The sequence below is a fragment of the Eucalyptus grandis genome, chromosome 7 (assembly GCF_016545825.1).
Source record: "Eucalyptus grandis isolate ANBG69807.140 chromosome 7, ASM1654582v1, whole genome shotgun sequence".
Classification (NCBI taxonomy): Eukaryota; Viridiplantae; Streptophyta; class Magnoliopsida; order Myrtales; family Myrtaceae; genus Eucalyptus; species Eucalyptus grandis.
Genome location: NC_052618.1, coordinates 33,925,676 through 33,997,764, shown reverse-complemented (window position 1 = coordinate 33,997,764; position 72,089 = coordinate 33,925,676). Strand labels below are relative to the sequence as shown.

General features: G+C 38.3%; 4 protein-coding genes across 4 annotated transcripts in view; all 4 read left to right on the top strand.

Moving 5' to 3' along the window:
* Positions 1 to 523: 523 nt before the first annotated feature.
* LOC104455477 (pimeloyl-[acyl-carrier protein] methyl ester esterase-like) lies at positions 524 to 1,087 on the top strand. Its single transcript, XM_010070262.1, has one exon. The coding sequence runs from the start codon at positions 524 to 526 to the stop codon at positions 1,085 to 1,087; it is 564 nt and encodes a 187-aa protein (XP_010068564.1).
* Positions 1,088 to 32,003: 30,916 nt separating this feature from the next.
* LOC120296101 lies at positions 32,004 to 33,220 on the top strand. The gene is made up of 2 exons (XM_039317759.1): positions 32,004 to 32,393; positions 33,110 to 33,220. Exons 1-2 carry the CDS (start codon positions 32,004 to 32,006, stop codon positions 33,218 to 33,220), a joined length of 501 nt encoding a protein of 166 aa, XP_039173693.1.
* A 32,311-nt stretch (positions 33,221 to 65,531) lies between these two features.
* LOC120296100 lies at positions 65,532 to 68,019 on the top strand. The gene is made up of 2 exons (XM_039317758.1): positions 65,532 to 66,000; positions 67,889 to 68,019. The coding sequence occupies exons 1-2, from the start codon at positions 65,532 to 65,534 to the stop codon at positions 68,017 to 68,019; spliced, it is 600 nt and encodes a 199-aa protein (XP_039173692.1).
* A 1,067-nt stretch (positions 68,020 to 69,086) lies between these two features.
* LOC104455471 (putative aminoacrylate hydrolase RutD) overlaps positions 69,087 to 72,089 on the top strand; it is a 12,308-nt gene continuing 9,305 nt past the window's right edge. The window contains exon 1 of the mRNA XM_039316354.1: positions 69,087 to 69,771. Coding sequence (XP_039172288.1) covers positions 69,094 to 69,771 — 678 coding nt within the window. The 5' untranslated portion in view covers positions 69,087 to 69,093. The remainder of the gene's footprint in view (positions 69,772 to 72,089) is intronic.

The window sequence follows — 72,089 nt, the reverse complement described above, 5'->3', positions numbered from 1 at the left end:
CAAACCTAAAAGCATAAATATTTATTAAAACTCAACTAATGAAGTTGACCTATAGGGAAATAATTAAAGAAATGAATTTCCATACGGATTTGTGACGTACCAACAACAGACAAAGATGTCATTATACAGCAAGAAATGCGCAAGAAGGATTAATTTAAGAGTAACAGTAACATTATTCTAAATAGCAAGAGATCCATGCGTTCTTTACTTGCTGGGGGAATTTGACTTTGACCTAAAATAAAGCAAAGAAATAATCTTAACATTGACGTGGATTTCCATAAAGATGTAAAGAAATAAATAGATGGATGACGAAGAGTCACGAAGTAACGTGGGGCTTAGATGATAAAAAAGTGGAAAAAGAATGAAGAAATAGAATCCCGTGTCCTTGGTTTTTAGCATGCCCGCAACTTTGACCCCCACCGCTAGAAGCCGAGCGCACAAAAACAAATATTGAGAGAGAGAGAGAGAGAGAGAGAGAATGGTGAACACAATCAAGCTCCACCAGCCCTTGTTGCGAAAGGCAATGAAGCTCACCAGCATGAGACCTCGAAAAATTGAGGTCGAACCCGGTACCATCATGAACTTCTGGGCTCCAACCCGAATTCCAAACAAAAACAAGAACGCGGTCGTCTTCCTTCACGACTTTGTCGGTGACGGCATGATCACATGGCAGTTCCAGGTGCTTGCGCTTTTGAGGAAGTACGCCATCTACGTGCCGGACCTCCTCTTCTTTGGTGGCTCTGCCACTGGCGACAGCCGCCAGACGGTGGACTTCCATGCAGAATGTGTGGCGAAGGGGCTGGTGGCGCTTGGGTTGCAGCGGTGCACTATGGTAGGGTTCAGCTACGGCGGGATGGTGGCGTTCAAGTTGGCCAAGTTGCGGCCCGAGTTGGTGGAGTCGGTGGTGGCCACGTGCTCCATACCAGCACTGACTGAGTCGATAAGCAAGGAGTGCTTGCAGAGACTGGGGTTTCCGAGATGGTCAGAGCTTTTGTTGCCTAATTCTGTAGATGGGGTGAAGAAATTGTTTGAAATGAAGAAATTGTTTTCTCTCGAAATGAAGAGTTCCCTTCTACCGTTATGGTAGTTTTTATCAAACCCTTCCTCCTTCAATTCTCATCCAGTTTTCCACCATCTTCTCGTTAATTCCAGTAATTCCATCAATGAATCCTCCCCATTTCCCCTGCCATTTACCCACCACTGTTGGCGATGAAGGGATCCATCGCATGCAAACCCCATCTGGTATGTAATTGCACGCAACCCTCAGAACTGCAACCTTTTGGGTTTGTGGTTGGCTTGACCGCGACTGGGCTGTGAGCGCATCCACCATAATTTGGAATTTGGAAGATACCATCGATGCATGTCAAGCGGTGATTGTCATCTTTTCAGATAGTTCCCTCTTTCCGCCATCTCCCGGTAACCCTTCATACGAATAGATTTCGATTCCCCCTCATCAAGTTAGGTGGAAGTAGCAAGTCAGAGATAGTGTCTTCGATTGAGGAGTAGAAGTGATGGGCCTTCTTATAGATGCTGAACGTAGTGTAATTATGGACAATGGTGTGGTGAGTAGTCTCGATTACCTCTGAATTACGGCCGGTGGTTTGTCTTGGTCTTTGAATTTATGCGACCTGGTTGGAATTATGGCGACGGAGGCCTTGGATGAAACATCGCGGTTATCGGCCCTTTGCAACAGGCTTGGACGATTAACCACTGAGCAGCTCATCGACGAGTGGGAAGATACTCTTCCACCTGCCAAGTTAGACGAATGCCAACGGACATTAATAGGATCCCTTTTATCAAATCCTTCTGTTAATTTACCTGCTATGCAAAGTACCTTAACGCGTGTATGGCGTATTGACAAAGTAGAGATTTCCCAACAAGAGGCAGGACTCTATGCATTCAAGTTCCAATCTCAAGCTGACAAACAAAATGTGCTGGATGGAGGCCCTTGGTTATTCTCCGGACACTTGGTCATTCTAAAGCCACGGATTCCTAGTACCCCTTTCATTGCTATGACTTTTCTACATGTGCATTTTGGGTTCAAGTACTTGGCCTACCTCTAGAATGGTGCACCAAAGCGATAATCAATAGGACTGTACAACATCTTGGTCGGGTTTTGGAAGTCTAAGTTGAAACAAAGGAAGGAACATCAAATAGACCTGGACGCGCTAGGGTGGAACTGCCCTTACATGAACCACTTAAGACGGGCAAGCTTATCCGAATAGAGGGCAAGCTTCTTTGGCTAGACTTCCGATATGAGAAACTCTCACATTTCTGCTATTCATGTGGGCGGTTGGGTCATCATGCGTCATAGTGTAAGGAAATACCTTTTGAAGAAGCAAAGGTGGATGGTCAAGGAAAATGGCCTATGGGCAGTGGCTACGGGCAAAGGTAAGAGAGAATAGTCCGTATTGGAATGCATTTTACAACCCACAAGATATTGTAGCTACCTCGGAAGAAACTGTACCTGAAACGCCACCAGCTCAACTTCAGGTCCGGCAGGCATCTACACCACTTCAGCAAGCCCCTGCCGTGGAAGATCCTATGTCGGTTTTAGCTACTCTCAATCACCAACATCAGCTACCTAGACCCTTTATTCAACCTGTTCCAATACCTACAGTAGAGAAGTTAAAAGACATTCAAACTCAACCGATAGAAACCATAAAGCCAGAGAAGAACAAGAATGTAAGACTAACTTCAAAGCAAGGGAAGGCCAAAAAGATAAAGAGATATAATCCCTATGAGCCTAAGCATTTGCTGCTGATGCGGATGACAGTAATCTTATGGATACCCCGATATATGTGGCTGAGGAAGTCGAAGCAAGGGCCTTGGTGGCTGGCCCTCAACAGCCACCACCCGACAAATGAAGCTTATAAGCTGGAACTGTCAGGGTTTGGGCAATCCCCTGACAGTCCAGATCCTAAAGTCCTTGATGGCCAAAGAAAAGCCCGATGTCGCCTTTTTAATGGAGACAAAGAACCCAGAATCAAAGCTTTTACGGATTAAAAGTCAGTTACAATTCCAGCACTCATATAACATTAACCCAATTGGAATTGCAGGAGGATTATCTTTGATGTGGAATGACCAGGTATCTATTTAGGTGCTTCGCTCTTCTCAATATTTGATAGACATGACTTGCAAGTTGGTACAGGAAGATAGAACTGTTCGTCTAACCTGTGTTCACGCCCCTTATAATTATCGCCAACGACAGGGAGTATGGGATGAACTCAGAATAATTGGTAGAATGAATTGCTTTCCCTGGTTATGTGTTGGGGACTATAATGAAGTACTTTATCCTTGGGAAAAACTAGGCAAGAGACCTGCTGAATCTCATCGTATGCTGTCTTTTCGTTCTGTTCTGAATGATTGTGATCTGATGGAGCTAGATAGCAAGGGATGTCAACACACTTGGATGAATAATAGAGAAGGGGAGGAGATTGTTAAGGAACGGTTGGACCGGGCTCTATGTTCGATGGACTGGCGTATCCTATTCCCTGAGGCCGAGGTGCTAGCAATACCAGCGGTTGGTTCCAACCATAGTCCGTTGATAATCCAAACTTCAGCACCGATCAAAAGGAGGCAGAAAGTGTTCATCTATGAAGCCTATTGGAATGATGATGAAGAATGTAGCGAGATCATATCTACGGCATGGAATTCTATTTCTCCTAACCAACCAGTCTTTCTTCCTAAGTTGAAGCATATTAGCAAAGCACTATCTATTTGGAGTCGAACTAAGTTTTCAAATGGAAGGTCCAGTGCCATTATTCTACAAAATCAGCTACAAAATATGACTAACCAACAACATTTAAATTATAACAAAGAGGAAGCTGCTAAACTCAAAGAGGATATCACAAAACTTTGGCAACAGGAAGAGAAGTACCGGGCTATGAGATCTCGCATACAATGGTTGAAGTGGGGGGATAAGAACACTCGATTTTTTCATGCATCTACTCTACAAAGAAGATCTCAAAATCGCATTACAATACTTCAAGATGACCAACAGCAGTGGATTCCTGACACACAGGCACTACAAGATATAACGACGGCTTTCTTTTCAAATTTATACACAACTCAGGGATCGAGGGATTATGGTCCTATCCTCGCCCAATGTCTGCCGATTGTCACTGATGAGATGAATGACCTATTAATTGCGAAGGTTACAATGGATGAGGTGAGACAGGCCACATTCCAATTAGGGACTACAAAGGCCCCTGGTCCCAATGGACTAGGCGGTTTGTTCTATCAGACACATTGGGATATTATTAAAGACGATCTATTGTTCCAAGCACAGCACTTCATGATGACAGGTCAGATGCCTCCCAGTATCAATCAGACTTTTCTTACTTTGATTCCCAAGGTACCCCATCCAGAAAAACTAGAGCAATATCGTCCCATTAGCTTGTGCAACTTCGCCTACAAAATCATGGCCAAGGTCCTTGCTAATCGCCTTAAACCTTGCTTGAGCTCTCTCATATCTAAGGAACAGTCCACCTTTGTTAGTGGGAGACAGATCCAGGACAATATCTTGGTTGTGCAAGAGGTTCTTTACCAGTTTAGGATAAGGAAGAGAAGAAGAAAATTCAATGCCATCATAAAGCTAGACATGCAAAAGGCGTATGATCGGGTCGAGTGGGATTTCCTAAACGACTATCTTCTGAAATTGGGCTTCCATCCCACATGGGTCCGATGGATTATGCAGTGTGTATCTAATACTTCCTTGAGTGTGAAATTTAATGGAGAGCCACTTCCCTGCTTTTCCCCTTCGCGAGGTCTAAGACAAGGTGACCCCTTATCTCCATATTTGTTTATTCTGGTAGCAAATGTGTTATCAACCTTAATCAATGAAGCTGTCAGTATGGGACATATTAAAGGTATCAGTTTCAACCAATGGTGTCCAACCCTATCCCATCTATTTTTCGCTGATGATGCTATCTTCTTTCTAGATGGGACTATTCGAGAATGTCATAACGTAGCTAGTATTCTGAACCAATATTGTTTGGCTACGGGTCAGGTTGTGAATCGCAATAAGTCCGGCATTATTTTTAGTAATTATTGTCCAGCTGACTTGCAAAATAATATGTCAAGTGAGCTAAGAGTACCAATATTGACTAGGTGTGGAAAATACCTGGGATTACCATCTGACTAGGGTCAATCTAAGAGGGAAATGTTCTCTTGGATCCTAGCTCGTGTTCATGCCAAGTTGGAGAGCTGGAAGGGAAAGTTACTCTCTAAAGGTGGTAAGGAAGTACTTCTCAAATCTGTTGTACAAGCCCTACCACATTATGCCATGTCTATTTTTAAAATCCTCTTGTCGATATGTAAGTCTATAGAGCACAGCATTGCCAGATTCTGGTGGCAGAATGATCAAAATAGGAAGGGTATTCACTGGCGAAATTGGGATCTGCTGAAAATGAGTAAAGATGATGGCGGCTTAGGCTTTCGGGATTTAATAGCCTTTAATGAAGCTATGCTTGGCAAGCAGGCTTGGTGATTATTGCAACAACCCTTGGCATTATGGAGTCAACTATTCAAAGGTTTGTACTTTCCTACGCAAACCTTCCTATCTATTAATCTAGTAGCTCGGGCTTCATGGGGATGGAAGAGTCTCTTATTAGGGAGGAATGCTATTGCTCCATATCTATGTTGGTCAGTAGGCGATGGCCGTGATATAAAAATAAGGGGTGACCGTTGGTTACCTTGTGGCACTCTATACGGACCAAACAACAAAGATGATCCACTGTTGGTGGCGGATCTTATTGATCCGACACACCAAACCTGGAATCAACCTCTACTCCTCTCACTATTAGGAGAAGATATCACGGCACGGGTATTGAATCTACCACTCAGACATATTCCTATTGTAGATCACATCATCTGGACAGGCACAAAAACCGGCGAATATTCGGTTAAGAGCTGCCACCATAAGCTATGTCAGCAAGCAACAACTACCGACAATCACACAGCATCAACATTATATCAGAATCCTAAAAGCTTATGGCGCCAAATTTGGTCGATGAAAACAGCACCGAAGATCAGAGTTTTTACCTGGGCCCTTTGTCATAATGCCATAGCGACGAAAGCTAACTTGTTTCGCCGACATATCACCATAGATCCTCGGTGCCCTCTCTATCAACAACAGTGTCCGAAAACCATCAAGCACCTTTTCTTTCATTGCGCCTAGACTAGTGCTGTATGGGAAAATCAGAAACTTAATATCCCAATTTCCCCTATGCAAATTCAGAGGATTGATCAATGGCTTAGTGCACGAGCGGCTACTCCTAAACACTTACTAGAGCCGAAGATCACTGTTAATACTCTCTGGCAAATTTGGAGAATGCGAAATGACGTCGTATTCCGTGATCAATAGCCAGATCCGGGAAGAGTCGTCAATCTGGCTGTCAAGCAGACCAGGGCCTTCACCTCCCCTGATGTTACCCGAACGACATCAGGCCCTCCCCTTTACCATCCCATGCACCAGTGGCGACCTCCAGATCTCGGCACTCTTAAATATAATATCGACGGCGCCTTTCAACCGGGCGGCACCGAGGGATCGATGGCTTGTGTCGGTCGAGACAATCAAGGCAGGTTACTGGATGGCTTCTCGTGCAGGTTTAGAGCGACTTCACCACTGGAAACTGAATTCAACGCACTTACCTGCACACTTCACCATTTGCTGAGACAAGGGCTTCAATCTAACAAGATTGAGGTGGAATCGGACTGTTTTTCCCTTATTGTTGCAATGCGTCAACGTCGTTCGCCTGTGTGGGAGCTTCGGCCGATCGTGGAGGAGGCGCTCACGCTACTTTCCATATTTTCTTACCTAACCCTGATGCACTGCTTGAGAGATACGAACCGGGCCGCTGATTGGGCAGCGAAGGCCCAATGCACCAAGGATCCAAGCCTTAACTGGTTATCTCAACCTCCTCCCGCACTCCTTCACATACTATCAATGGATGCTATAAATTCCGACTGTAATTATCATTAATATGAATGTGAATGGTATTTTCGATCAAAAAAAAAAAAGTTGCCCAGAATCCCTGCTCGTGTTTTCAAGGACGGTTTAGAGGTACGAGCGCCATAGAATTTTCTAAGTAACTCAGGCACACGAACACCTAGAAACTCATTGGTTCGTACCACGCACTCAATTGAATATTCTCGCTTTCATACTAATCTGACCAAGTTACTATTGGAAGCCAATCCTCCTATACATGTAGTCTCCTTCAGCTTGTGTAGACATCTAATCTGACCAAGTTTCATTATGAGATTTATATCTAGCATTGCTCAAGATAAAGAGGAGGTGGATACTTAATAAAAGTTTTGGGGGAAAATTACACAAAACTTACCAGAACGTTACAACATAATATATTTACTCTTGAACCTTCAATTCTTACTCATTACCTCATTAACTTTTATTTTATTCTAGTTGTTAACCTTTCGTTATATTTTCCATTAGTCATGACTTTAAAGGGAAAGTGTGACATCCCGGATTTTTCAATCCTGTTTTCTATTGAATAAATCAAGCATTTCATCGACGCGCCTATAGGGCTGTTCTTAGAACTGATCACTCTCGAGATAACTAGACTATTCAATGAAACTATTAAGGAATTTTAATACAATATATCTGAGAATTCGACCAGGAATCATTTTCTCGATCATGCTCATCTTTAAAGGCCATTATGATACAATTAAAAATCGATTTGAGATCAGAAATAAGTCGATAAGATTGAGATGTGTAGCTAATCGTGGGTGACACCATTAAATTGGAAAATTCTTGTCGACTAACCCTAGATTAATTCTTCTGTCGTTTTGATGCCCTGTGTCCGTATTTGAATTCTCGAGATTTCCATGACAACCAAGAGTTGCCAATGTGTCAAGTGGGTTCATTGTGGCTCGAAGAAAATCAACGACGGGTCATTTGCACTAATTTTTTTTGAAAACTACCCGGTAACCTAAGTCACGCTAAAAACACGCCTGGGTGAAATTAACTACGAAATTGAGTCCGATTTAAAAAAATTGAAAATTATGTCATGTCATAATAAATTCTAGGAACATTGACTCAGTTTCAGAAGATTTTTCTGCAACCCAAGACTTTTTGGGAAAAAGTCACCCTATAGCCGTTTTTGTTCAGAAAAAGGGCGGAACCGTTTTTTATCATGAAATCGGGATGCAAGATGGATCTATTGACGAGGAAAAATATTGATTGGATCAAGGACTCGACAACAGGATTTGTTGAGGCTAAACTGGATTAAATTGAACAAGAAACTAAGTCCAATTGAAGCCATTTGCTTGCAAATCCATGCCCCCATGGCCTAACCAAAATGGATCATTTCAAGAGTCATTAGGAGTGCATGGGTGGCTTAAGGACAGCCAAGGAGCAATGCTTGGCCTAGGTGAGTCAAAGGGAGATAAAGACTTGGAAAAATTGGCTTAGGGGACCCATCTCCCTCTCCCTTCCTCTCCAAGCCAGCCAGCCAACCACCTTTCTTGCTCCCCCTCCTCTCCATTTGCAACCACCACCAGCCAAGGAAGACAGCCAGTAAGCCGCTAGACCGCCTGGAGCCATCGTCGCCACATGCCGTCACCATCTCCGCCCACGCGAGCGCTGTCCACACCCGTCGCCCCTTACCGCACCTCACGCCATCTAGCCGCCTTTGCCCTTGCATCCCAGCCCTTGGCCGAGCTCAGCCAGAGCTGTGCTTCACCGTTCCTCTGCCGGTAAACCCCCGCCAAGGCCCGGTTTAGCCTTTTTACCCTTTCCCAATCAATTCCGTGCTAACCGAGCTTGTTTCCCTTCTATTTTAGCAAGAACATAATAGAAACTTGGTGGGTTTTTGAGGTGTTGTGAGGCCCGTTTCTAGGTGGTCCCGAGCGTTGGTTGCTTGGCCCACCTTGAGGAAAGTCGAGCCCCTTGACGTTCCCATCAGTTTGATTCGACCCGCTTGTTAATCAAGTGAGTTTTGCTCAATAAACCTTGCTTAGTATGCTAATGATGCTTAGGGGTTGATTAGATTTAATTAAGTGCAATTAGGTGGATAGATTAGATTAGAGTAATTAAATTAGAGATTTATCAATGCATGTTAGGCAAATGGTTGGTGTAGTTAGCAAAGAAATAGGTCCTAGTATTTATTGAATGAATCTCGGAAATTTTCTGAGTCCGTTTTGGCATCCAATTAGGCATTACGGGCCTAAATTGGATTTATTGCATTTATTTAATAATTTTTGTAATTAATTAATTATTTATTTATTGGAAATTAGGCTAGGATAGTCGACAACTGAAATTTTATGCTGATTATTGTGGTGCAATCCATTTATTTATTTGAGCACTAAATCGTGCTAAATTGATTTAAATATGATTTTATAATTTTATTCATAAATTATTTAATTTCAGCAATTGATTGAGAAATAATTGAGCTTCAGTCTATAGCGCCATCAATGTTTTAGTGGGCTATATAAAGTGGTGAAAAAGAAAATTGTATTACGTGGCTTGGAGACCAAGGGTGTCATCCTGGAGAATGCATGCGACTCGTTGATTATATACATCACCTATGAAAAGGCATGTGGCTTGGTGATTAGTACGTCACCTCAGAGAATGCACGTGACTCGGTGATTTGGTATATCATCTTAGAGAATGCACGTGACTCGATGATTAAGTACATCGCCATAGAGAATGCACAGGGCTCGGTGATTAAGTATGTCATCACGGAGAATGCATGTGGATCGATGACTAAGTACGTCGCTTTTGAGAATGCACGTGGCTCGATGACTAGATATATATCATCTTGGAAATTGCATAGTACGGATTAGAATGACTGGAAAATGGTCTAATTGACATGTAATCGATTAAGTCGATTGATCGATGATTCAATCTGATTTGATTTGGTGTTATGTTTGTCAGTAATTATGAATTGAACTGGCTTGCAGGAATGGACTGAGACCAAGGTAAGTCCTCTGACTCGTGTTGTGCTTAGGCAGCCCTAAGGTGTAGTAGCTTCCTAATCGAGTCTTGGGGGGTAGAACTTGTTGAGATGTAATCTCATCCTGGTTGTGAGACAACATTTTAAGTCCTTAGATGGCAGCACTTCCACCTCCTCGTCCTCCCATGTATTTTGGTATTCCCGAAGAGGTTATCGAGATAACGTATCACTTCCCTATACACCCCCACCCAGAAGGTCTAGATTATGTTTTGGTGAAATCCACCATCTGGGTCGATGTAGGTAGAGACGGCCCGGTGCCCCATGAGTATAGGTCGCGGTATCGTCATTACCACGATGGACAAAGAGAGGGTCCCGTACCGGAGGGTGATGTGCCTATGTTCGTCTTAGAGGTAGCATTTGGGGAAGGGACCGTAATCCCAAGGATGGACCGGTGACCGATGCAAAAGACCCCAAGTTGGGTGATGATCCCGACTCTCCAAAGCCGTTAGCAGTAGACTCCAGCTGGAGTATGGAGGGAGGTGAGGTTGTTGAGGAGGGAAACCTAGAGGAGAACCCAGAGGAGGAGCCTGAAGAGGACCCTGAGGAAGAACCTGAAAAGGAGTCGGAGGAGGACCCGAAGATGATATGGAGTATGATCCTGATGAGAATTGAGACTCCACTCATGTTTAATGACTTGTTGCTGTTGAACCTGTTTGAGTAAAAACTGATTTTCTAGTGTGGCTTGTATGTATATATATGACTGAGTGGTTATATATGTGTATAAGTGTGTTGGTTTTTCAGGTTCGAGTTTTTAGTCCTACTTTGCTATCCCATTATTTTATTGTCTAAGGATTTTATATCTGCTTCCACATGCGTATTAAAATGAAAGGATCGGCAATACGTCTTGGGACGTCGCTTTTATATCGACCAGTGAGGAATGGGTGCATGCCCGAGGATCGGGGCATGATAGAAAGTATGTATTTTCATCTTTGTTTTTTTTTTTTTTAAATAGACATCTTTCTTTTACCCTTTATTTCCGTAGGAGTAAAACAAATAATAAAGGAAATTTTAAAGCAAACAAATTAACTAAAGTGTTAATATAAAAATAATAAGTTAATAACAACAGTAATACCAAAAACTAAAAATTATTAAGATTTTATGAAAATATTGATAGAACTAATAAGAAACGTAAAAAAAAAAAAAAAAAAAAAAAAAAACCTAATTAAGTAAACCTGAAAAAGTCATGAGTGACAAAAAAGTCAAATGACAAAAAATCAAATATTGACAGTCATAATTTTTTATCCAAAAAGATTTATTGGGTCAATTCAAAAAGCTAGTTTACAATCATCTGGGCCTCAAAGTATGTCGTTTAATTGTGTTTCAGGGCATCTTTATATTTTATGTCTATGCCGCGCCTGGTGGCACCGTCAGGCCTAACTCCTATACCTCAAGGAAAATTAGCACAATACCTCAACACCATAACCCCACCACTTACAATGCTTCACCAACTGCGAGTTTTTAACCCTCAACCTCGGCAATAAAGGAAAGACTCTAATCTAGCGCAGTTGCCCACGGTTGGGTTGTCTATTTTCCTTGTTAACTTAGGTTTTTCCTAATTTTTAAATTCTTTTACGGTCTAAGGTTATTTTCGGGTTTTCCAGCAGTGCCTTATAGGGTTAATGAAAAATTTATTTGATCTTTTCGATATTTTATATAGCTATCATCCTATTCACAAAAACAAAGGAGACCTCTCTCCACAGTTGTGCTCGTAAGCATGTGCACTTGAGTACTAGTTTGTAGATCCTTCGAATCCTAATTTATCTATGGCTTTGTTGCGCCACTAAAGTTTGATTAGTACGAGAGGTGTCAATTTGTTGGATGTGCACATTACCAACAACTACTCCAGCATAATCTTGGTAAGAAAACCTAATGAAGGATTTTGACATATATAATTAATATGAAGGGTGAGTTCTCAAGCAAGTCCTCACGTTGTACTCTATAGAGCATGGATAGAATATGAGCGATCAGATGATGGTCCCTTTGGCCATCTAATAAGAAAATGACGTATGCATCCATCTCTGACTACTCCTCAAACTCACCTAACTATAATTACCCTCCTCTCTTCTACCTAATCCTTGTCAATCCACCGTTGTCACGCTCACCGCCGCCTAGTTGTCACCTTTGACAGCATCTTTGGACAGATTAGCAGCATCACGACTGCTTTCATTTCTTTAAACTCTTTCCTCCTTTTTATATATCTTTACAATTTTACTTATTTTTTCAATATTACAGACTCATAATGCTTGAAATATTGATATTTACAGAACTTTTTTGCTCGAAATATGAATATTTAGAATTTGACAAAAAGAAAACATATAGACATGAGTGAACTCGCATGCGCATAAAGCGCATAGAGAGAAATCTCTCAATTTGTTATAAGTTTGAAAAGACACAAAAAAGGAGTTTTCTAATGGAATGAAAAAATTAAATAGAGTCTCAATCCTAATCCTTGGAATTAAAACATTTTCAGGTAACATAAAGAAATAACACGAAAATAACAAAATCCTAAGAATGACTGCACATTGAAGTAACATAAATTACTACTCTATAATTAACGGAGAAAATAATAAGACCGTTTTGAGGCGCTTTGTGCATATTCTTGTATTGACCTTCCTAATAAAATTTTACCTGTCCAAATGCTTTAAAAAGTCTTTGGAAGTAGCAGTCCCTATTACAATTTTTCTTTTATGATTTCTTAAAGTTCAAGTAATGCCTTTCGAAAAAGTCAAAAGAAGTATATGTTTACTTAAATAGCCAAAATAAATAATCCTTAGGTCTACACTCTAAACAAGAACTATTTAGGTTATGATAACTTAAAATTTCACTTGAAGAAAATTGTTGAAGTGGGGTAAGGTACGTATCTTTAAAAAATCATGATGAAAGCGACATTTTATTTTTATTTTTAAAATTTTGGATAAGTATGAGTTTTTTGTATTATTGGATTGTAGGTCATGTTTGATTACAGAAAGGAGAGAGCTGAACTGCTGGAGGCTTTGGTCATTCCAGACAAGGACTTCACTTTGCCGGACTACTCCCAGGTTTAATAGAATCTCGAAGAAGCTTCCTCCTCCTTTTCTTAAAGCAAAAAATGGTATTCATACGCATGCATCTTACCCTGTATAGATGAAAGTCAACAAGGTTGTGAGATGGTTCCCGTGTTTTCAGCTCAGATGCTAGTATTGCTTGTTGTCAGGAGAGAGGGGGGAACATGGGGGACCTACTCTGATGACAGCTATATTTGAAGAGAAAATTAGAAATTTATGTCCTGTTTATTTCGTAAAAAAATAAATAATTTGAAAAATATTTTTTAAAAGATCATCACTTACTTTATTTGAAATAATTAGTCAATAATTTTTTCATTATCGATCACAATTTATCTCTAAATTTTTTGTCGATAATGAAAATATTTTTCTTTTATTTATTATTTATTTTTTTAAGCGATAGAAATGAACGTTTTTAAAAAATAATTGTTTTTAGAAAAATATTCTTTAAATCATTCATATTTTGCCAAATAAACACATCCTTATAGGAAAAGAAAATACTCGCAAGAAGATTATAACCTTATTCCTATTCAATGTTGCTTAGTCACTATAATAGTTTAACCCAATTGTTCGACAAACGATACACATTGGTGCATGCAATCGCTTGACATCGTGGAATAAATTCATGTCACTTCAGCTTCCTTTATAATGATAAAAACAGTCTTCATTTGATAAGTAAAATTCAATTTTATGTTTATTTTCATTTCTGGATTAATCTAAAAAAAAGGTATTCTTTGATACTATACATATTTGAGAAATATGATGATGATAATTGATCTTTGCTGAAGGTCCATCTAGTCTGTGGCGTGGACGATAAGATCTTCAATGTAGACTTAGTGAAAGATATCAAAGAGTAACATCCATCTTTTTTTCTTCAACTTTTTTCTCACCAAGAGATTATGACTCATTTTTTTTATTGTGTAGCGTGTAGCGTGTAGCTTTACTACTGTTATTTATATGTACATATACAGAAAGATCTATATAAAAATACTTATGTTGCCGTTTTTATGCACACTAAATTTGAAAATAATATATATATTTTTTAATTTCACTTTTTTGTTGAAAATCTTCAAACTTTATTTCAAGAATACTTGATTTTCTCTCCTTTGATGGATGTGGATAATTTATTTGTCTCAATTTCCTGTGCCATTTACCTTATGTTGACATGTCTCTACTATCTGGACATGTTCTCCCTCCGGCCCTCCCTACGATGAGACGTCAGATACGAGTGAACCATGTTTATATGCAAATCTAATTATATGTTTTGAATGTCCAGAAAACAAAAATAAAATACTTGGATCATTCTATTGCCCCCAAAATTTGCCAAATGGATGTTAGCCGTCAGGGAATAATCTCCCCTGAAGGCCAACCTCCTATTGGCAAATATAAAAAAACATTTGTTCTTTGTATGATTGATCAAAAGATTTACAGATTAGAAAGGAACAAAAATTAACCTTAGGCGACTCGGATAAAATCTTGCGATTTGGTTGAGTATGTGTCCTTCACACTTAAAGATATTATTTTTATAGTCATGATCCTCTAGGAAACTTTCACGTTCTAAAACTTATTCTCCAAGTTCTGGACATGTTCTCCAAATTGTGGACATACTCCCAAGTTTTAGACACCGCTGCCATAGGTTGGTATCGGTTTTGGACTTGTTCTTAAAATCATGAACTTGTGGAATTTCAATTTCACGTTCTAAGAATGTTGTGGATGTGCTCTGCACGTTCTGGGCGTGCCCGGCGATTTGGACATGTTTCTCATGCCTTGGACGCGGCTAGTATTAATTTCTAATACCGGGTTTAGTATTCATGCCAACCGGTTCACCATGTGTATGTCAACTACTTGTGCCACGTGGATGTCAACTACTTATAATGCACCAATCTTCATCCTGTGCTTCGATACCAATCATTCATGCTAGACATGTCAAATTTTGGTGCCAACATTGACTAATACCAATTTTGATGCATGTTGATCCTCGTGTTGGCCAAACCTATGCCAATCACAACCTGACCAACATAATTTGCATGATATCTTATAATTATAAAGTTCATATCTTGCTTAATATATCAATGCCTCACAAATCAAATATCTCGTTCCAACTGAAGAATACTTGTTTGTGTCATTTTTAGGCACCAACACATTCACAAGAGCTACATGAGATTATGCACGTGATAAAAGGTTGGTATCTCTATGGGAGAGTTTGATCTGTCATATGAAATAACTTATCTATAATTTAGAAAATGAGAATGGCTACGCATATGGCATGATGACTCAGCCAATTCCTGATGATTCAAGACCTTCAAAAGATGCAAAAGTAACATATAAGGTGGTGTTCGATGTTGGTATATGTCACCTAGTAATACTCCCCATGTTCTATACTTGGATCAGTCCATTCTCGTCATGCTAGAAGCATGCCAGGATGTGCACCTTAGTTGAGCTCTCTCATTTCAGTGATAAATCCCCACCTTGTCAAATTAGGTATAGGTCTAGTCTATCCAAGAACTGCACATCTCTACTGGAAATGGTCTCGCTCAGATGCCATTTATGATGACCCTGCCTATTCAAGTGGCCAACCCTCCAAAAGGAATATTCAAAGTAACCAAAAAAGAATGTGCCTAGGTGAGTCTCTACTTATAAATCATTTAATAATACATTTTTTTATTTGATATGGTGTTGACACCTAAATTTTAACTATTTTTATTTATATGCTCGTTTACATTTAGGTAACAATAATATTTAACTTATCTTTTAAATGGTGTTCTAAAAAATGAATGAAAATGAAATAAAAAAAGGGATAAGGTATAATCTATAAAATAAAATATTTTGTTGTGGAAGGAGATTTTGAAAGATTTTGGATAATGGAGCCTTGTCAAAAGTTGAGTGAATTATCTTAGAAAATCTACATAAAGAATTTGGGGCTATTTTCTTGTTGGATGCATCTCCTCTTTTCGAAGGATTATATTTAGCGATTGGGTCAATATATGCAAATGTTCGTCCGCAGAACAAACGGGTTTTTGTTTTATAAATAGGGAGGGCAAGGCTTCGGAAAAGGGGGCTTCTCTTGGTCGAAGGAAAAGAACACAAAAAAGGCAAAAGGTGAAAAGAGAGGGGAAAAGTACTGACAGCAGCAGAGGGAAAGAGAGACGGCAGAGAGAGCAACAGGTGAGAGGGAAAGTAAAAAATAGAGTAAAAAGCTGCAGAGATCTCCTTCGAAGGTGTCCTCACCCACTGCCGGCTTCCGTCCGTGTACGCCTGTGCCGACCGTCGTGACCGCGCCGCCGCGCTGCAGGCCTCGCGCGCAAACACCGCCGCCGTTCCGCCAGTCGCCCGAAGCTCTGCCCCGCCGGTCGCCGTTCGTGAAGCCCGACGCCAGAGCAGCACCAACCTGCATCTGCTCCTCTTTGCCTGCGACCCGTGACCCACAGAAGCCCGTGTCGCGACTTGATTCCCCTGCTTGCCGGACATCCATCACCGATCCGCCTTTGCCGCGCCTCCACGAGGTCCTGTGCGCCTGCCGATCTGCCTCTGCAGCGCCGCCACGAGCCACCATCGCGCGCCTCTAATCCCCTGACGCCGCAGCAGCCACGGGTTTCCCTTGTTGCGCTTCCACCTTCCGATCGGTCGCACCAGCCTCGCCCGAAGCCCACATCGCCGGTCTGCTGCCCCGACGGACGCCGCGCCGATCCCTGCTCACGCCCAACAGCACCCGAGCGACCACTGGAGTCCTTTGCCCGCAACGCCCTTTTGCCGGAGTTCGAGCGCCGGCAGCTCCGACCGCGACGCCCCTGTTCTGCCGGTTGTCCTTGCTGCCTGGGTGCTGCCCCTTTCCTGCCGGTCTGCCCTCACCGGAGTTCCCTCGCCGGAGCCCCGAACCAGCTGCCAAGCTTTGCTTGAAAGGGAAAAAGGAAAAAAAAAAGAAAAACAAATTAGGTAGTTTTTTTTTTCTTTTTCTATTTACTTTATATCTTTTAAGTTTAGTTATTTAAATTGAAACATTAGATGTCAATACTCATTAAATCTTGTAGGCATTATCCCAGGGTTTTGCTCAAAATTATTATAATTATTAATTTGATCCGTGAGACTCCGGATATTTTTTAATTATATTAATTTTTTGGCATTTTGATAGTATCTTAATTGTTAAATCATTATAATTATTAATTTGATCCGTAAGATTTTGGATCAAATTTTCAATTATTTTGAATTTTTTTCGTGATGTTTAGGGTTAAAGTAATCGTTAATTTGACTTGTGAGACAACATGTTATTTTTTTCGATTATTCTGATCCTTTTATTTGGTGGATATCTTTATTAGCTTAGATGTAATTTCATAATTGCTTGTCTTGGAAAAACACTAAAAAAAAACATAAAAATCAAGATCAAAAGAAAAAATAAAAATCAAATCTTGGTTTAGTAAATTAGGATTGCATTTTTAGATAATTTTGGAATAGATTAGGATTGATTTTAGATCATGTTTGTACATTTAGATAATCTTATTTTTCCTAAAAAAATAATTTTCTAAGATAAGATAGGGTTTAAATCAAATTAATCCCTAAAACATATTAGAAAATTATTCATTTTAGATAGTTTAATTAAGGTTTTTATTAATTCCGAATTTTAATAAGAAAAATACAAAAATATTAGGTGCATGATAATTAGTTAGTTTGCATGTTAGGTTCATTTAATTAGAAATAACTTGTTAGGAAAATTATGTCATATAGTTTAAATGCATGTTTTATGATAAAATTCTAATTTCAAGAAAACCCAAAAAAAATTGCTTGTTTTGTGTGTTTATTTCTTTTGGTGCAATTTATTTTTTATTGAATGTTTAATAATGGTTGAGCACTCATGTGATCACCTTTTGACATGATAGTAACTTAGCTTAAAATAAAACATTTTGGAAAATTAAAAAAAAAATGGTACCAAAAGAACATTAGAGAAATCTAGTGTAACCAAGTCCCCGTACCTTCTAATTCGTAGGAGTAAAATAATTTTCCTATTATTTTACCTAGGTGTCTAATCGATCTACTGTAAACCGATTAATAGTGACTTCATTTTGCATGCTAAATATTTGAATTTAAGTCGTAAATTAGTATGAGCTTAGGAGAGCCCGAGCTAAATTAAATCCATTAGCCTAATTTTAGGTAGTGCACCCGATAGGTCGCAACACATGGGATTTTGAAATGCCATATATGAAATATTGTATCCAAGATTTGCTTCTTCCAATAGTACTGAGTTAATGGCCTTCAAGGAATGTAGACACCCTACATATGTGAAGTGATTGAAGTAGACTCGGAATCCATAATTGTCTTGTCGATTGACATCTAGGTTACTGGTCAATAATTAATGCGATCAATAAATTGCCCACTAAGTCGATAGCTCCCTTCTAGAATCGATGACTTCTAGAAATGCTAAGTCATCAAAATCAAAATGTTCCATGCTGAAGGGCCTCATGTGTCATACTATATAGTACCGACACGCGACACGACACGAGTGTCCGACACGACACGATACGTCGACATATCATTTCTAAAAAATAGAGAATTCCGACACATTGCGACACGTTATATATTAAATGAATATTTTTATTTTTAATTAATTTGATTCAAATTCATAAATAAATAATTAATTAAAAAAAGAGCCTATAATAAATTTATACTAATAATATTAACAAATCAATTCATTTGAAATTCAAAAGATATATTCATAATTAATGTGAAAATTTTTTTAATTTTAACAAAATTTATCGATGAAACTAAAAATTAATAAGAAATTTGAATCAATTTATTTAAATAAATCCATGATTTTTACAATAATCAAAATTTATCATTATTCAAAATTTAATATTTTTATTTTTCGAAATCATTTTTTAATTTCATTTATTTAATTTTCCAATTAAAAAAACAATCCCCAAAATTCACCCCTTCTTCCGTTCGTCATTTTCGCTCCACCCCCACATTTATTTTACTTTTTCCCTTCCCCCACTTGACAATGACAGGTGAGCTGTCACTTCCCCCTTCTTCCGTTCGTCATTTTCCCTCCAACCCCACGTTTATTTTACTTTTTCCCTCCCCCACTTGACAATGACAGGTGAGCTGTCACTTCCCCCCCCCCGGCGCTCTCTCTCTCACGCCATCAGACCTCCTTTCTTATTTTTTATTTTTTTGGATTTCTTTATGAAAAACCCTAGCAAGCCGCCGAGACCCTCCTTTTCCTATCCTCCTTGCCGCGCCGCACGACCCCCTTCCCTCCTCTCCTCTTCCTCTTATCGCCGATCCATTGCAACAATGGCAGCCCTCACCTCTCTCTGGCCATCTCTCACCATTGCGGTGGTCTGTTCGTGGCTTCGTTTCGCCAGCAGGAGTTTGCCTTCTCTCTTCTTTCTCTCTGTTCGGCTCTTTCTCTAGCCGTCTCTCGCCATCATGGTAGTCCGTTCTTTCTTCGTCTCGCGGCCTCTTTCTCTAGCCGTCTTTCGCGACCTCTGCTCTCTCGCCCTCCCTCGCCTCCACCCTCCATCAGTCTTCCGGACACACGTCGACACACGTGCCGATAAAAGTTGACCGCGTGTCGGAAAATCCGACACGCGTTGACCGCGTGTCCGACCGTGTCCGAGTGTGCCGATGTGTCCGACACGTGTTGGACACGACACGGAAGCACATAAGTGTCATAACAGTTAATTTCCCTGTGCAGAATTATTTTGTGGACAACATCATCATCAACATACTAAAATTTCCCGCTGTACACATTCTTCAAAAATACAATAGTTGGCAAACGGTGGAAATAATTTCTCTTTCCATAAACAATTTAAATTTCAAAATAGAATTTAGAATGTCATTTGGGAAAGTTTCACGAGCTACAAGATCTCTTTGAATTGACTGAGATATTCCAAGTACATGCAAGGCCATTTTTCTTACCCATGAAGTCCTTATAAATAACCTCATGTATTTCGGATTCATGCGGGTGATGATCTTTCTGCGATTCATGTTGCTCATTGGGATGAGAACATGTAGTACAAAACTACAAGGGTGGTCCCATGCATGCACTGAATTTGTTTTTCTTGCAAACAAAACTAATTTTGCAGAACCAACTCCTTGGTTAAAACCTGGTTCTACGAGAAAGTGAACTAGTAAATGAAGTGCACAAAATAAAGAGTTTAGGGTAGGAGAAACTACAAGCCTGATTTACATATGGTCGGCTTGATAAGCATACATCCTCTCTTCCAGCTCCAATAGTTTAATTAGACTGTAATTCACTATTTTAGCTAGGAGCACATACACCGCTTTGTTACATGTATAGAACAATCTACGTCGCAAAACTTCGTCTATAGCTACCTGCTATCGAAACCAACCACTATTACACCCCCTCCAATGGCTTCTCGCACACCCTAATAAATAGCATAATACCCACACTCCCCAAATCATAAACTACACCGGTAATTATTTATAAAGGGTCTCTTGCGCTCTTTGTTTACTCTTAAGGCAATGTCTTTTATTTAAGTACAAGGACTTCTCTAGTAAACCTACAAATGGGTTTGTACACTTCCACTAACAGTAGGATCAGCTCTTAATTGGCTATAAGGCAACAGCAAAGAGACGGGCTCAAGAATAGCAGAAAATGCCTCAATTCCTCTTGTTCACAAGCACTCGCAATCAGCTTTGTTCTACTCGAGGTTCGGTCTTCTTACAAGCCTCTTTTATCTTGCTAGTCAATCGGATTTTCTATATAAGACAGGTTTTGTTATATCTTTTCGTCAATCTCCATTGGCAGCGTCAGTACACTACTTCCAAGCTTTGCTACCCCAAGTTGGTTCTACTAATTCCAGTACTTTGCAGAACTTCCCTTCGTAAGTGTAGAACCCGACTTCCATTTGTTGCTGCTATTAAAGTTTCTGTGTTATAATTACTAGGCCAACCAGCCGATATCTTAGCACTACTTCACGGACCAACTACGATCGCATGATTTTTGGGTACCCGTGTGCATCGGTGACCAAATTAATTTGGTACTATCGTTCCATAGAGGTGTGGGTCGCGTGCTTTAATCTTTGGTGAATAGAAGACAATAGGATTTGATAATTATGTGTTATGTTTTGGGAAAAGTAAAAAAAAAAGTCTTAAACCTATTATATTAGTAATAATTCGGTCCTAAACTTTTCAGTCGAGCTAATTTATTCCAATTTTTTTTAAATTGGTACTAATTTAGTCCATTTAGCCAATTTAGGTAGGAAATCACTTATCTAGATATCGGCCATACCAATGTAGACGCCAACCATCCTATATGATACGGTCGGTGTTTGAAGTGGACTTTTTTTAATATAGCATTTAAATACTTTTTTATTTTTTTTTTTTTTTAAATTTCTTTTCCGATCCCTTTTCTTTTTGCCGGTGCTTGCCGGGTGATGCTTGGGCAAGGGCGAGTGCCGCGAGGTAGACCCTTGCCCAAGCCAAGACGGCCTCGCCACGCCTCATCTTCAACTTTGGCGACTCATTAGCTTTGTCTTCATCTTCTTTGCCATTCGTAAAACCTAGAACCTGAAGGACTTTTTATCTCACTGCCATTTTGAGTCCGCCGTCACCAGTCACTGAGGTGAGACATGCCTCGCAACGACAGCATCCGCTTCACCTCGTTGTCCATCAAAATTTGACACCTCTCGTCCCCTCCTTTGCTTTTGGATTTCCCTTGTAGTTCCCATGGTCCAACGTCGCCACTCATCAAAACCGGTCACAAACTCGCTCGCCCATCGGCTCCTTCAAACATCGTGAGTGCGAGCATCGGCTTGGACCGAAGTTGCCGCTTCTGAGCTCACTGTCACTATTGCTATATCAGCTCTATGAGGCACGGTGAGGTTGACTAGTGAGGCCGTCCTAGCCTAGGTGGGAGTTGGCCTTGCCAAATCTAGGGAGGGGGCCTTCTTCGGTACTCTCCTTGCCCAAGTGAGGCCAACCCCTGCCGGCCATAGCCTGTGGTCGCTGACTAGCCATCAACACTAGTAAGACTAAAAGGGAAATTTAAAAAAATATAATAATAATAATTGGAAAAAATTATTTAAAAATAAAATAAATTTCAAAAATATTATTAAAATATTCACATTAGTGTTTGCTATATCATGTAGAATAACCGGCATTTATGTAAACAATTTCTAGCCTAATTGACCAAATGGACTAATTTGGTATCAATGTAAAAATGATTATGACTAAATTTGTCCAATTGGTTCCTAGGAGTAGAAAAAGCTAATATTACTAAACGATTTTCTGTTCTCTTTTTGTTCTATGGAAGAAAAGAACCAAAATAACCAAATATTGGCCAATTATCAAACATGCCATTATTGTTATGTTATTTCAACTTAGGCACCCATCATTTTGCTTAATCAACTCCACAAAAAGCAGATGTCAAGTCCTTTTCTTTCTAATCCCGATGTCAATCCCTATCTTCTTTTGCAATAGAGAACTCCTTACGGTTTCCATAGAAAGAAAATACTGTATAAATGGAAAGTCATAAAAAAAAAAAATACTCAAAATTATGTTAAATATGATACATTTATCTTGATTTTTTTTTATGATATCAAAAATTTTAAATTATACTCACTATAATATATTTACTCTAAACTTTGTTCCTGAGAATAGAATTGGAATGGAATTTAAAAAAAAAAAAGACCAAAATTACTTGTTGATGCGGGAGCATCCAACGTAGCTCCATCGACCAACTCAGAACCATGGATGCTTATCCAAGCCAAGAAAGAAATTGAGCATTCTGTGCTTCGATTGATCATTTTGAATGAATAATGTTAATTACTTATCGGTACTTTATGGTATATCGATAACTATCAATGAGAGGCCATTTTAGACGTCTTGCATGACCAATTGATGAAGTTTCAGGAGAATTATTTTCTAGTCAAGGGAAGAGCACGAATTTTGGAAGGCTAAAGGTTCAAGAATGCGGTTCAAGAATGCGGAAGGCCAAAGGTTCAAGACTGCAAGTTCTCGTACTAATAAATGTATTTCTTAAGTACCTAGGTCATTAAAGTCTGTTTTTTTATATTTCCTAAGTCTAAAATCCTCCTTTAAATAGGGGAAAACTATCTAATGTATGGGGAATACGAATTTGATGAATGAAAATGGTGAGATTTCCTCTACTTGAGTGAACTTCTTCGGAGAGTGGATAACTCCTTTTGGTCTTTTTACCCTTGGAGCGTAGATCACTCCTTGGTGATGAGCCAAGAAGCCCTTTATCCTTAGCTAGTGGAATCTTTAGGCCTTGGTGGTGAGCTTCTCCTATCCCGAAGTCCTTTATCCTTGGCTAGTGGAAGCTTTAGACCTTGATGGTGAACTTCGTAGATCTCGATCCTCATCCTCGGTTGGTGGCGTGGCCTTTATACCTTGGAAGGAGATTGTTCTATCTTTTCTTATTCCCCTTCGTTTCTTCCCTGTATACACTACCCCATAAACTAAACTAGAAAAATCCCAAAAGAAAAAAAATTTGTTCTGGAATCACTCACCCCATCATGCATCGAAAGATTGGTATTAGAGCTCAAGGTTCAACTCATTTGAGTGATTCCTTTCTTTTTTCTATCTCAAATTTCTTATGGATGATCAAGTTCCAAAAGGCTTGACTCTGGAGCAAGCGCACAACAAAAGGCGAGATCGTGCAATCCAAAATCTTTAGCAACAAATGGAGCAAGTCCTCAATCTTCTAGAGAATCTGGTGAGACAAGGACAACCAGTAAGGGGTCCCAATGAACGGCATCGGCGTGATGATTCTAAATCTCGTCAAGATTCTAATGGTGATTCCGATTCCACTGGAGACAACTCTAGTGATTCTGAATATCAAATTCGAAGATGAAGAGGGACGCATAAGGAGAACGAAAGAGACATTAAAGTGGAGGTCCTTGAGTTTGACGTTAATCTCAATCTCGACGACTTTGTGGATTGGCTACACACAACCGTATGAATTTTTGACTTCAAGTCCTATTCGGATGAGAAGAAATGTAAGGTTGCTATCCTAAAGCTGACAAAATATACTTCTCTATGGTGGGAGAATCTAAAGCATCAATGAGCAAGGGAAGGAAAATGCCGAATCAAGTCTTGGGAAAAACTCAAGAAGTTGATGAAGAAGAGGTTCTTGCCCGACACGTATAAGCAAGATCTATTCCTCAAACTAAATTCCCTAAGACAACAAGGGTTGATCATTGAAGAATACATTCGTGAGTTTGAACAACTCAAAATGAGGTGTGAAGTTTCAGAAGTTCCTGAGCAAATCATCGCTCGTCTCCTTGGCGGCATGAATCAAGAAATTGATGATATGGTTGAACTTCAACCCTATTGGTCCTTTGAAGACGTATGCAAGTTAGCCATAAAAGTCGAAAAACAATTGAAGAGCAAGAGGTTTTCCTCCAGAACCTCAACAAAGGCAACATCCTATTTTAAGGGTGCTTCGTCAAGTAAAGGCGAGAGTACATTGACAAAAGACAAAGGCAAGGAAAAAATTGCAAAGCCTTCCAAAGAAGTCCAAAAGAAGTTTGAAGGCGATGCAAGGAAATGCTTTAAGTGCCATGACTTTTGGCATTTACAAGCAAATTGTCCAAATCGGAGAGTTGACTCTTCAAGAAATTGAGGAGATCAATTTGGCGGTTCAAGAGGTTGAGGGCAATCAAGACCAAAATGTTTTTGAATTTGATAGGGAAGAAGAAGTTGTTGAGAAAGCCGATGATGGTGAGCTGTTAATCATTCGAAGAGCATTGCATGTTGAAGTTTCTCCTGATAAAGAGCAAAGGGAGAATATATTTCACACCCATTGCACTATTAACAGAAAGGTGTGTTCAGTGATCATCGATGGTGGGAGATGCACCCATGTTGCTTCAACAACTCTTGTCGACAAGTTGGAAGTTGTTGAAGCTTCCAACAATGAAACATCCTCAACCATATAAGCTCCAATGGCTCAATCAAGGGAATGAACTCAAGGTAACCAAACACGTTCTTATATCATTTTCAATTGGGAAGAACTATCAAGATGATGTTGTATGTGATGTGATTCTTATGGAGGCATGCCACTTGTTATTGGGTAGACCGTGGCAATTTGTTCTTGAGTGAGACACGAGTTGAGAGAGCCATTAGCAAACAAAAGAATGTATTTGCTTTGCTTGTGGTCGAGAAAAAGAGTGAGATAGAGCGACTCATACATCCAAAAATGCATTGCTTGTTGAAAGAATTTGCAGATATGTTCCCGAAGGACTTGCCACCTAGATTACCTCCCATAAGAGGTATTGAGCATCAAATTGATTTGATCCCCGGTGCTCCACTACCAAACAAGCCAGCTTATCAATGCAATCCAAAGGAAACAAAGGAGTTGTAAAGACAAGTCAATGAACTTATCGACAAAGGATATGTTCGATAAAGCATGAGTCCATGTTCTGTTCTGGCTCTACTTGTACCTAAGAAGGATGGTACATACCGAATGTGTGTTGATAGCCAGGTCATCAACAACATCACCATTAAGTATAGGTACCCTATACCTAGACTTGATAATATGCTTGATGAATTATATGAATATGCTTGATGAATTATATGGTTCTTTTGTGTTTTCAAAGATAGATTTGCGGAGTGGCTATCATCAAATCAGAATGCAAGAAGGTGATGAATGGAAAACGGCTTTCAAGACCAAGGGAGGCTTTTATGAGTGGTTGGTTATGCCATTCGGATTATCTAATGCTCCGAGTACCTTCATGAGGCTTATGAACGGCGTTCTTCGTTCCTTTATTGGTCGATTTGTCTTTGTTTATTTCGATGATATTCTTGTTTATAGCAGGAATGAGGAGGAGCATATCTCTCATTTAAAACAGGTCTTTAATGTCTTGAGAGAACAAAAACTATATGCTAACATGGAGAAATGTGAGTTCTTCTCTCCAAGCATTGTGTTTTTTGGTTATGTGGTTTCCAAAGATGGAATCTCTGTTGATCAAGCCAAGGTGGAAGCTATGAAGACTTGGCTAGTTCCGAAGTCTATTTCTGATGTAAGAAGTTTTCATGGACTTGTTTCTTTCTATTGATGTTTTGTCAAAAAATTTAGTACCGTCATGGCTCCTATAACTGAATGCATGAAGAATTGTGCTTTTGAATGGACAAAGGCTGCTCAAAACACCTTTGAGGTAATCAAGCAAAAACTTTGTGAGTCCCCTATTCTTGCACTTCTTGATTTTGATAAAGTATTTGAAGTTGAGTGTGATGCAAGCGGAGTTGGTATAGGCATTGTTCTGATGCAAGCACAAAAACCATTGGCATATTTCTGCAAGAAGTTATCAGATTCCAAGAGGAATTATTCAACTTATGACAAAGAGTTCTATGCCATTGTCCGATCTCTTGATCATTGGAGTCATTATTTGAGGCCAAAGCAATTTGTCCTTCATTTTGATCATGGGGCGCTTAAGTTTATTAGTGGCCAATGCAAGCTTAATTCTAGACATGCAAAATGGGTAGAATTTCTTCAATCCTTTTCTTTTGTCTCAAAATAGAAACCCAGGCATGCTAATGTTGTAGCATATGCTTTATCAAGAAGATATTGTATACTTGCTGTTTTGGACTCTAGGATTCTCAGATTTCAATCAATGAAAGAACTTTATTCTGAAGATGCGGAGTTAACATCCATCATCAACAATTGCAAGCGGGGAGTTCAAGGTACATATTCTTTGCAAGATGGGTTTCTTTTTAAAAGATATCGATTATGTGTGCCAAAGAGTTCATTTCGTGAATCGCTGATTCGAGAGGCGCATGGTGGATGATTGGCTAGTCATTTTGGTATTAACCAAACTCTTGAGGTTCTTCAAGAGCATTTCTATTGGCCAAAGATGAGTGGAGATGTGCATGCTATCATCTCAAGGTGTGCAACTTGTCAAAGATCAAAAAACCATTTCCATCAAGGTTTGTATACTCCACTTCCAGTACCATTGCAGCCCTAGGAAAATGTTAGCATGGATTTCATTATGGCTCTACCAAGAACTCAAAGAGGAAAAAAATGTTATCATGGTGGTCGTCGTTCGGTTCTCTAAAATGGCTCATTTCGTGTCATGTCACAAGACCAATGATGCATCTCATATTGCTTAATTATATTTCAAAGAGATTACTCGCATTCATGGAGTACTAGAGACCATTGTGTCAGATTGTGATTCCAAGTTCTTAAGCTACTTCTGGAAGACTATGAAGAATGCTTGGTACAAGACTCTTATTCAGCACAGCTTGTTATCCACAAACCGATGGTCAAACGGAGGTAACAAATAGTACTCTAACCACTCTTCTTCGTGGCATGGCGAGTAAATCTTTAAAAGATTGGGATTTAAAGCTTGTGCATGCTGAATTTGCTTACAATCAATCACCAAGTTATACTACTGGTCGATCGCCATTTGAAGTTGTGTATGGAATTAATCCTTTCATACCCATTGATTTGATTCCAATTCCATCTAATTCTCAAGTAAGCTTTGATGGCAAGAAAAGAGCTGAATCAATGAAGATGCTTCATGAGTAGATTCGATCAAAGATTGGAAAGGCCAACGAATCTTACAAGAAGAAAGCTAATCAACATCGCAAGAAGACTCAATTTCAACTGGGCTATCTTGTACGGCTTCACTTGAGAAATGAGAGATTTCTATTTCGACGAAAGAACAAGCTCATGCCTAGAGCTAATGGTCCCTTTAAAGTTATTGAGCAAATTGGTGACAATGCTTACAAGATTGACCTTCCTGGAGAATTTGGAGTTTCGGCAACATTCAATGTGGGAGACCCTTCTCCTTACTTGGAGGATGAAAACTTTCTAGATTAGGACAAATCTCAAACAACCCAAGGAGGATGATGCAGGAGCATCCAACATAGCTCCATCACCCAACTCAGAACCATGGATGCTTATCCAAGCCAAGAAAGAAATTGGACATTATGTGCTTCGATTGATCATTTTGAATGAATAACGTTAATTACTTATCGGTACTTTATGGTATATCGATGACTATCAATGGGAGGCCATTTTAGACGTCTTGCATGACCAATTGATGAAGTTTCAAGAGGATTATTTTCTGGTTAAGGGAGGAGCAATATTTTTGGAAGGCCAAAGGTTTAAGAATGTGGAAGGCCAAAGGTTCAAGAATGCAAGTTCCCGTACTAATAAAGGCATTTCTTAAGTACCTAGGTAATTAAAGTCTGTTTTTTTTATATTTTCTAAGTCTAAAATCCTCCTTTAAACAAGGGAAAACTATCCAATGTATGGGAAATACGAATTTGATGAATGAAAATGGTGAGATTTCCTTTGCTGGAGTGAACTTCTTTGGAGAGTGGATAACTCCTTTCAGTCTCTTTATCTTTGGAGCGTAGATCACTCCTTGGTGGTGAGCCAAGAAGACCTTTATCCTTGGAGCGTAGATCACTCCTTGGTGGTGAGTCAAGAAGCCCTTTATCCTTGGCTGGTGGAATCTTTAGGTCTTGGTGGTGAGCTTCTCCTATCCCGAAGTCCTTTATCCTTGGCTGGTGGAATTTTTAGGTCTTGGTAGTGAACTTCGTAGATCTCGATCCTCATTCTCGGTTGGTGGCGTGGCCTTCATACCTTGGAAGGGGATTGTTCTATATTTTCTTATTCCCCTTTGTTTATTCCTTGTATACACTACCCCATACACTAAACCAGAAAAATCTCAAAAGAAAAAATTTCCGTTCTGGAATCACTCACCCGATCATGCATCACTTGTTCCCTGGAACAATTCTAGGATCAAGCCTTTTTTTTTCTCTCTCTTTTCTTTTCTTCTTCTTTCCCCTCTTACTAGTCCCTAGGCTTGGTGATGGTTGGTAATCTCCAATGACAATGTCCGGCACACCAGAGCCTCGCCAACCCTCGGTGAGGTCAGCCTTGCCTTGGCTGGGTGGGGCTCGACCTCGACTAGCCACCTTGCCATTGGCGAGTGAGGGTTGAGGTTGCCAACTAGAGAAGGAAGAAGAAGAGAAGGAAAAAAAAAAGAGTAAAAGAAATATCTCGTAAAATTATTTAAAATAAAAACTAAAAGAAATTCATAGTCACAAAAAAATTTAAGTCGTATCAAATGTATTTCTATTCTTTTTTTACTTCATGAATAATGACTTTGTACAGCTCCTAAATGCGTTCAAACGCTCAAAAATTTGTCCATGAAACAGAATAAGAAAAAAACTACTCCGAGTAGACAAAATGATTACCAAACAAGCCCTAAAAGACCTCGCTTGGAGAATGGCATTGTTACTTTACAAGAAACAGTACAATTTGGCCAATCATTTTGTTAGGTGTATAATTGGCAATTGGACCACAAATTTTCTATAGAAAATCATTTATTTTACATGTTTGTAGTAATTAAAGAAACAAATCTATTGATATTGAAGAAAAAGAAATTCATGGGGTTATTGACTATCCAAAATTTCGCCGGAGATACTGGAGTAGGCATTGCCACTTAGGGCGAGGGACTCAAGGTTAGGGACATTGCCAGAGATGGGGTTGTCCTTTATGCTGAGGATGCGAAGCTAGTCAAGCCAGTTCAAGGTTTTCCTTGTTAGAAGTAGTAAAATTGATTTAGATCAAAGAAAATTTTACTTGGACCTGTCCTCGTACATGGCATAGGAGTTTGAGTGCAATAATTGGACTGTGTTGGAGTTTCCACTCTTAACCGACTTCAACTCTGATGAAAAAGGAGAAAACAACTTGCATGAAGATAAGTGGTGGGCCCAACATTTAAGACATGAATCGTCTTATTGATAAATTGAAGTCGGTTAGCATGCTGAAGTTGGACTTTGCCTTGGATAAAATTTCAACAACTCCCGCTCACGTTGAAGACGGCAAACAAGTTCAACTTTACTTATTGTACTTTCTAATTCTTATTCTTATTTTGAAGAATAGAATACTTTTGAAGTTATATCGTAGATTCTTGCCAAAATCTATTTATTCAAGAAGTCATTCCACCTCTGACGCAATCCAGACTAAAACAGTGTCCAAAACGAGGATAAAATCAGACTTAGATTTATTGATCTTGCGACAATGATTCAGAATGTACACATTAGGAATTTATTCTTTAACATCTAGCTCTCTAACAAAAAATCTCACTTTCCTTCTATAAGTACATTGATGAAATCAATCTTGAAAACAAGTTCATTTTTGGAAAGCATATATTTATGTAAACCTAGATTCGATTGTATGGACGATCGGAATCAACAGATTTTCATCTCAATCTTCAAACAGCTATAAGATTTCCCTAGTCGATTATGTCCAATGAATTGATTGGAAGAAATTCATTTGGAAAATGCCAATGGCTAGTGAGACGTGGAGGAGTATTTAAAAAGGTCATTCAGTCTATTTGAGGAAGAGATGTGAAAATTGAAATTTCAAAGTCTGAAGTCTTTCTAATTACTTGTTCTTCATCAGCGGTGCTTACAAATTATATTCAAGAAAGAAAATCACAAAAAGAGTAACTTAATGAGAGAAAATGGATCTTTCATTGAGTGTTTGCACTCAAAAATTGTACTTCTATATTGATACTCTAGTGAATTCTAGCTAGAAGGCTGTCAGCGTGGAGAGTGGACATAGGCTTGATTTAAGTCGAACCGCTATAAATTTCGTGTACAATCTTTTCTTCCCTTAACTTTATTTATTTACATTTGTTGCATTCTTTTAAGTATCACAAAAATCAATTCCATCTTTTATCTTATTCTGAACATTCATCAGAATTCTAGTGACTCGTTTTATCAGACTTTGTTTGGTTTTCAGACTTTGTTCGAAATTAATTTTATTAATTAATTTTTTTAAAAACACCAATTCATCCCCCCTTTAAGTATTTGTACTGGCATTATCAAAGTCTAGGTGGTAGAGATGTTTATAAATACATATACCTACGTTTGTTATTTTGTTTTTAGAGAGAGTGAGAGTGTGTAGAGAGAAATAGAGAGAGAGAGAGTTAAGCTTAGCAAAGCTTGTATAGTCAAGTTTGTAAGAGTGTGGTGTGTACTCTATATTAAGCCTTCGCAAGGCATTTTGAATAATATATTCTTCTTTTTGTGTGTTTACATGCTCTCCTCATCAAATCCTTCGATGCTCCTTTATCCTTTTGGTTCCAACATTCCTGTCCAACGTGCTGATCAAGTTCAAGGATGAGCTTGGCGGCTTGACTATTCATGAAGAGAGCCTTCATTTTGATGTGGAGATAGAGAAGATCCACCAACTTGGGTCATTTCAGAGAAGCTAAGTTTGTGCTTTCTTCTTCTCTCTTTGGACAGGACTGCTAAACCACAAGGCGTGAAAAGGGGAGGAATTGATCGGAGGAGGGGCAGCAAAGAAAGGGCATCAACTAACACTGAAGTAGCACCGAGCTTCTACTGCTCTTTCCCTCCACTCACTTACGGTCGCAGATGGGGAAATTGTAGAAGTACAAACCTAAAAGTTGCGGCTGCAGAGACGGCAATTAAGGGGTGAGAGAGACGGGGGAGAGAGGGGGGCAGCTCCCAAGGTGGGAATGGGGTTAGACAACCCTCAATGATATCTAGCACAAAAGAAAAAGATAAAGATAAAAGGGATATGCGGTTTAACAAGTAAATAAACTGAGACTTTGGATTCCTAGGAAAACCGGACACGCAAGTTGTCCAGTCTCCTAGGGAAAATGTGCGGTCAGACTACACCGTCAGCTTATCATTTCCCAACAATAAATGACCAGGATGTCCATGGCGAAGAAGTACATACTGTGCATAATCAAGCTCAGAGAGAGAGAGAGAGAGAGAGAGAGAATGGTGAACACTGTAAAGATTTACAAGCCCTTGTTGCGAGCGACCATGAGTTTCGCCGGATTGAGACCTGAAAAGATCGAGGTCGAACCAGGGACTGTCATGAACATCTGGGCTCCGACCCGATCCAAGAAGAATGCCAACAACAGTAAAAAACCAGCCGTCGTCTTCCTCCACGGCTTCGTTGCCGACGGCATCCTGACATGGCAGTTCCAAGTCCTCGCCCTTGCGAGGGACTATGCAGTCTACGTGCCGGACCTCCTCTTCTTCGGTGGTTCCTCCACTGGCGACGGCCGCCGGACTGTGGGATTCCAGGCGGAGTGCCTGGCAAGGGGGGCTGGCAAAGCTGGGAGTGCAGCAGTGCACAGTGGTCGGGTTCAGCTACGGCGCGGTGGTGGCGTTCAGGTTGGCCGAGTTGCAGCCTGAGCTGGTCGAGTCGGTGGTGGCGACGTGCTCTGGCCCGGTGCTGACGGAGTCGCTGACGCGGGAGTGCTTAGAGAGGTTGGGGTTTCCGACGTGGTCGGAATTTCTGTTGCCTGATTCGGCGAGTGCACTGAAGAAGTTGCTTGAAATTGGCAGCTTCCACTTCCCTAGACTCCCCAAGTGTGTTTTCAAGCACGCTTTAGAGGTACGTCCCAAAGCGAACTTTTCTAAGATCATGCACAAAAACCTTTGCTCTATCTAGAGGTTCTTAGTCCGTTATCTAAATAATCGATCGACTCTCCAATATTGGCTTTTAAATTTTCATTATGTTAATGATGTAAACGAAATGCATTTGTAACTATGTGTAATCGAAACTACCAAATCAAAATAAAATTATCAATTCATTGATGAGTTGTTGATTTATTACGTAACTAATCGGAACTCATCATTTTTACCTTTCAAATGATATCGTTTATCCATATCTAGCATGAGTATCCTATTTTGATTGTTTTAGAACAATTTAACGTAATTTTTGTTCTTTACAATCTTTATATGTTATTTTCCAAAAAATGCTCTTAACAGAATGAGGAAAGTTGCAGGTGTGGCTTTCTTGGAAATTTCGATCACTTTTGTCTCTATTTTTCTCTTTCATGTTGCGTCTGGTAACTTTTTTGTTATCAGGAACAATTTCTAATCATAAATTATTCTTTTTTATTCTATTCTCGGGAACAATTTCTAAGCATTTTAAGCTGTTTGGTAACTGTCCAAAATTTTAATTCCCGGAATAGAATTGCGTTTAATACCATTTTGAAAATTTCTGATCCAAATCATTTTTTTTTTATAATGTTTTAATAATTTTATTACTTTTTTATTCTTTTCTTTTCTTTCTCTTCTTTTTCTTCAACGTCCATCGGTCGCCAGCCTTGGGGTGACCAGCTACCGACGAAACGAGGGGTAGAGACCTCGTCGGAGCGTCGCCGACCCTTAGCAAGGCCGCGCCTCGTCAACCGAGCCTCGCCGAGATTGTCATGATCATCAATTTACTATGGGCAATGTGATATGGTTTAGTTGATTTAGGCTTTAAATTTGAATCACCAAGATATCTATCATTGATAATTTAATCAAATTTACCTTTTGCTTTCAATTTTATAACATATGTTATCTCTTTTTATTTCTTTTCCACCAAAAGCATTTTCAACTATAGTTGATCCTAGGTCTAAGATTGGTGAAATGTTTCATTGTTTGTGATTTGTATAATATTTTGTTTTGGATAGTTTAATGCAAAGTGCAAGTATATAATATTTCTAATTTTGGTGTTAATGACCAATTGCTTGGTTATGCTTTTATAATTTTGAGTAAATGATCGTGTTTCTTAGCTTTTTCAATGAGATGGTATTTTCAGTAAATGATTGTAGAACCTATAATTTGTGTGACAAAGTCCTCTAGATTAGATGACTCTAATCGAGTTTTTTCATCATTAATACCCTTAATCATTTTGGATTTGTTGTTGAATTAATCAATTTTAGTTTACAAACATAACAACAAAATTAAAATTCTGAAATTTCAGCTTTATATTTTTTGGCCAATGTATAATAATGTAGAGTAATGAAGAAGAAAACAGATGAGAAGTAAGAAATTGCGAAGGGGCAGAGATGGGATGGGGGGTGGGGGGAAGAGAGAGTAATCACGTGTCGACTAACCTAGCCTTAGTCGTTAGCAACCCTGTCCTGTCCTGTCCTGGAGTCACCTCCATCATCACAAATGCTCCTTCTTTCCACATATTCGAAATTGGTCGATCAATTATTGTTATAATAATAATCGTTACTATTTCTTTTTGCCTAAGAACTTATCAAAATTATGAAGAAAAATCCTTGTTATTATTCAAGTAATTGTTCATTTCCTCTGTAATATTAAATTTTTTAAATACCTGGCTACAAAAGAATTTGATTGGATGAACCATTGGAATTATAGTATTCATTAGTTGAAATGAAAGTTTCAAAACTTTATATACAAAGTGCACAAATTGGAGGATTGATGATAGTATTAATTTAGAAATTTTGTAATTGATAAGTCCTGGAAGGAAAGTTTTTATATAGGTCCTCGAGTACTACTTTTGGACCATAATATGGAAAATGCTCTACTTTTTTCCATTCACAAAACACATGTACATGTAGGACTGTATTTGGATTAGACTATGATTCTTTTCTTAAGGTGGATTTATTTAAATATTTCAACACGTATCATTCCCATTTTCGAATATTATGGTACGCGTGCTTTTCATATAAATTTTTTACCAGCAATTTTCTTTTACAAATGAAGTTGATTGTACTTATTTTAAATACGTGGTCCTTGGTCTTGACCATGGGAAGTTACGTTACGTATCAGTTCATCACTTGTTTCATTCATTCGTCTCAAACGATATATTAGGTCCTCGAGTACTACTTTTGGACCATAATATGGAAAATGCTCTACTTTTTTCCATTCACAAAACACATGTACATGTAGGACTGTATTTGGATTAGACTATGATTCTTTTCTTAAGGTGGATTTATTTAAATATTTCAACACATATCATTCCCATTTTCGAATATTATGGTACGCGTGCTTTTCATATAAATTTTTTACCAGCAATTTTCTTTTACAAATGAAGTTGATTGTACTTATTTTAAATACGTGGTCCTTGGTCTTGACCATGGGAAGTTACGTTACGTATCAGTTCATCACTTGTTTCATTCATTCGTCTCAAACGATATATTTGATGAGTTAAATTTTGAAAATAGTTAGATTTGATAAGTGTGGACCGCCGAGAATCTTATCAAATTTAATGATCCAAATACATTTTAATTATAAATAGGACTTGGAGAATCTCTCTATTTTAAAGTGAGGACTTGATTCTTTGCTTCAAAATGATGAAGGCATTTATTATTCGTAATGTTGGTAGAAGGAAGAATTTTCACGAGTCTTAACATGTTGATGACATATTGGACTAAGTACTCTTCATATTTGCACTTTGTATTATTCCATTATGTGAAAACAAGTTTTTCCACTAATTTTTTTAGCCCAATGTTAAAATATCGCATATCATGTATCTACAAGGTTTATATATTCTTTATATACTGTGATCCACTTTCACTTATTAGTTAGGTTTTGCCCTAATTTATTTTTTGTGCCGAGGGGGGGTGGGTTTCAGTAAAAATAAAATTTCTTACCCACCATCATATCTGGTGCACTATGTAGCACCGACACGTGACATGACACGAGTGTCCGACACGACACGACACGTCGACACGTCATTTCTAAAAAATAGAAAATTCCGACACATTGCGACACGTTGTATATTAAATAAATATTTTTATTTTTAATTAATTTGATTCAAATTCATAAATAAATAATTAATTAAAAAAGAGCCTATAATAAATTTATACTAATAATATTAACAAATCAATTCATTTGAAATTCGAAAGATATATTCATAATTAATGCGAAACATTTTTTTAATTTTAACAAAAATTATCGATGAAACTAAAAATTAATAAGAAATTAGAATCAATTTATTTAAATAAATCTATGATTTTCTACAATAACCAAAATTTATCATTACTCAAAATTTAATGTTTTTATTTTTCGAAATCATTTTTTAATTATTTATTTAATTTTCCGGTTAAAAAAATCCCCAAAATCAACCCCTTCTTTCGTTCGTCCTTTTCCCTCCACTCCCACGTTTATCACGTTTATTTTACATTTTTTCCCTCCCCGCACTTGACAGTGACATGTGAGCTGTCACTCCCCCCCATCCTCTCTCTCACGCCATCAGAACTCCGTTCTTATATTTTTGGATTTCTTTATAGAAAACCCTAGCGAGCCGCGACCCTCTTCCTATCCTCCTTGCCGCGCCGCACGACCCCCTTCCCTCCTCTCCTCTTCCTCTGGTCGCCAATCCATCGCAACAGTGACGGCCCTCACCTCTCTCTGGCCATCTCTCGCCGTCGCGGTGGTCCGTTCGTGGCTTCGTCTCGCCGGCGGGAGTTTGCCTTCTCTCTTCTTTCTCTCTGTTCGGCTCTTTCTCTAGCCGTCTCTCGCCGTCGCGGTGGTCCGTTCGTGGCTTGGTCTCGCCGGCGCTCGCGGCCTCTGCTCCGTCTCACCGGTGCTCGCGACCTCTGCTCCCTCGCCCTCCCTCGCCTCCACCCTCCATCAGTCTTCCGGACACGCGTCGACACGCGTTGACCGCGTGTCCGACCGTGTCTGAGAGTGTCGACGTGTCCGACACGCTCCAACACGTGTTGGACACGATACGGAAGCATGGACAACGTGTCCGTGCTTCATAGCTGGTGCATTCCCCCTCCCTCTTTTTCTCATAATGGTGACAATGACTGCTTTGACCTTAGAAATCAGGAACCATCTACTGTGACCATATCCAGTGCATCCCACCCCCCTTCTCATAATGGTGACAATGACTGCTTTGTTGTATGAATTTTTAGTCGGAATAGAATTGAATAAGATATAATATGAAATCCAAAAATTTTATTATATGCTAATTATTGTTTGGTGAATTGTAGTAATAGAGCTTGATGTTTTCATATCCTATCATATTGATTATTTGACATCAACAATATATGCACAAATAGATTTAAACTAAGATGTTAGGAATCTCTTACGGTTCATTGCTAAAAAAAAAAAAAATCATAAATGCACAAATAGAGATCATCTCTATCAATAAATCATAATTATTATACAATCTAAATCTTAAATAACAAAGGAGTTCATGCAACATTTCAAAGCTATAGCTTCGATTTTGACAAGAGATGTAATCAAATTACAACAATATTGACAATATAGATCAATTAGCGAATGTTGAATCTAGAAATAGAGAGAAAACATGATGATTTATCTTTGCAGTTCTAAAAAGCATAATGCTTTGACTTTCATGCCTACTTCAATTTATTTACTTTTTTTTTTTATTACTTTTCCTCTCGTTTTCTTTCTTTTCTTTTTTTATTTTTTATATTCCCTTCCATAATTTTTTAATAAAATTTATTAAGTAATAAACTATATTAAAATTCCTAAAATATGTAATAAATATAAGTGCTAAATATATATTATAACATAAATAGAAATTAAAATAAATAAATAAAAATAGGAATAAATTCATATATACAAAAATACTTTAACAGCATTGCGGGCTGATTTTAACTGTAATTTTTTTTTTCCGACAGAACTGTTAAAAAAAGAAAGTACAAATGATTGGCCATCGTATCATGGAAATCATTCATCACCTCGCCCGAATCTACCATCCTAACGCGTTGGATGCCTCGGTAGCATTGGGTTCTCCTCTACGAAATCAGTATATGTCCGCTGGAGCTGCAGTCAAATGTGCCTGTTGTGCACACGAAGTGGGCCCAAAAGTGCTACTCTTGACCGGTCGATAATTCTCCTTGGGATGCTATTGAGAATCGGAGGAAGTTAAAAAGTGGTGTGCTATTCCTCCAAACACATAAAAAAGCTAAGAATTACGCTAAACAACTGCAATAGTTAAAATTAAACAAACGGGCTTTTTAAACTTTAATTTGGTAACACAAGAATCCGTTATTCAAATTGTATTTTTGGAGGTACAAAAGCTACTTTACTATGATATCTATGATGTGATCACAATTCACATAGACACAAAAAGAATAATCATTAGCTACATAGTCTTTGTAACGTCTTTGCACATTCACATCTAGCATCATTGATGTGGTTAATTTTAATCTTAGTTACTAAATAACTAATTACCTCAAAGGTGATAGTTGCGGAGTATGTAGGAACATGGTTATACAATTTGTGTACCTAATATTTCTCAATAAACAAAATCCAAAATTCCTTTTTTGTGTGTTTTAGCAACAAAGTACCTAATATTTCTCGACGGTGATCATCATAGAATATATAGAAATTTGGTTACACAATCTGTGCATATAATATTACCCAATAAAAAAAAAATCATAATCCTCTGTGTGTGCAAGTCAATGGGTTCACAATGGGCGCTCATGGTTGCGTGTCATGTGGCATTTACATAAGCGAAACCACTGTTTTAGCCATGGCATTAGTAAAACTTATGATTATTTACATACTCCTTTGAATATAGTAAATGCTACATGAGTACTTACCTTTAGAAACGAATTTGTGCCTCCACGTCAATTATTATTGCGTCTCTATATACAAACATAACATTTCTGTTCCGAAAATATTCTCCATGAAATCCTGAATTCTCAAACCCATCCAAAACACTTAAAACCAATTAAAAACCAAATCCCTTAGATTTTAAGCATGATGTTAGAATGAGCTTGTAAGGAAGGGCAATTTGATCTTTTAAATGTGAGATATTGCTTAGAGGTATGTCAATAATATGCTATGTAGCACCGACACGGACACGTGACACGTGACACGACAAGACACGACACGATATGTCGACACGTCATTTCTTAAAAATAGAGAATTTCGACACGTTCCGATACGTTATATATTAAATATATATTTATATAAATACATAAATAAATAATAATAAAAATAGCCTAGAATTAATTTACACAAAAATATTAAATAATATCATTCATTATTTTAATTTGTTACAATAATACACAAAACTTAGAGGAAAAAAACATTATTTAAAGAAAAATGCTGAAATGATATTTTTAAATTTATTTATTTATCATATATAGCATTTTTTATTACTTCTTTCAGAGTAAAAGACTTTTAAAAAAATAAAAAAATTCTAAAAAAATAAAACAGAAAAAAAAATTGACCCCGTGTGTGTATATTTATAGCAATTTTATTACTTCTTTTATTACTTCTTTTGTGTATATTTATATTTTGACCCCTCAAGTTTTAAAATTGACCCCGTGCGTGTCGGAATCGCGTGTCGGAATTCTAGACTCGCGTGTCGGAGCGTGTCGGAAAGAGTTGACCACGTGTCGGATTTTTCGACACTCGTTGACCGCGTGTCGGAGCGTGTCGGGACGTGTCGGAGCGTGTCGGACACGTGTCGGAGTGTCGGACACGACATGAAGGTTTCCGAAGAGTGTCCGTGCTACATAGATAATATGTGCATAAATATAGGTGTGAAGTAGATATTAGGTCAAAAGTGAGATATGGGCACGGCAGCATTGATGGTGGGGTTGGGGCAGAGCAAAACAAAGTAGATCTCGTCTCCATTGTCGTGGGGAGACATTCAGATGTCATCTCCTCTGTGGTGAACGACCATCATCAGGATAATTGTGCCCCGATAACGGGGGGAGAGAGAGAGGTGTCAAAACAAGTCTTGTCCTTGAAGTGGAGGCGCCCGTTGTGGTGCTGGGACTGGAGGTGGCGGTCCTCGTCGATGATGGTGGTCAGAGAGAGAGAGAGAGACTTTTTTTTTTTTTTTTTTTGTCAAGAGAGAGACTTCGTTAGTGGTATTTATGAGCATGTGTAGAAATCTCTGCGGACCCTCCGCGTAAAGATGAGTGGTTTACAGCAAATATATGCCTTTCTTGTCATTTGGATGGCAGGTCATGTTTGACTACAGAAAAGAGAGAGTCGAATTGCTGGAGGCTCTGGTCATTCCAGACGAGGATTTCCCTTTCCCACGGTACCCTCAGGTTTGATGAAGCTTCTCCCTTGGTTGTTGGTTTTTTTAAAACCTACGAATTTTCGTTACGACAAAAAATATAGTTTTTAAATAAATAAATAAATAAATAACTGATTTTTTCAAAACATAAATGAGTGAATTCGCACCATGCATGATGCCTGCACGGTTGAAAATTTCTGTTTATACTCATTTTATGAGTGGAGTAATGAACGAAATAAGAACTTGAGGAAAATTTTCTTATTGGATGTAATATGTGATGAGATTCATTATTTCTTTCGTTCATTGTTGATTTTCTCTAACATAGAGACTCTACGTATAGTACTTTGATCAAATAATTCTACATGTCACTCTCGTATTCGTTTTGTTGTGATAATGCGAGACGTGTTTGTAACCTACTCGAGTATACAAAAAGGAAAAATAGCGCAAAACCACCTATATTAAGAAAAACATACACAAATGTCTCATTTATTTTTATTTGAGGCCATAACCAGCTAATCTTCTTGATAGATGGTTTATAAAGATGTTTGTGTAAAACTTTTCACACTGTCAGTATATGCTATAATTACTTTGCCAAAAGCTAGTCCTTAGAACTCTTGTCCTTGCAACCTATAAAATTACTTCTTGTGGTTCTCACCAAATCCAAAGGTAGATAATACACAGTGAATTCATAACATGCCTATGCAAGATATGCATAATTGACTTGATCCAAACCCTTTGATCTTGTCAGATCATGTGAGGCTTGTGCATCTAACAACTAAGATAATTCAGGATAATTATTATAAAAGTTCTAAACTTATTACATTTATGTCAATTTAATACTAAACATTCTCACGTTCTATCAATTGAGTCAATTTTAATCATTTTTTTTTTGGTAAAAATCACTGGCGTGGATGACGGCCATCCTACGTGATATGACTTGTGCTAACATGGATAATTTTTTAGTTTATTAATATTTTTTCAAATTTTTATTAATCATTTTCCTTTGCTTCTTTTCATTTCTTTTTTCTTTTTTATCATTGTGGCTGGTGAGGGTCAATAGAGCTTGTCAGCCACTAAGCAACTGTAAAGCCCTCACTAGCCACGAGCAAAGGTGGCCTTGCCCTTAGCTGACAAGGCAGACCTTGCCTAGATTTGGTAGTGAAGCCCTGATAGCCTTGCCTAGTGGCTAGCGAGCTTTGACAACTCTCATCGTATACGGTGAAAAAAAAAGAAGAAGAAGAGGAAAGAAGGTAAAGAAAAAAAATTATTAAAAATTGTCCATATTAGCACTGATTATGTCACGTAGAATGGCTTGTGTTTCGCTAAAATTCACCTCATGGATTTAATTAGCAAAATGTGTAAAGATTTATGACTAAATTAGCATAATTGAAATGCCTATAACTGAATTGGCACTAGTGCAATATGTTTAGGATTTTTTTGGTAATTATCCCTAGATAAATCTATATATTAGGCCAAAATCTCATATGTAATCACATGTGCATGCCTTTGAATACATGTTTATCATTGAAATTGATAATTTTCATGTTCAATTTAGTATTCCCTAGTGGAAATGGTAGGTATATTTACCTCGATATATCAAGTTGCTATATTTCTTATCTGATGTTCGAACACTATCTAGTTGATAAATGCTCATTAAAAGTTCTCTCACATCACTTATTATATTAACGGTCTTTGTATACCTGATAATCTCTTTTTTGTATTTGGTCAATCTCTTTTTACGTGATGCAAAAACTTACATATTCTATAGTAGGAATCTGTACAGAGTTTGGGGCATAAATGGAAAAGGCAAAAGAAAGTAAGGTTAGAACCCAAGTGAATGGTTACATGCAAAATTGTAATGTGTACTCTGTGCATGTGAACTTACTTAATGCTATTGCTAACCATTAGACCCTGTGGCCCTACATGGAATCAATATGTAGAACATTGTTTGGTTGTAATAGTGTCTATTATATTACATGTTCATTGCCTATTACAGTTTTTGTTTGCAGTAATAGTTGTTACATCATAATTTTTATTATAGCCAAAACTACATTAATTATCCATGTTAGATTATTATTCCGAATTATGACTAAATTTGTTGTATTATGTACATAGTAATAACATTAATTATATTTTTTTGACGTATACATATGTTATGTCGTTAATAAATAAAATATTAGATATAATCAAGAAAGCAGTTGATGTTATAATAATTATGCTATCTATAAGAAAAATATTGGTTTATGTTAAAATTATAACAATAACTAGCATCATATTAGTTACCTACTATCAGGTACAATTATCTATATTTCTATAATCAAATAGTTTATTATTCATAATATAATGAATAATCATTACTGATTATATTAATCAATGCTCAAAAAATTATAATTGTTATTTCAATCTACTTTTAACTATGTGATAACTAGTAGTCTTTTAATAGGATAAACCATTAAGTTGAAGTCATAATCATTCATAATTGTTAAATAACTTAAAATAAAAAAACTATTTACCCTTTATTTTATATGTGATTCATACAACCAAATAGTATAATAAATATTATAATACTTAAATCAAACAATGTACTAATTAATGCAATAGCCATTACGCTACAACTTATTCCATTACTACAAATAAATTGGCTGATAAAATAGTTTATACGAAATGGACTCACATTATTCGGGTGTACGCAAGACTTTCTCAAACTATCCTCCTTCTAGTCATATTTGTAGAATGTAGTGGAAATCGGCTGATGATTGATATGATCTTTTTGCAGAAGGTGCATCTGGTCTGGGGCGAGAATGACAGGATCTTCCCATTGGAAGTAGCCCAATCACTGAAAGAGTATGTTTACAGATTTTCATTTAACAGTTCGTCAATCAATTTATATTTATTTGTTTATTTATCCATGCTAAAGTTTTAAAGCTAAAACCATATTGTTATATCAGCATGTCTTGGCTATTTCCTTTAGCTCGATTATCATTGATCGTGAAGAAAGAAGTCATGTGTTAACAAAAACTTTAACCGCAGTTCTTATTTTGTCCAATTTTAGTTTGCAATTAAGACAAGAAGATTGTTACTGCTCATTAGATTGCAATATGTTCGTATCAGAGTTTTAAGAAATGAATTTTGATATATAACATCAATTTATGACGATGGCAGTTTAATTTTTCTTTTGCACGTTTTGTAGACCTAATAAAGCTATTATATGTTGTATGGGAAATTGCATGAAGCTAATGGGGAAGTATTGATAAACTTGTAACGATTTATTTATATTATTGGCACTTGGTTCACTGATAATTTCCCGTTAAATAGCTCTCTCTCTCTCTCTCTCTCTCTCTCTCTCTTCCTGACCTGATAGCTATTACTGTAAATAGGCATACTTAAAAGATGTTTGCTCCACTGGGTTTCCGTTCAATTATCTTCAGAAGAAATTTGACTCGTTCGGTTATGTTCTTTTGGACAGAAATTTGGGAGATAATGCAACACTGGTATGCATTGAGAAAGCAGGCCATATTGTTGCAGTGGAGAGACCTTTCGTCTACAATAAATGTTTGAAGAAAATTCTGGCCTCTATTTACAAAGCTGGACACACAAAATAGTTGGGCCGCAGAATATCTCTGATGACTACTATGACAATTAGCAGAATAATTTGTTAAAGAGATTACAAATATTGTCAATTTGTATGGTTTGCACCTTGATGAATTTGTTTTAAGTTAGACACATGCACTTAATTATCACAATAAATAACAATTCTATTTGGTGGCAATCTTGCTAAGCAAACCTGTCACATTGCTTCCTCGATTGCTTCTGTTGCTGCAATATACTCTAACCTTAGTGTTTGGAATTATGTTATGGATTTGCTTTACTATATAAGAAGAATATAGAGAGAGATAGAGGAATAGTGGTGGTAGATGACTGTTTATTGTCACTGTCCGCCATGAGGACATAGTCATAGGAGAGAGGGGGCTCCGGTGGTGGAGGCAGCTCAGAGGCGGAGTTGGCTAGAAGATTGTCACGGGCGGAGTCGGACCAGATCTAAGGTGTTGTCGGTGAGGGGATGCACACTGGTCAGGATTGAGGGGCTGAAGAGAGAGAAAGAGAGACTAATCTGCATTTTCTAGACAAAATCCTTTTTCTTGGACCAGGAAGATGATGGTAGCAATAACTTTTAAATCCCCATTAGTTTGTTAATGTGGATGCCATATTAAATGATCACTAGTGACTTTGAACAAAAGGTCAAGAATAAATTTGGGACTTGAGTAAAAGTTGGTGATTCCTTTATATATAAAAAGTTGGTAACATAATTTGAACTGAACATAAAATTGAAGAATACTTAGGGATTTAGGCAACGAACTAGGTCGTATCCAGCAAAAATCTTGCGATATAAATCGGTTCCTTAAAAAAAGCGCGCATTTATCCGTATGTTTCAGAAATTGACGGTAAATGGAAGTTTGTTTTTTCTTTAAAAAGAAAAAAAGAACGGACGTTCGGGGTAAATACACGTGCTAATGAAGATGGCAGGCCAGAGGGGACAAAGGCGGCATAGCACGCGTTAGATGGCAGCGTGTACGCAGCAGGAGGGGTGGGTTTCCTCCGTGTGCAATGACTGTTGAGACAGAACTTATCGTTTAAAAAAAAAAAGGAAAATTTTAATTAAGGGCCTAAAGTGAAATCGTTTTCTAAAAAAAAAAATGCTTAAAGTGGACATTGTATCAAATAAGGGCCCGAAATGACCAATTTAGTCTCAAATAAGGGTTTCAACTTGAAAGCCAGTCAAATCTTATTTGCAGCTAGGGGTATTTTCGTCTAAATACTTTTTTCTTTTCTTTTCTTTCTTCTTTCATCTTGCTCACCTCCTTCTTGACAAATGCATTAGACTCCTCACTCACGAGCTTGCACACGTGCAAAACAATTTGAATAATTTAGAAAAGAAGAAAACTAAAAGATATTCGAGAAATTATGCAATTTTGCAAAACTGCAAATTGCTTGCTTTAGTTCTGCGGCCTCCCCATCAACAAACTTCAAAGTGCATGCTCTCTACATTATGCAATTTTGCATCCTCACCCAAGAACTCATCGATTTCGGCATAAGTTGGCTTTTAAGTTATTCGCCACCACTCACCTTCTTCGATGACGATAATGAACTTGAGAATCAAGAAATATCCATCAGCGGGTTTTTTTTTTTAATTCAATTTGCTTATAAAAACGTATTATGGCAATTAAAGTAACGGTTTCATGTTCTCCCCACCAATGAAATTGCCTATGCCATGATAACTTTCACTCATAGCTTCTTGGGAATGTTTTATTGGGTCCGGGTTGGATTATCCATAACATTCATAGACGCAACTTGCATTGAGGTGGAATATGTGGCTTCTTGAGAGGGTCCAATTGTGTCGTGCATGCTGGTTATTTTCAAAAGCTGTTGAATCATTCTAACCTGTGATTGAAGATACTCGCCTTTAGTGGCGATTCAAATCAAACAGCACTCAATCTAAAAAACGAATGACTCTGGTCTACACATGTTCAAACAAATTTGCCTCTCTAACTCTAAAATATTATCTACACATATTTGAGACAGAATAACAAGATGAAAAAAGTGAAAAATCGCTCAGAAATTCCCAAAACCACGTATTTCACTAAACAAATCAATGCACATGAGTATCATAGAAATTCCTCAAAAAGCTATAATAAATTTGGCTTAGGCACTTCAATCTAGCTTCTCCTCGCTAAGATCGATCATAGCCTGCGTGAGCACCGATTTGAATTCAAGCATCAATGACCACGAGGGCAGCAAACTAATGGCTTACACCTCATCATGCTTCGTGCTTGACCACGACCACAAGATATGGGGATCGAATCGAGCTGAGCATCATATCTTGGTCCACTCGTGCTCGATTTAGGGCTTGGATTGACCTCCATCTTTCAACAAAGGTATTGGAATTGCTGTTGAGGGAAATGGCGAATGAGGTTGAGGGCGTTGATGGCTAATTCCGCAAGGAAGATAAGATGGACTTTGGAGAACACGATCTAAAGAGTGAAAAAGGTGAAGACACGATGATGATGAAAAAAAGAAAGAGAAGGAGAAAATAAATTTTAAAAAAAAAGAAGGAAAAAAAGTCTTTAGACAAAAATACCCCTAGATGCAAATAAGATTTGGTTGTCTTTTAAGTTGAGGCCCTTATGTGAAATTAAGTTGGTCACTTTAGGTCCTTTTTTGAGACAATGTCCATTTTAGGTTTTTTTTTTTTTTTTTTTTTTAGAAAATGGTTCCACCTTAGGCCCTTAATTGAAATTTTCCCAAAAAAAATAAATTTCCATGAGGAGTTGTGGCGCGCGAACTCCAAGAAAGGAATGTCCTTTACCCAGCCAGGAAAATCCCGCGAGGAATGCGTTCTGAGTGGATAAAAATACCACAACTGTCACGGAGTTCGAACATTTGAGTATTATATTTTTTTTTATCATTTGAATATTATAACTTAAAAAAAAAAAATAGTTTAGTTGAATGTCATAACCTTTGATCGATCATTTGAGTGCTAATTTTTTTTAAAACATTCACTCAAATACTGAAAATCCAACATGGCATAACATTTATGGTAAATCTTTTTACAAATTTATCGCACTCAAATTATCAATTCAAAAGTTATTTGATATTTAAGTGATAAAAAAAAAATTATGCTATTTAAATGAACGCCATACAAAAGTCATGCAGCTTAATGGTGTGCTTTTTCAAAGTTGAGAGCAACAATCAGTATATTCTAATCCAATTGGCATAAGTATTTTGGTTTGGTTGCTTTCACGTCCTTCTTTTTGGTTTCTCGAACTTGAGTTGTGAAACTCACTTTTTGCACCTTCTTCCGCAAGATAAAATCTCTCGTTACAAAGGTGAATTTATTTCATAGACATTCATCCAACAATGCTTGTGTGATATGAAGATATTTTTTAAGCATTATTTTTTTTTTATTATCCCACCTGGAAATTTTCCTCATTTCATGTACTATTAGCGGATATCTGCTCGCCGCACCTAATCCCTTGAAAGTTCTGGCTTGAATTTGACCTTTTCATTTACTTACTTTTTTTTTTTGGCAGAAAATTGAGAAATAAAACAACATTGGAGTGCATTAAGAAAGTAGACCATCTTGCTTTCTTGATATTGCAGAGAGCAAGCAATCAAATAATAAAATAAACCGAGTAAGAAAATAAATTGGACATTATATTTATGTGGTTCGATCAATGTGACTTACATCTATAGGGAGAACAACACAAAATTCGACTAGAGAACAGGCAACACAACGAAAATTACAACCACATTTGAGTCATTCAAGTACTCTCAATATTTTACTAGATGGCTTGGTTCTATGTCAAATAAAAAGACAAAAGGGGTAGAAAAGGTCTTATCTAGACTCCATAAGTTTTTTTTTTTAAAGAATAGGATAAATCGTTAAGTTAAGGAGTCAAATGGTCCTTCTTGGGGATAGAGGGACTTAAACCTTCATGATTTTTAAAGTCGACGGATTTTCCTCTTACTCTAAATTTCATTGTTGTTGGTATTGACATGTAGAATGGGACTCTATCTATATTTTCGTCCAATTAATCAATTCTTCAAAAGATTTGTCAAACCATGGAGTAAATGATTTAATCAATGAATATTCGATTCTTTCTTCAACTTAGAATTGATTCACAACAATTGTTTCCTTTTTTCATATAAAAAATTCGCGTAGTCATTAATCATTTGAGATAGTATTCAGTACATATACGTATATACATAAGTTTATCCTTTCCCTTTCTCAAGCTTCGATAAAAAGATTCCTTTCCCAATACAACGTGCTCAACTTCATTTGTTAGAACAGCTCCCATTGAGTCTCTGCACCTATCCTATCCTTTTTTTTATTCTCACTTTATGAGCCATTATTGTTTTGTTGGTTTTCGTAAAATAGGATTTGGCTTAGGATTGTCCATCTTTAATTCCATGGTTTCTCTAAATTTGAAAGTTGTCACTTAGTAGGTTTCCATACCAAGGCTCAATCCAATTAAGTCCATAGCGTTTACCAATTTTGCTATCCCCATTTTATTTATGCTAAAATCCTGCATTTATTCGAATTACACATCGAATTATATATATATAAACTAGAGAAAAAAGTGTTTCTTGTTCTTTAAATTTCTTGCCTATCTTCTTTAATCTCTATCAGAGACCTCCATTTGATCCAATCAAAAATAATTCTATTATTTATGTATCCGCAATTTAATATAGATGGATATAATCTATATCAGATAACATATCTATGCCTCTTTTACTCTCATTCTTCTTGTTCAATTTGGAATACTCAAAGAGTCATTTTTTTTTTGAATGACAATAGAGGAATGTCTCATTCATTATGGTTTGTAATGCATTTATCTTTATTTTATCTTTTATTTTTCTTCTTATCCTTTCCTTAGAGTAAAGTGGACCTTCTATAAGATAACTCAAAAAAAAAAAAAAAAATCGAAATTGGATATTGATTAAATTGTATTGTTTATTTAATACACATTAATCATTTATAATAGCTATAATGAATCATTTCTTTCTATAAGAAATCATTTCATTAATTTAAAAATAGAACATAATTCTTATTATTTAGAATTCTATAAACTATATAAACACATTAATTAATTTAGATAAATATTATTTATTATGTATAACTAATAACTATTAATATTAGTTAGAAATACATATTCTATTTTAATTTGTATTAGTAGTTAAATTAAAAATGACTATTCTAACGATTAGAATTTCTATTTTTTAAAATATATAATAAGATTCTAATCCGATTATTCTATATTCTATTTAGTATTTCAATTTAGTTCAATTCTATCTATTCTATTTCGTTAGATTATATTTCGCACTTTTATATGGATGATATAACAGTAAATTTTTGTCCGGGCATGAGGACCTTAATAAGGAGCGACACCTAGCATGCTCTTGCTCTTGGTGACGAAGGGGCTAAAAATGAACCAAACTGTGCACTAGATAGGAGAAGAGTGATTTTGGAATATATAATGTGTGCGTGTGTGTGCGTGTGTGAAAAATAAAATTAACTCATGGAGGTGGCTTTTGATATTACGGTAAGTTTTGCTTTGGATTCCAAAGTTAAGCATGTTCAAGTTAGAACACTACCAGGATGGCCGAACTCTTGAGAAAGTTCTGCCTATAAGCCAAAGGACAAAATCATGAGGCTCGGAATGGGACGGGTCAAAATGGGCAATACCTTAAGTGAGTTAATATAGGAATATCACAATATGATATCAGAGTAGGAGCCCCTCTAGTAGGCTTGTAGTTTTAAGATAAGTTGTTGACACTTGATTTTTAGTTGACGCGTCGATAAAGATAAAAAAAAAAAAAAACTCAATATTAGGGTTTTCGATTTCAACAGAGCCCTTGAATTTTTTTACACAATCTATTCATGGATTTGATTATTGGATGTTAATTTCTTGATTGTTGCACCCTATACGATCACCCCTCAAATGTTAGTGGCATAGGATAAAAATGAATAAAAATTACACGCAAAACATTTTTGGAATAAAGAGAAAAGATACCAAAAGGGCGTTAGATTAATTTAGCATAATTAAGTTCCTGAATCCATTGAATCATTGGTTCACATAAGTTAATGTATGCCCACCATATTTTACTTGGGTGTCTAAATTACCCATAACCGGTTAGTAGCATCTTCAAAAGGTAAGATTAAGTACATTTCGGATTCAATGTTGAGTTGCGATTAGTAGGGCCTAGGAGAGCACGTACAACATGAGCAATGACCTTTTGAGAGGAGCCTTCATTCTTATTTAGTAGTCCATTAGCCTTCCCCCTAGTGGTTCACCTCTGGGAAGTTTGCAATAGTGCAATGTCTCATCATGCCTTCCTTTATCATAATAAATTTAACAACTATGAGTAAAAATTGCATGTTGCAATCAATTCGAACATGCTTGATCATCTTATCGGTCTTTTTTTTCGATCACGGGTCTCAATTGAACAATCTTAACAACAACATCACTTGTGCCTCAGCACAAATGATCAAACATGCATCTTGTCAAAAGTGGGGGACCTTCCACTGTAGAGTCATGCCACTTGGCTTGAAAGACGTTGAGGCAATATACCAATGGGCCATGGTGACACTATTTCATGATATGATGTGCAAAAGAATCGAGGTCTATGTCGATGACATGATCGCTAAGACTCGACCAAGAGAACACCATGTCGATACCCTGAAGAAGTTATTTGATTGCGCAAACACAAACTCCTCCTCAACCTAGCGAAATGTATATCTAGGGCGACCAGGGTAAATTACTGGGATTTGTGGTGAGTAATAAAGGCATTGAAGTGGATCCATCCAAGGTGAAGGCCACATGTGAGCTGTAACTTCCGTCAATAATGAAAGAAGTCTAAAGTTTGTTAGGAACGTTGAATTACATAGCCTGTTTTATCTCCTAGTTATCGGAGACCACCAAGCCGTTCTTCAAACTCCTAAAAAGAAATGCTCAAATTGAATGGGTTTACAATTATTGAAAGGCGTTCGACAAATTGAAATGTTATATGATTAGTTCTCCGGTTGTTCCATCGATACTGGGGCAACCCTCAACTTTTTAGCTCACAATTCACAGTGAATCCGTGGGTGTGATGCTAGCTTAGAAAAGGCTTGACAATGGAAAGGAACAAGCCATTTACTATATGAGTAAGAAGTTCAATGCCTCGGAAATAAATTATTTCAAAGGTAAAAAGACTTGTGCTACATTGGTCTGGGCACTACATAGGCTGCACTAGTGCGCCCTGAATTCTCAAATGTTCCTAGTCTCTAAGAGTGATCCCATCAAATACATGCTTGATTGACCTGCCTTGGTAGGGAAGTTGGCCAAGTGAAAGATTTTAATTTTAGAGTTTTTTGATGTGTAGATGATGGGGATAAGAGCGTCAAAAGTGCTATAACTTTCATACAACATTCACTTGAGTACCATAATTTTTTAAGTCCATAATTTTTTTGGCTCACTTAAGTGTCACGTCAAAATAAAATTAATCATTTGATGTCATTTATGACAAATCATCCTATATGGATTTTTTAAAAAATTATTTTCAATTCCAACCTGGTTTTTTAATTTTTTATTTTTCAATGTCAACAAGTTTTGCAACCACACCAGCCAAAGGGCAAGGCCTTCATAGCCGGCGAGGGTTACCAATGATCCTTGTTGGTACTAAAAACAAAAGCAGAAGAAAAGGAAAAAAAAAAAAACAAAAATAAAATAAAATAAAGAAAATAATAATTGAAAAACTTAAAATGTTCTATGTTAGCGTTGGTGATGCCACGTAGAACAACTGGCATCCTCATCGAATTTTCCAGCGTGGCTCATCACCAATGGCACTTAAGTGATTGATTTTTTTTTTTTTTTTTGAATTTGTGACACTTAAGTGAGAGAAAAAAGTTACGGCACTTCTACTATTCTTGTCTTGCAGACGACGCTACAAAAATCAATTAAGGGCCGATTATTGCTGATATGTTGGCCGAAATTGCACAAAGGTTTATGATGAAGTTTCCTAAATGATCGGATCCTATCCCTAGAAAAGGAGGCGTGGACCTTGTTCTTTGACGATGCTGTGAACTTATATATTTATGACATTACCATCATCAAACTCATAGTAATCTTTTCTTGTACAATGTTAAAACATGACCTTACAAGCTAACATTTACCGAATAACATCCAACACTTATATATCCAACAATTCCCAACCAACTTGTTTCATTAACTCTAGGTTCCTCCTAGACAAGGTACATGTAGATCCTCTAGTAATTTGCATTTTCTAAAAAATAAAATCCTTCCTTTCAAATCTGTTGATTTTTATTTTTCCTTCTTTTGTCACTTTGAATTCACTTCAATTCTGCCAAGTTTGACTTTGACACCAATTGTTGTGGAAATATAAATTAAGCAATACAATAGAAATTTCAACTATACTCAAGTCACTCAAACACTTTCAACATTTTTGGCTCCCAGTTACAGCAAATTACTTTCATAGTGTTTAGCCCCCACAAAGTTTCACTAAGAAATCTTTCAATCCCACAAAGAAATTACATGAAATATTAACACAAGATTTTCGCAACTTCAAGCACTGTAGATGTCTTTCATGACCAAAAGCTCCTCTTAAATGCTTTCAAAAAAGAAGACTCTTCCTTTATGTAGATAAGAGTTAAATCCAAATTACGAAACCTACTCAACCTAGGGCTCCATATGTTTTGGGAAAATGAAGGATTAACAAAAAATTTCCCTAAAAATGACCACTTATATCACAAACAAAAGTGAAAGAATGAAAAATATTTTCATCACTCATGAAAATATATAGATATAAATCGTTGACAATAATAAATTATTTTTCATTGGCTAATCATCTCGAACAATATAAGCGATGGTTTTTTTTATATGTAATATCAATGCTTTAATAACTCATATGATACTTAAATATTTATCATTTTCATACATGAGTTTAGAAATTCATAGAAGAGATAGGGTGTGTTTGGTAACATTTCTGTTTAAAAATTGTTTTTAGGAACAGAAATAGAAAAAAGTATTTCTGCTTCAGGGAACAATTTTTGAACAAAAAAACGTGTTTGGTAAATCTGTTCCAGAAATATAAAAAGAATAAAAACACGTTTGGTAAATTTGTATAATTTTTTTTTATTTCTTTTAATTTTTTAATATTTTTATTTTATTTTTTCTATTTTCTTTCTTATTTTTCTTATTTATTTTTCCTTTTTTTTTCCTTTTTTTCTTTTTTTTTCTTTTGGCCGAGTCACGGCCTCGGCCATGGCCGACGACCGGCCAACAGGGCTGCCAGCTCGCCCAACCACGGCGAGGCTCGCCGGCCACCGCCCGAGTGACGCCGACTGGCGGTGGCCCAAGCCAAGGCCAAGCCTCGCCGGCCATTGGGTGAGCTCGGCCTCGCCTTGGCTAGGCGAGATCGAGCTCGCCCAGCCCAGCGCAAGGTCGGCCTCGCCTTGGCTGGGTGAGCTCAAGCTCGCCCAGATCCGGCGAGGCCGAGCTTGGCCAGGGGCCGACGACGCTTCGGCGAGGTCGCCGACCCTCGATGGCCGGTCACCAGCCATGGCCGAGGCTGGCAACCAGCCAAAGAAAAAAGAAAGAAAAAATAAGAAGAAAAGTAGAAGAAAAAAGAGAGAAAAAAATGGAAGAGAGAGAAAAAGTATTCCTAAATTTTGTTCCAGAAACAAGAAACAACTTCTTTTTGTTTCTTGTTTCCGTTCCAGATGTGTTTCTGGGAACAAAAAAATAATTTTGGAACAAAAACGCAAATAAACGCGTTTTGTTCCTTTTTTGTTCCCAGGAACAAAAGAACAAAAAATTTGTTCCAGGGAACAGAAACACTTTTTACCATGCAAGCCCATAGTATCACTCACTTGAGAAAGTCCAAACTAGGGAACAAGTAGCTAAACGAGCTAACAATCTCATAATCCTATCTATTAAATGGGAATCAACATCAAAACCAAGTAAAAATCTACCTCATTTATGAATTGGCTAAATTATGTCTAAACACTAATAAATCAAATCTTATGCGCTAACAAATCGCTCAATTGAAGCAACTATTCGAATCTATAAGCAATGTGAAACCCAGGCAGGAAGTCCTAGAATTTCACTTCCTCAAAACCGTTGTTCTAAAATGACTCTCGTCAAGATCCACAGCTCTACAAAACCATAATCCACCATTTCCATGAAATCTCATGGCTCCAACTACTCAAAAATCCAATTTCCTGGCTCAAATTTCGTAAAATCTTAATTTTAAGCCCTAATTCTGGAAACTTGTCCGATTTGATGAATGAAAGGCACAAGCCCTTATCGGGCATTGTGATACATGGTTGAATTGGCTTAGCAAGGCTCCCATTTTTTCACAGTTTTGTCACCCACATATTACAATACCAACCGTTATTAGGTGCTTGTGCTTGCAAATGCGATTGCGATTGTCGAGTCTCAGTCTAAAGCTCCCCCTTTTACTTAGCTTTTGGACAGTTTGACTAATTGAGTATCTTTGAGTATGTTAATACCTTGTAGCATTGTCTACACGTTGAATTTGAAGTCTCTGCTTACAAGAAATTTGGTTGATTGGATTGCGGATCTAAACATTACAATTTATAAAATTTTCACTCATATTGCTTAGCCAAGGAATATGTATTATTTTTCTCCTCAACTCCAGTATACCATCTCTTAACCAAAATGACATTAGTAGTGCCAAAAATTGTGTACGACATTCACTTTAGTGCCAAAAGATTTCGCTAGCTCACTTAAGTGTCAAATCAGAGAAATGATAATTACTTAGGTGTTTTCGGTAATAATTTTCGACCAAAAGTATGACATGGCACTATAATTAATATATTAAAATGAGTTGGCATTTTTTTTTTTAATCTAGTCCACGTGGATGTCTCCCTCAATCTGACGTTGCTAGGTAGGGCATAAATGAAGTCACTCAATCCAACCAAGCAAAAACGATATTGCACCCAAGGAATGTTACGGGCTCGATTGTCTTCAACACCGATTGACCATTGCACGACTCTCCTTGTCACCGTCACTCGCTCACCATTACTCATCATCACTATCATTCTCGCGCACGGCCACCATCAATCACTATGCTGCCTCGGCCATTCTCCCAAAGGCATCACCTAGGTGAGCATGAGTAGAGACATGGGCATTCACTTTTTATCAACATTGGTCACCAATATCTCAGGTCGGCCATAGACCGATGTTGCCTATTGTTAAGTACCATCGCTAGTCGCCGGCAAAGCTGTGATCAATTTGTTGGAAGATATGATTTAGTGGATTGTATCAATTATAAATTGATAGGGAATCATTTTATTTTAGGATTAAAAGATAGGAGAAGATAGGAGAATACTTTTTTTTCCGTTTATTGATTCTTTCTTTGTAATTAAATACACACTCTTGTACAAAGATTACTATCAATAGAGTGATACAATTTTCCTCTACACCTTTTTTTTCCTACGACTCTAGAAACCTTCTTCTTCTTTATCTCCTTTTGTGACTTGGTATCAGAGCCTCCTACGATTCTGACCTAATTTTCTGTTTCCGCTCCAATTACCTCACAAGGAACTCTAATCTCCATAAAAGAGTTGCCATAGGAATCAAAGCCTTGATTGCCTCAAGGCTTTGATTCCATTTACCATGACCAAGCCACAAGACCTTACCTCAACTTTAGGCGACCAATCTGTGGGAGAAGCATTGCTGCAAACTTTGAGCAATCAAGACTCATCTGTTGTGATCCCTGTATTCAAACAGCAGTAGAGCCAGATTCAGGCTCAAGCCCAACACGTGCGGGCAACGGCTTCGAGCTCGCCTAATCTGGGGCAGCCCTTCTTGGGCTATCCTTACCAGTGGATACCTTATCCATGGTACCATGGGTTGGACCTAAATGCATCATCACCTGGCTATCAGAGTAACGCGCAAGCCGATGGAGGCCCACCAACCAACAATGGGGCAAGCCCAACCATCTGTCCGAAGCAGACGGGTGGGTCGACTGAACCACGTATGGGAACGAATCCCTACCTAGGATTTCACAATGCGGGTCATGGAGTTGGGTTAAGCGGTTTAGGTCAGGACGCAAATCCTTACCAAAATCCCATGCCCGATTTCTTTCCATACCAATTCCTTGCTGCCAGCGGCCGGCCAAAACTCAGCGACCCTCTTTACACAACAAACGGCAACAGACTGGAGTTGAAGATTATCAGTCAGCAGTTAACCGATGCTGACAATTATTCGAGCCAGTTGCATGAATTCCGACTAGCACTGGTAACGAAGCATAAGGAGGTTTTCATTAACGGGATGTTTCTGATTCCATCCAACGAGAGAATGGCATGGCTTTGGAGGAGATGCAACCAATTAGTCAGAACATGAATTGGGAATTGCATCACACCCGAAGTCATGATCGGACTTCCCCCGATGGAGGATTCAAAGAAAATGTGGGAAAACATTAAAGAGATATATGGAAAACTCAATCAAGTGAAAAAAAAATTATCTCACACAACAAATCTCAGATTTGAAACAGGGGAACATGACTATCGCAGCTGTTTACAACAAACTTTCGACTCTATGGAACGAAACAGAAGCAGTTGAAGAGAAATTTGATTGTCCCGACTACAAGCAGCAATACAAGAACATGCGGGAAAGGGAGAAGGTGACGAGGTTTCTCCTCATACTCAACGAAACTAACTTGTCGTTTCATTCCCAAATATTGACCGTGAAGCCCATGCTGAGCCTTAGCCGTATCTATCAACTCACCATTCAAGAAGAGAGTTAACAAAGAACGGCAGACCATGGGAAGGGAGGAGACGGAATGGTCCTGGTGGCAAGGAGCCACTTTCGCTCCTCGCAGAAGAACACGAGCAAAGGAAAAGAGGCAAATCTAGGGTTCTTCGACGAAAATCCTAGATTCTTTTAAGAAAACAGCTGACGGTGCTGATTTCATTCAACAATCGAACGGCTCGCATTTACTCTTGGGAGCAATTGGATCTAATGACCCGCGAAGCATCAATCTCACTGGATCGGATGGCTCACGTTCAGTGAACTTCCATGGGCCGAATGGCCCATGCGGCAGTTCCTTTGGTGGATCGGACGAGTCATATGGGCCAATTTTGGCCCAAGCTTTTCAACCCACAATCAAGCCCTCCTTAGCTGCGAAAAATAGTGGCCCAAAAGGAAAAGGTAAAATGTATTGTGATTATTGTAAGCATTCGCACCATATAATTGAAAACTGCTAGAAATTGCATGGAAAACCAAGAGAAAAAGAAAAAGGGAAATTTTCGACAGTTTTTCAGGTATCGGGCCAACCAATGGAAAAATTAGCACCGTCGAATGAACTTAATTTCGAAGGAAGCATTGAGGAAATCGGATGCTTCTGGTAAGGGTGGAAGCTTCATAAGTACATCTTACTATTTGATGAACTCAATTTCGAAGAATGCATGGATTATTGATTCAAGTGCTAGTAACCACATAATCTGTGATAAGGTTTTCTTTTCCAATATTAAAAACTATCTTTCCCCATATCGTACAACTTCCAAATGGAAACACCACTAAAGTCACCATGTTAGGCACTTTGAATCTTAGTTCCCTCATTACACTTCAAAATGTGCGATATGTCCCCGATTTCCACTTCAATCTCATATCGTTTCTCGAGCTTGTGAAGAAAATTCATATCGTATCCTATTCCGTTCTAATAAATGTTTCTTTCAGGCCCTTTCATCCGGCAACCGATGGGCTTGGGTAGAGTTAATCAAGGGCTGTATTATTGGATGGAATTTCTGCACTTTTTTAAATTACCTCATGTTGAACTCAATAAATCATTGTGTAATACTACTGCCAGTAATATGAATTTTCTTAATCATAAAAGATTGGGTCACACTGCATCATTTCCCTGTCCTCAATGTCCTATGTGCCCCCATGGCAAAACAAACACGTGCTCCTTTACCAAATAGTACTTCCCGAGCATATGACATTTTTTCTCTAATCCATACTGATGTTTGGGGGCCCTATCATACTTTGAATCATGATGGGTCTCGATTTTTCCTCACAATAGTAGATGATTTCTCTCGTGCAACATGGATATTTCTCATGCAGTCCAAAAATCAGGTCCTTTCTCATCTAAAGACTTTCCTTTCCTTATCAAAAACTAAATTTGGAAAAGCGATCCATCGAATTCGAACTGATAATGGAATAGAGTTCTTCAGTGGTGAATGTGCTTCTTTTCTCTAAATGGAATCTTGCATGAGAGTTCTTGCACTTATACGCCACAATAAAATGAAATTGTTGAGAGAAAGCATTGTCACCTCTTAGAAGTAGCACGTGTCCTTCAGTTTCAAGCTTCTATTCCTGAGAACTTTTAGGGAAATTGTGTGGTCACAACAGCATATCTGATCAATCGCATGCCATAACGCATTCTAAAAAGAAATACACCTTTTGAGTTGTTATATGGAAGGAAAACGGATCTGAGTCATCTCAAAGTTTTTGGGTGTCTATGTTATGTGACTACAGTAGGGCACAGAGATAAAATGGCACATCTTGGCTGTCAATGCATATTCATGGGCTATCCAACCCTACAAAAGGGATATTGAATTTACACACCATCTACAGGAGATTTTTTTGTAAGCAGGGATGTTGTCTTTCATGAAAATATTTTTCCTTTCCAAAATCTCACTTCCTTATCTGAAGATGAGAATATAACTAATAAGCCATTCTTATTGGAAGAGGATTTATCTTCTGGAGGAACATTTATTATTACTTCTCCTCCAAGACCAGCTGGTTTATTACCTCCAGTGCCTATTGAGGACCCTACCAATGATTCCATTGAAGACCTTCCTATAGAAGAGCCAACACAATTGAGGGATCCTTCAGAAGCAAGCCTTACTGAAGAATCACCCTAAATGCAACATGAGCCACCACGGCATTCTAGTCGAGTTATTCGTCCACCAACTTGGACGAAGGATTATATATGTGGTTCTTCAAGATCATCAGGTACTCGTTACCCTATCTCGTCTTATATTTCGTTTGATAGGCTATCACTAGAACATTTATGTTGCATAAGCCGTATTTCTGAAGAACAATAACCTTCTAGTTATAACGAGGCAAGAGATGATCCTTGTTGGCAAAAGGCCATGGAGTCTGAATTACATGCTTTGATAGAAAATCATACTTGGGATATTGTATCATTGCCTGCCCATCACAAACCAATTGGATGTAAGTGGGTATATAAGATTAAATACAGAGCAGATGGTTCTGTAGAAAGGTATAAGGCCTAGTTGGTGGCCAAAGGCTTTACATAGCGAGAAGGTTTTGACTACCATGAAACCTTTTCGCCCGTAGCAAAGGACGTCACAGTTCGTTCTTTTTTATCGGTTGCTGCTTTTCGTGACTGGCCATTACATTAAATGGATGTCCATAATGCTTTCTTGCATGGTGATCTGGACGAAGAAATCTACATGGATCTTCCACCAAGATTATGGAGACAGGAGGAGTCTAAGGTATGTTGTCTCCGCAAATCTCTTTATAGACTAAAGCAAGCCTCTCGACAATGGTATGTCAAGTTTACTAATGCACTTATGGCTGCTCGATTCAAACAATCCAAATATGACTATGCTTTATTCACTTGGACAAAAGGTATGTCATCTATTTACTTGATGATCTATGTTGATGACACACTTATCATGGGAAATGATGATTCTATTGTGAAGAAACTTAAAGAGTATCTACATTCCACCTTTCATATCAAAGATTTAGGCCTGCCTAAGTATTTTCTTGGAATTGAGATAGCTTGTTCAGATCAAGGAATCTCACTAAGCTAGCGGAAATTCGTAATGGAGATTATATCAGAAGTAGGACTGTCAGGCTGCAAACCAGCAGTTATTCCTACCGAGCAAAATGCCAAGCTGACTTCTCTCGACTATGATGTTGGCATATCTTCTTCTGATGATGATGATCCGTTATTAAAAGATTCATCAGGATATCAGAGACTCGTAAGGAAACTTATATATCTCCCCATGACCAGACCAAATATATGCTATGCAGTACAAACTCTTAGTCAATTCATGCACAGTCCAAAACAGTCTCACATGAATGTAGCCTTGAAGATTGTGAGATACTTGAAGACATGTCCAGGCTTAGGGATACTTCTTTCTCGGAAATGCAACATGGAAATGACGGCCTATTGCGATGCGGATTATGTCACTTGCCTTATGAGCATGAGATCTATCACTGGCTTCTGTATCAAATTTGGGGAATCATTACTTTCATGGAAGACAAAGAAGCAGTCTACTGTGTCCATATCTTTAGGTAAAGTCAAATATCGATCTATGGCCAAGACTTTTTGTGAAATAGTTTGGTTAAGGGGTTTACTTCTAGATCTCGGGGCACAAGTTAAAGGACCGACTTCACTCTTTTGTGACAATGATTTAGCACTCAAACTTGTAGCAAATCTTGTACTACATGAGAGGACAAAGGATATAGAGGTCAATTGTCACTTTACTCGAGAAAAGATTCAAGAAGGAGTTATCGAGACAAGAGGGATCAAAACCTCGAAGCAACCCACGGACATATTCACTAAACCTATTTATCAAAGACAACATACATATCTTCTAAACAAGCTAGGCGTCTTGGACATATACAAGCCACCAGCTTGAGGGGGAGTGTTGGAAGATATGATTTAGTGGATTGTATCAATTGTAAATTGATAGGGAGTCATTTTATTTTAGGATTAAAAGATAGGAGAATATAGGAGAATACTTATTTTCCTTTTATTGATTCTTTCTTTGTAATTAAATAAACACTCTTGTACAAAGATTACTATCAATAGAGTGATACAATTTTCCTCTATGCCTTCTTTTTCCTACGACTCCAGAAACCTTCTTCATCTCCTTTTGTGACTCATCTCATTTTTGCTCTGTTTTCCAGCGAAAAAGGCTTGAAGAGTTTATAGTTTGCCTGAAGCTCATTCACTGGCATGAACCACCAACGATGGCTTTCCTCCCCATTTTCGAGCTGCCGGAGCCACTTCTGACCTTCGCCATTTGTCATCTCGAAGCAATAGAGGAGCAGCTTGTTCTACCATGTTTCTCTTCAGTGTCAACTTAAGAGATTTTATTTGAAATCTATAATGAGAAAATTTTGGAGATTCGAGGAAGTATAATCATGAAATAGATCTTGGCCAGCCAAGAGGAGAAGTCAATGGGATATTTTTACCCCTAAAATAAGGCAGGCAAGAGGCAAGATTGGCAAGACTTGAGGGAAAGAATAACAATAATTTAATGCTCATGAATGAGCTGGCGTGAAATCGTGGAGGTGCTGAGTAAACTTGAGAAAGGATTTTGGCTCATTGCCGGTTTGTTCTCATGAGGTACATCTTTGACCTTGACAATCCCTGGCGTTTCCATACATCTCTTGGGTCGAATTTAGTCTCACGTCCTTGAGGGAGTCTCGACATTCAGCACCCATCGCAAGTGCTCCTGCGGGTCGAACCAAACGTCTTGCATCGTTTCAATCCATCCATTTGCTTTAATGTCAACGGGAAAGCGCCTCTGTTCTACTTTGTTTTTAGGCCAAGAAGCTTGAAATGCTTCCAGCTTGCTCAATCCTCCCACGCCGGCTTTTATGTTGACTCTGTCGCTCGCTCACTTTCTCTCTCTCTCTGTACCCTTGCAATTTGCACTTTCTTCACATTCTTCTTCAATATGAAGAAGATCGGGGTGGAATGATTCTCTCTCTCTAACAGCTTCTGTGGAGGATCTAAAGTCGGACAACCCATTTTTTCTCCCAAACTTTGTGACCATCCACCATCTCCGAAAGCAATGGCTCAGGCAACAGTAGTCACAACAAAGATAGAAGCAGGTCGAGGCATGGCGACAATCACCCCAGGGAAACCGCTGCAATGACTGCCCGATGCTAATGCATCTGTCATTCCCACCTCCATCGTAAAAGGACTGATGAAATTAGGGTATATATTTGGCAGAAACATGCAAACGACGCCATTTGGGACATCAATGCTGATTGAGCATGCCGGCGAGTCATGTGGGTCAAAAAAATTAATGAAAAATTGGCACATCAGATTTTCAACGAGACGCGGACCCTTGGAATGCCATAACTTGGCAGAAAGAGACACTTAAGTGCCATAACTTACGAAAGGTACACTTAAGTGCTAAAATTGGAGCAAAATGGATCACTTGAGTGCAAATCCGGCCAAAATTCGGCTAAACATTGATGTGTCAATTTTTCGGCGAAGCAAGTGCAAAACGATATCATTTTGATGTTGACATGGTAAAAAATTAATATAAAAATTAACAAAATTAAATTTAAAATTAAATTTTATTTAAAACATTTAAATATAAATATTTAAAAAATTATTAAAAAAAAAAAAAAAGAAAAAGGGATGCATCCTTAGCCTCCACTTTGCCTCCCCGCCGTCGCTAGCAAGGGCCGGCAACGGAGGGGGGAGGGTCAGCCGGGGTCACCGGGCTCTAGCCAAGGGTTGGCAACCCCGACCAGGCCAAGGGTCACTGCCTGCTGGAGGTCGACCTTCGCCCAGATCTAGTGAGGGGGGAAGGAGGAGAAAAGGAGGCAACCGGCGGCGAGGGCTAGGGCCGCCAAGCCCTGGCCGGGGGTTGGCGGCCCTAGCCGACTAGTGGTGAGGGTCGCCGGCCCTCGCCTGGCCAACAACCGTTGCCGGATCTAAGCGAGGGCCACGACCCTCGCCACCGGTCGACTGGGGCCATCGGCCCTAAGCTAGGGCTTGGCGGCCCCGGCCGACCCTCCCCCACCTTTTGACAAGGGCGAGGAGGCGGCGGCAGTGAGGGCTCAGCCCTCAGCCGCCGGCTGCATTCCCGCTTCTCCTCCGTTTTTTTAATTATTTTAAATTAATATAAATTATATTATTATTATTATTATTATTATTATTATTTTTTATTTTAAATTTCATTTAATTAGTTTTTATATTATATTAAAATTCAAATTATGCCTAAACGGCGTCGTTTTGGGTGAATTAGAGTTGAGTTAGCTCTTCGGCGAGCCACCTCGGCGAGAAATATTAATATTGAATTGCCATGTATGATTTCCAGCTGGCTTCGCCAAAAGTGGCACTCAGATGTCCCACTTTTCTTAAAATGTGGCACTTAAGTATACTTTTCGTAAATTATGGCACTTAAGTGTCCCTTTATGCCAAGTTGTAGCACTTGAAGAGATCTTTTGCCGATTTTCAACGATCTAAATCGGAGTTGGCATTTAGGTAATCATTTTTTTTAAGTAGCATTTAAATGATTAAAAAAAAATTGACATCAAAGTGAGCGTCATATACAACTTTTAGCACTTCTTATGTCTTTTTTATCCCATTTCTTGCATGAGCATGTGCAAGACATCCAAATACTCACATGCTCAAGTAATTAGTAAATTGTCAGTCCATGCCTCATTTTGCATTTGATGATTCATATAGTGTATAGACCTTGTGTTGGATTGACTAATATTTTCCCGACATGTTGGTGGCAATTTTCTCATCTGCGATGGGCTCATCTAGATTAGTGACTCGAAATGAGTAAATGGTGCACGATCATTCTAAAGTTGCCGTGATTTTTCTCCTAAAATCCTAAATCCAACAAGGATTATTTCGCTTTTACTTGTTATACAATAAATAAGAAATTTTTTTGACTGTGGTTTAAGAAACTAAACGCAATTACTTGGGAATATATGTTATCATAAATATTTATGGAGAACAAATCTAGCTTTGACACCAATCTAAGGTAGAAAGAAAAATGGTAGTAAACCATGGTTAAGGATCGTAAATAGAGAAGAAAGATGAGAAAGCAAGAGAGGATAGAGAATTAGAGAAAGGACAGAGGAAAGGGGAAATTCTGCCGAATCTTGATGATGAATCATTTATCTCAATACCAATTCATAATAAAGGTTACAAGATCCTTGTCCCTGTCTATATTTGTAAGCAAACACTAATAAGAATCCTTTTAGATAAATAACTCTCAACAAAGGAATTAAATAAAGATTTATATCTGAAATATTGGACAAAGTCAAATAATTAAATCAAAATATTTTTCTAAAAAATATTGCTCATATTGCTTATAAAAAATGAATGAATGAAACCACTGCCCGTAGTGGCCACGATGATTAGAACTTTCTCCCCCACCAAGGAGGAAGGGGTTCGAAACCCCACATCTCGATTGCGCGACTCACCTGTGGCTGGGTTTATGGTGGCGGCCCAGTTTACCCCAGGTTTATTCCGACAACCGCCGGGTCATACGGGAGTTCCCGGATCATCATAAAAAATGAATAAATGAAAATATTTTGATTTAAATTATTGTTGATTGATTAATTATTTTAAGATATATAAGTAATTATTTTTTAAAAATATTTTATAAATTATTCATTTTTAAAAAATAAACAGAATTATGCGTGCAATACTATACGGAAGTCGAGTAAGTCGTCGAGGCAGTTTAAATGCTTTGGGTGGTATCTACGAGTCCAATAATGGCCAGAGGAGAAAAAATCAACTAATTATTAACGTTCAGTGATTTGAATGGCCATCTGACACAAATCACAGAGAAATAATTGAAGCAATGAATTTCCATTCGGAGCTGTGACATACCAACAACAGAGAGATGTCACTATACAGCAAGAAATGCACGAGGAGGTTTTCTTTCGGTACTGGGGGAATTTGACTTGGACTAAAAATAAAGCAAAGAAAAAGACGTACAGAAATAAATTGATGGATGACGAGTAGTCGCGAAGTAACGTGGGGCTTACGTAGGAGAACTCATCCCCATGATTAAAAAAAAAATGGATTGAAGAACTAGATTCCCATGTCACTGAATTTAAGCATGGTGGCAACTTGAGAGAGAGAGAATGGTGAACACAATCAAGCTCTACCGGCCCTTGTTGCGAGCGGCAATGAAGGTCGCTAGCATGAGACCTCAAAAGATCGAGATCGAACCGGGAACCGTGGAAAGGAAATGTGGAAAAGTGGAGAAAAGACTTGTCTGTATTTCTTGTTACTTTCACTATACAAGCATGAGTCTGTATTTTATAGTACAAGAAATGAAATCAAAAGAAATATATACAATATCATATCCCTAAAAATATTCCAAATCTACGATTTACTATAGTAATTACGAGATTGGAATCTGACTTGGGAATCAATCAAGAGATCAATTCAAACCCTTTCTCCAACACTCCTTCACAAGCTGGCAGCTTATATATATATCAAAGACACCTAGCTTGCTCAATAAATATATGTGTTGTCTTTGACATAAGGACTTAGTAAAAAATATATGCAAACGGTTCTACGGTGCCAATTCCTCGAGTCATGAATAATAGCGTTACTAAATGTGCTTTAAATTTGTGCTTTCTTCTTCTCTCTTTGGACAGGATTGCTAAACCACAAGGCGTGAAAAGGGGAGGAATTGAAAAAGTAGCACCGAGCTTCTAATGCTCTTTCCCACCACTCACTTACGGTTGCAGAAGGGGAAATTGAAAAAGTATAAACCGGCATCATTGGGTCGCCTAGGGATTTCTCCGGTCGGTGCTAGGTTTCGATTTCGCCGTTGTAGCCCTCGCGGGGAGTTCTGGGTGGGGTGGGGAAAGGGGGGTTGGATTTTGGATCTGGGGTTTTTGTCGGAGCGCTCGCGTCGCTTTGCAGCCGCCGCCAATTGTCGTCGGGATGGGGTTTCCCTTGATTTGGGATGATCGATTTGGCGGCGTTAATGCGTCTACGGTCGATTGCGCGGCGATTTGTGAAGCTTGAGCATTGAATCTGAGGCATCAAGATTGGTTTTTCTCCCCCTTTAACGGATTGTATGTATGTGCCTGCTAATGGTCTAATCATTTAAAGGATGCCCGCATGTTGAATGGCACCGCTTGCTTCTTTCTGCTGCCTAATCTTTGCTTTGTTTTTCTGGGTATGTGCGTGATTTATTGTACGAACCTTCTGCATTAAAAATATTGCTTGCTCATATTTTTGCTGTGTCCTTCTAAAAACTATCTGGCAGTCCGTATTGAAATGGCTGCAACTGCGACCATGTCGTCCCCTGGTCCTTGCTACGCTCCGGAAGCCCCTACTCTACCCAAGCCCTGGAGTGGTGGGAAAGGCAACACTCAATGATATCTAGCACAAAAAAAAAAAAGATAAAGATAAAAGGGAAAATGCGGGGTCAGACTCCACCGTCAGCTTATCATTTCCCCCCAATAAATTATGGCGAAGACGTACATTTTCTCGGGATGGACGACTCTGTGCCTGATCAAGCTGAGAGAGAGAGAGAGAATGGTGAACCCTGTCAAGATTTACAAGCCCTTGTTGCGAGCGACCATGAGGCTCGCCGGATTGAGACCTGAAAAGATCGAGGTCGAATCAGGGACTGTCATGAACATCTGGGCTCCGACCCGATCCAAGAAGAATGCCAACAACGGTAAAAAACCTGCCGTCGTCTTCCCCCACGGCTTCGTTGGCGACGGCATCCTGACGTGGCAGCTCCAAGTCCTCGCCCTTGCGAGGGACTATGCAGTCTACGCGCCGGACCTCCTCTTCTTCGGTGGTTCCTCCACCGGCAACGGCCGCCGGACTGTGGGATTCCAGGCGGAGTGCCTGGCAAGGGGCTGGCAAAGCTGGGAGTGCAGCAGTGCACAGTGGTCGGGTTCAGCTACGGCGCGGTGGTGGCGTTCAGGTTGGCCGAGTTGCGGCCTGAGCAGGTAGAGTCGGTGGTGGCGACGTGCTCTGGCCCGGTGCTGACGGAGTCGCTGAGCCGAGAGTGCTTAGAGAGGTTGGGGTTTCCGACGACAGCACCTCGTCGTCCATCAAAATTTGACACCTCTCGTCCCCTCCTTTGCTTTTGGATTTCCTTTGTAGTTCCTATGGTCCAGCGTCGCCACTCATCAAAACCGGTCACAAACTCGCTTAGTTCATCGGCTCCTTCAAACATTGTGAGTGCGAGCATTGGCTTGGACCGAAGTTGCCGCTTCTGAGCTCGCTGTCGCTGTCGCTATATCTAGCTTTATGAGGCACGGTGAGGTTGACTGGCGAGGCCGTCCTAGCCTATGTGAGAGTTGGCCTTGCCAAATGACCTCTTCGGTGCTCTCCTTGCCCATGCGAGGCCAAAGCTCATCGGTCATGGCCTGTGATCGTTGACTAGCCTCAACACTAGTAAAACGAAAAGGGAAATGAAAAAATAAAATAAAATAATTAGAAAAAATATTTAAAAATAGAATAAAATTCAAAAATATCATTTAAATATTCATATCAATGTTGAATGTATCATGTAGAATAATCGGTATTTATGTTAACAATTTTAGCCTAATTGGCTAACTAGACAGATTTTGTACCCATGTGAAAATGATTATGACTAAATTAGTCCAATTGAATCGCCAGAGAAGAAAAGGCTAACAATACTAAACGATTTTCTATTTTCTTTTTGTTCCAAGGAAGAAAAGAACAAAAATAACCAAAAGTTGGCTAGTTATCAAACATGCCATTATTGTTCTGTTATTTCAACTTAGGCATCCATCATTTTGCTTAATCAACTCCACAAAAAGCAGATGTCAAGTACTTTTCTTTCTAATCCTGATGTTAGTCCCTATCTTCTTTTCACACTAGAGAACTCCTTACAATTTATACAATATATATATATATATATATATATATATATATATAAATGGAAAGTCATAAAAAACACTCAAGATTATGTTAAATATGATACATTTATCTTAATTTTTTTTTTTATGATATAAAAAATTCTAAATTATAAAAATTCTAAATTATACTCACTATAATATATTTACTCTAAACTTTGTCCTCAAGAATAGATTTGGAACGGAATAAAAAAAAAATAGAACAAAGTTACTTTCTCCCTAGAACAATTCTAGAATAAAGCTAGTTTCTTCTTTTTGTTTTTTTCTTTTCTTTTATTCTCTTCTTCTTCCTCCTCTAACTGGTCGCTAGGCTTGGCAATGGTTGGCGATCTCCAATGACAAGGTCTAGCAACCTTACCGGAGCCTCGCCAACACTCAGTGAGGTCGGCCTTGCCTTGGCTGGGTGGGGCTCGACCTCGACAAGCCACCTCGTCATCATTGAGTGAGGGTCAAGGTTGCCAACTAGAGAAGGAAGAAGAAGAGAAGAAAAAAAGAAAAGAGTAAAAGAACTCATAAAATTATTTTAAAAAACTAAAAGAAATTCTTAGTCACGAAAAAATTTAACTCGTATCAAATATATTCCTATTCTTTTTCTATTTCATGAATAATAATTTTGTACAGCTTCTAAACGCGTTCCAATACTCAAAAACTTGTCCATGAAATAGAATGCGAAAAACTATTTCAAGCGATGCAACGGTTACCAAACAAGTCTTAAAGGACCTCCCTTGGAGAATGGCACCATTACTTTACAAGTAATGATACAATTTGCCCAATCATTTTGTTAGGTGTATATCAAGCAATCGGACCACAAATTTGTTGTAGAAAACCATTTATTTTACATGTTTGTAGTAATTAAAGAAACAAATCTATTGATATTGAAGAAAAAGAAATTCATGGGGTTATTAACTATCCAAAATCTCGCTGAAGATACTGGAGCAGACATTGCCATTCGGGCCGAGGGACTCAAGGTTAGGGACATTGCTAGAGATGGGGTTGACCTTTATGCTGAGCATCCGAAGCTAGTCAAGCCAGTTCAAGGTCTTCCTTGTTCGAAGTAGTAAAATTGATTTAGATCAAAGAAAATTTTACTTGGACCTGTCATTGTACATGGCATAGGCGTTTAAGTGGAAGAATTGGACTGTGTTGGAGTTCCACTCTTAACTGACTTCAACTCTAATGAAAAAGGAGAAAATAACTTGGATGAAGATAAGTGGTGGCCCAACATTTAAGACATGAGCCGTCTTATTGACAAACTGAAGTCGGTTAGCATGGTGAAGTTGGACTTGACCTTGGATAAAATTTTGGCAACTCCCATTCACGCTGGAGATGGCAACCAAGAGGAAAAAGTTCAACTTTACTTGTTGTATTTTGAAGTCAAAGACGGTGGAGTCCAGATAATGGAGATGTTTATAGTTATATGTACCTACGTTTGTTATTTTGGTTTTAGAGAGAGTGAGAGAGCTTTAGGCGCATAGAGAGAGAAACAGAGAAAGAAAGTGTTAAGTTTAGCAAAGCTTGTATAGTTAAGTTTGTAAGAGTGTGATGTGTACTCCATATTAAGCCTTCGCAAGGCATTTTGAATATTATATTCTCCTCGAATACTTCAAAGCTTCTTTATCCTTTTGGTTCTTAACATTTCCGTCCAACGTGCTGATCAAGTTCAAGGACGAGCTTGGCCACATGACTATTCATGAGGAGAGCCTTCATTTTGATGTGGAGATAGAGAAGATCCGAAAATTTGGGTCATTTCAGAGAAGCTAAGTTTGTGCTTTCCTCTTCTCTCTTTGGACTGGACTGCTAAACCACAAGGCCTTGGGAAGAGGGACAGTAAAGAAAGGGCATCTACTAACATCGAAGTACCAACGAGCTTCTAATGCTCTTTGCCACCACTCACTTACGGTCGCGGATGGGGAGAGCTCCAACGGTGGCAATGGGACTAGACAACCCCCAATGATACGTAGCATAAAAGAAGAATAAAAAGATAATAGGGATGTGCGGTTTAACAAGAAAATAGAATGAGATTTCAAATTCCTAGGAAAACCGGACAAGCAAGTTATGGGAACATGTGGGGTGGGGTCAGACTGCACCGTCGGCTTCACATATCCCAACAAATATATGACCACTGGACGTACATGGCGAAGATGGACGACGCCGTGCATAATCAGGCTGAGAGAGAGAGTGAGAGAATGGTGAACACTTTCAAGATTTACAAACCCTTGTTGCGAGCGACCATGAAGCTCGCCGGCGTGAGACCTCAAAAGATCGAGGTCGAACCGGGGACTGTCATGAACATCTGGGCTCCGACCCGATCCAAGAAGAATGCCAACAACGGTAAAAAACCTGCCGTCGTCTTCCTCCACGGCTTCGTGGGCGACGGCATCCTGACGTGGCAGTTCCAAGTCCTCGCTCTTGCGAGGGACTATGCAGTCTACGTGCCGGACCTCCTCTTCTTCGGTGGTTCCTCCACCGGCGATGGCCGCCGGACTGTGGGATTCCAGGCGGAGTGCCTGGCAAGGGGGCTGGCAAAGCTGGGAGTGCAGCAGTGCACAGTGGTCGGGTTCAGCTACGGCGCGATGGTGGCGTTCAGGTTGGCCGAGTTGCAGCCTGAGCTGGTCGAGTCGGTGGTGGCGACGTCCTCTGGCCCGGTGGTGACAGAGTCGCTGAGCCGAGAGTGCTTAGAGAGGTTGGGGTTTCCGACATGGTCGGAAGTTCTGTTGCCTGATTCGGCGAGTGCACTGAAGAAGTTGCTAGAAATTGGCAGCTTCCACTTCCCTAGACTCCCCAAATGTGTTTTCAAGCACGCTTTAGAGGTACGTCCCAAAGCGAACTTTTCTAAGATCATGCACGAAAACCTTTGCTCTATCTAGAGGTTCTTAGTCCGTTATCTAAATAATCGGTTGATTCTCCAATAGCTGCTTTTAAATTTTCATAATGTTAATAATGTGAATGAAATGCATTTGTCAATTATGTGTAATCGAAACTACCAAATCAAAATAAAATTATCAATTCACTGATGAGTTGTCAATTTATTATGTATCTCATCGGAATTTATCGTTTTTACTTTTCAAATTATATCTTTTATCCATATCTAGCATGAGTATCCTATTTTGATTGTTTTAGAACAATTTAACGTAATTTTTGTTCTTTACAATCCGATGACATATAAATATATGTTATTTTCGAAAAAATGCTCTTAACAAAACGAGGAAAGTTGCAGGCGTGGCTTTCTTGGAAATTTCGATAGCCTTTGTCTCTGTTTTTCCTTTTAGACTTTCACAAGCTATATAGGACGAGCCAAGGTGGTTGAGAATTTCAATAGTTATATGTTTTCATTTCTAACTCCGAAAATGCATTCTCTTAAATTTATGTAGGACCAAGCACTAGAGTTGATGGATGGTAGTTGACAATATCAATTGATTACACAAATTTTTGCTTTTCTTGTTAGATATCCATGGCAGTCTTGATTTTAATGTGCCTTTCGAAGCAACCTTTGCACTTGTAGCCTTACGTTGCTAGCATGTCAAGATTGCATTACGAGTGACGATATTAAATTGACAAAATGTGTGCGGCTTCACTTAATATATTGGAAAAAATATCATAATAAAGTGGATTTTAACATAACATTTTGCGCTAATCATCAATTTATCATGGCAATGCGATATAGTTTAGTCGATTTATGTTTAAATTTGAATCACCTAGATATCTATTATTGATCATTTAATCAAATTGACTTTTTGATTTCGATTTTATAGCATAATTTTAATGTTATCTCTTTTTATTTCTCTCCCACCAAAAGCATTTTCAACTATAGTTGACCCTAGGTATAAGATTGGTGAAATGTTTCACTGTTTTTAATTTGTCTAATATTTTGTTTTGGATAGTTTAATGCAATTTTAGCGTAAGTATATAATATTTCTAATTTTGGTGCTAATGACTAATTGCTTGGTTATGCTTTTATTATATTGAGTAAATGATTACGTTTCTTAACTTTTCCAATAAGATGCTATTTTAAGTAAATGATTGCGGAACCTATAATTTGTGCGGCAAAGTCCTCTAAATTAGATGACTCTAATCGATTCTTTTCATCATCATACCCTTAATCATTTTGAATTTGTTGATGAATTAATCAATTTTAATTTACGAACATAACTAGAAAATTAAAATTTTGAAATTTCGGCTTTATATGTTTTGACCAATGTAAAATTTAGAGTAATAAAGAAGAAAATCGATAAGAAGTGAGAAAATTGGAGGAGAGAGAGTAACCATGTGTCGTCACCCTCTACGTCTACCCTAGCCTTAGTCGTTGGCACCTATCCTGTCCTGTAGTCACGTCCATCGTCACAAATGTTCCTTCTTTCCACATATTCGAATTTAGTCGATCAATTATTGTTATAATAATATTTGTTACTATTTCTTTTTGCTCAAGAGCTTATCAAAGTTATGAAGAAATACTCGTGATTATTCAAATAATTGTTTGTTTTCTCTATAATATTAATTTTTTTTAAATTCCTATGGCCACCGCATTACAACTAAGTGTGTTCATGACAAAAGGATTTGATTGCATGAACCATTGGAATTAGAGTATTCATCAGTATTAAAAGTTTCAAAACTTTATATAAGAAGTACACAAATTAGAGGATTGATAATAGTATTAAGGAAAAATTCTGAATAAAGGCCTAAAGTGCTTTCATTTTTTAAATAAGAGTCTGAAGTGTCCTCATTTTTTCAAAAGAATTGAAATGAATCTTATTTCAAAAATGGCCTAAGTCACCGGTTGATAAGAGCATTTTTATCCTTTACATTTTTATTCCCCCCCCAATTTTTTTTCTTTTTTGTATTAGATAAGAAATAAATTTCAAAAAAATGGAAGGGAAGGAAATCAAGTTAGCCCTCGTCGCTGCCGTCGCTGCCGTCCCACTATTGCCAGGAAGGGCTGGCAATGGTAGGGGATGGTCAGCCAAGGGTTGACGAGGGTCGCCACTAGCAGGGGTCGGTTGCCAGTGGCGGCCCTTGACCAGTTCTAGGCTAGGGCCGATAACCCTCGCCAAATTTGGGTGAGGGTTGTGACCCCTGCCCAAATTTGGGTGAGGACCTGCAAGCCCTTGCCTACAATTGGCAAGGGTCATTG

Bases quoted from the DNA above. Each gene is read 5' to 3' on its own strand.
- LOC104455477 (XM_010070262.1), top strand. From the start codon at position 524: ATGAAGCTCACCAGCATGAGACCTCGAAAAATTGAGGTCGAACCCGGT.
- LOC120296101 (XM_039317759.1), top strand. From the start codon at position 32,004: ATGCAGTCTACGTGCCGGACCTCCTCTTCTTCGGTGGTTCCTCCACTG. The intron at 32,394-33,109 runs GTACGTCCCAAA...ATCGGTCGCCAG, and splicing joins TTTTCAAGCACGCTTTAGAG to CCTTGGGGTGACCAGCTACC.
- LOC120296100 (XM_039317758.1), top strand. From the start codon at position 65,532: ATGGCGAAGACGTACATTTTCTCGGGATGGACGACTCTGTGCCTGATC. The intron at 66,001-67,888 runs GTTGGCCGAGTT...ATCTCGCTGAAG, and splicing joins GGCGCGGTGGTGGCGTTCAG to ATACTGGAGCAGACATTGCC.